At 35.3% G+C, this 72089-nt stretch overlaps 1 protein-coding gene and 1 pseudogene across 1 annotated transcript; both read left to right on the top strand.

Moving 5' to 3' along the window:
* The first annotated feature begins 4299 nt into the window (after positions 1 to 4299).
* On the top strand, positions 4300 to 8741 carry LOC149822303 (uncharacterized; annotated as a pseudogene).
* A 22926-nt stretch (positions 8742 to 31667) lies between these two features.
* LOC149822302 (protein SRC2-like) lies at positions 31668 to 32772 on the top strand. The gene has a single exon (XM_089981037.1). The coding sequence runs from the start codon at positions 31787 to 31789 to the stop codon at positions 32564 to 32566; it is 780 nt and encodes a 259-aa protein (XP_089837163.1). The 5' UTR covers positions 31668 to 31786; the 3' UTR covers positions 32567 to 32772.
* The last annotated feature ends 39317 nt before the right edge of the window (positions 32773 to 72089 follow it).

Raw genomic sequence — 72089 nt, 5'->3', positions numbered from 1 at the left:
GCACAAAGAGGGTTTCACCGCACTTTCCGACACTTCCCTACAAAACAAAAGAACAAAAGCCAAGAACAAAGTAGAACGATGACACTAAACACATCATACACTTAAAAACTAGTAAAAGCAGAAATCAAACACCTATACGAACATGCTATTATGCACTAAAGGATCAAATAATGTAATTGGTAACACACGTGAAACAAATTCAAGAACTAATGGATGGCACTATTGACAATTTAACTAATTTAACACAACTCAATCAAGAACTTAAGCATAACACGAGAAAACAAATTAATACCCAATCTAGACCACGGCTACTACTGAATCACCATTATTGAAGTAAATTACTAAGAACTATAGCTACTGAAATCAAACATGGTTAATGAGGTATCCAAGCGAAAAACGGCTAAAGAAGTTAGTGTCTATTGCTGAAGAAAGGGGTTAACTAAGATTGACTAAACCAAATAACTACTATTGCTGAAATCTAATAATGTCTATATATCATCCAACCACTTAAAAGCAACAAGTGAACTAAAATGTTAAGCACTATACCTACTAAATTAAATAACCAAAACAATCAATTAACTTGTTAAATACGTGAACATCTAATGCAATCTTAGCATGGCTGATTAACTGACTTTGAACTAAGACTAAATAATGAAAACAATTAACCAGAAACACTCTGACTAATAAAATCAATGACTACAGAAAGCACTAATGTACCCTCGCTGGTGCTTTAATAGGACTAAACACAAACGTTGATTGAAAACCGACGTATCAAGACCTCCAAACTAAAAAGAACAAAACACTGTATACTAAAAAATTTAAAATGCACAGATTGAATAAACTAATATACTGAACATAGACGATGAGAATACATATTAGAAAGCACTAACGATGATGGTGAAAGCACAGACCGACTAATAGCATAAAACAATCCTGTAATCACCAGGTTGTACTTATTGTAAAATAAATTATCTAGAACACACTGCAAGAAAACGACTGACACAAAAAAAATGTTATTGTAAGGAAACTAACACAGGGAAAAGAAAAAACGTTAATCATAATTGCCTATAAACGATGCTATGTAGTACTAACAAAAACGCTAATCTGAATGAATGACAAAAATGAAACAATATATATAACCAAATCAAAACCGACTGAATAGAATAATATGCAGAACTAAACCAAACGATGAGCGTAAATAAATACTAAAAGAAAACTCAAAAATAGAGATACTATGCTGAAATACGTAAAAAAAAAGGGAAGAAAAGGAAGAACACCCACTAGTGCTTTCGACAGACTGGTTGAGAGAAGAGTGGTCTCTCCTAGATTAGATCTTCATGCTGCACCCTTTGATGAAAAAAAAAGAACCCGCCGGCGAGAAGGAAGGGAAAAGGAAAAGAAGAAGAAGGAGAAGAAGGGAGGAAGAAGAACCAACTGGTAGAGAGAAGGGAGAGAGAGAGAGGAGAGAGAGAGGGAGGGAGGCATGAAATCCAAGGTGGGAGCCCCCTTTTCTTTCTCAAACTTTCCTTTTTATAATAGTTTAATTAGGTTTTGGAAAACTTTTTCAAAAAGAGTCTGTATACTTTTCAAATATTTCAAACAACTCCATTTTTTTGAAAGTATTTTCTAAAAACTTAATTAATTTCTCAAAAAGGCTCAGAAAGGGTTCACATTGCTCAATTTAATATTTGATAAAAACTTTGAAAACCTTTGCAAACAAGCATTTTTAAGCAATTATTGACATGATCATGCATGAAAAATATATGAATTTATGTGTAGAAATTATGCATGATGAGAGCCCAGGTTGGCCTTCTCTATCCAAGAGCTATTCTCTTCACCTTAATTCTCATTTTGCCCCTAAAAAAGCATGAATCCTAGTGATGTACCAATTTGCCTCCATAAAGTACTTTTACTTAAAATCCTGCTTAAATTGCCCTATCTCTCCATTTTAATGCCTCTATTGACCTTATTATTGGCAATGGTCTGAATTGTCCTTTATCCTAACCCTTATTACCCGTACACCCACATGGATCAACATACCTATTTATCTAACAGGGATATCCATATCCAAATCCAACTTTATTTGAGTCAAGATGTTCTCACTTGCCTTTCAGGCCTTGACCAATTCCAAATCCAAGGATCATGTGCCACCAATAGCAAATCCACCTATGGTTGAATCCAATGTCAGCTTCCACAATGGACAAAATTGACCGAGTCTAGGCACCATCCTGCCCCCCCAAGAGACTCATTGTTCTGAGAAAGGGGAGAAGAGTTGTTGTGAATAGACCGGAGATTGGTTGTTGCTAAAGAGACAAGAAGACTGAGCTTGATTAATGGAAGAACTCCTGTGCATGGCATGAGAAGCAGGAACATTCAACAAAGTGATGGTAGGGGAAGGAGAACACCATCTTTGGGCCTTTTTTTCTGACATGCCAATAGTGAGGCCTTCCCATCAATCAAATAAAAAAAGAACATTTAGTATAAGCACTACTTAAAAAAGAAAGAGAAGAGTGGTTTACCATGTTTTTTTTTTATGGGTCCAACTGCTTCCATTCAATTATAAAAAAATCATTCAATTCATCTATTCTTTGATGGATATTTGTAGCATCATTCAAGTAAATACTCATTAAGATCGTAGAAAATGAGATTGTGATATAGCTATACCTAATTCCGGACCAGCTAATGCAAGAACTATAAATAAAGGACCAAGATCTCCTATAAAATAGAATATATTATTCATAAATAGCATAGTCCAAGAAGACCCACTTAAAATCTTTATTAAACTATGATTGGCCATCATATTAGCAAATAAACATATTCCTGAGCTTAATGTGCAAAAACAATGAGGGATTAACTCAAGGAGTACTATGAAAGATGCTAAGGGTAGTGGGATTCTTGTGGGTAGTAAGAAGCTTAAAAAATGAAGCTCATTTCTTTGAAATCCCACTATAGTAGTGCCAATAAAAAGAGGAAATAAGGGATCCAAAGTAATGATAAAATGACTTATCACTGTGAAGCTATAAGGTATCATACCCTGAGGATTACAAAATAACAAAAAAGTAAAAGTGACCAAGATGTGAGAAAAAACTTTTGCTGAACATTTTTAGTTTTTTCACCTATTTGTTCGTTCACCGGGTTTAACACGTAACCACTGATCTTGTGCACAACATAACATACATGAGAGAACCTCTAACACTAGCAAATTGAATTTTCTTTATGGTTGGCCTTTTATCAATCATTCTTGAGTCTCATCTTTGCATCAATATTAATAGTTTTATTCACTTATGCATTGTTAGGATTATAATTTGGCATGTCGAATGTATCCAAAACATAATGAAACAATCTTATTAAATTGATCTCTAGTAATTTAGATCCCCAGGACATACCAAGTTTTACCTAGTTTTTTCAAAGAAAATAAAGATGAAAGACATTGTTTTGTCTCATTGATAACTTACAAAATACTACTTACAATAAGAATGCCATTTATATGAGGAGACATGTATAATACTCAGAAAGTGACCGTACTGTATGCCAAAAATGCCATGTTTTTCGAAATGCCTTATAATTTTTGAAATCTGCCCGATATCCAAATTCATAAATGTTTGACTTTAAAATAACTATTTTACCCTTAGCATGAGCTAACCTCTTAAAGTTCATGCAATATATTGGTATGCTCTCCAGGTATTGAGCACTCACTAAATGTAGATTCACGCAATTTTTTTTTTGCCGACCTCAAGAAGTTTGCATAACTATATCTACAAACTTTCTGTAACTGAAACCTGTCGAAACTTCACAAATGTTCTACTAAATTCGTATATATAATATGAAGTTTGCACAATTATATCTACTATATAATATGAAGTTTGCACAATTATATCTACAAACTTTCTATAATTGAAACCTCTTGTAACTTTGCATATATAGTACAAAGTTTGCTTAACCAAATCTGCAAACTTCTTACCAAATATTTCCAAGCATTTGGAAATGAGTTTCTTCCTCTATTTTTAGTAACTAAATAAACTAGAAGCAGGACCAAACTGATAGTCAGCATCATGGACAAAGATAGATTTGTGAATGAGAAAGAAAAGTTTCCTATATTAATAGGAATCAACGAGGGAATGACAAATTGCTCCAATGGGTTGTTCAACGTAATTGTAAGAAACACTTTTCTCATCTCTGTATTTTCTCCACATGAAAAAGGAAAGCTCCAGCTGGCTTGATCCAACCAAAAAAAGCATGGGAGTTCTATTAAAGGCTCGAGAATAGATAAAGAGCATAGAGTGATGACTTTTCATCTATATGATCTGTAAAGAGTATGAAACTCTCTTCTCTTAGGAAGCTTACTTTCTAAAACACTAGACAGGCATAGTGATTGACATTCAACCCATCATGCCTAATGACTATCACAAATGAAGAAGCTTAGGTCTAGAATATAGGCGAGTCTACTTTGCTTTGCCAGAGGCTTTACTTACTCAAAGAGTCTATAGTTGGCATTCTAGAAGATTCGCCAAGCTTCACTCCCCATCATGCCTCCTTAGTAGAAGTTAATGAAGCTTATCCTTTAGGTTTGTCTCCTGTCATGGTTTCAATAACTCACATGGTTTCACTTAGACTAGTGGTGTCACCTCTCCCAAGATTGAAATGATTGTCTCTGCTTGATGGGTCTACATTCATCCTCGAGTGTTATCGAGTATTGTTCACTTCTTCTCCATTCCTGTAATCATCACTTGTAATCTATGCAGGTGTGTTCGCACCCCCTGGAGTGGAAGAGAAAGAAAGGATTTGTCAGAACAACCCCCTTGTTCCATACCTAGGAGTGCACTTTTCCCTATGAGAGTTCAGTACATGTTTAAGTCTATAGAAGAGTTACAAGGTCACCACTATAGAGGATCTCCCCCCTAATCTTAGATAGGTCATTTTAGGGCTCACCATGGTTCATTGTTGTGCTTTCACACTAGGCTACCCTTCACCGAAAGCTCTACAGGACCACCTACCATAGGTCCTTTAGCCAAAGGGAAGCCCAACGAATGTCAAATGCAAAGCCCTGCACCTTACTAAGATCATATTGGCATACTCCCCCCAAAAAGAAAGAGCATACCTCATCAAAGATGAGAGTGAGGTACAAGGTCATTTCCATCCACCGTCCTTCTCACAAAGATGTACGTGGATGTTACCACTCATACAACACCCAACCAACAAGTTGTTAGCCTTCCACTATAAGGAATGGAAGTGTGGATGAATAGACAATAGAGAAATTCAGTTTTTCAGCAATAACATGAGAAGAACATCCCTTTAAAAAAACCTAAGGATCCTTCACCTATCTTGCCACTTCATCACCTTGTGACCTTCTCAAAGATCATCATGAGCCCTCTTAACGAATTGGGTAGAGACTCTGAAAAAAATGTCGTAGGTCGGATAATGATGAGTATGTCCAAGATTCCCTGATTTATTCTTGCCTTGGAGCTTCTGCTCTCCTCTGGGAAGGGGTTGCAGAGGGAGAGGTGAGTCAAATCAAGGGTATCCCCTAGTTGACTGATTCCTTGAAGTCAGAGGAAGATCTCTCATCTAATGACCTTGAACAAGAAGGAGCTACTCTTGATTTGAGACCAACTTTCTAAAAGAAAGAAGAGGAGGATAAGCTTTAAAAAAAAGAAAACTGAGCATTGAAGAAACAAGAAGAGAGGTCCATGATGATGATGATCTTATGTTCATTTTTGCCTTGCTTTGAGAGCTACATATCGAAAAAAGAAAGACTATCTCTAGACCTTTACTTTGAGAAGGGAATTGTTGGATTGACCCACAAATAGAGTGGGATCTAGGCAAGCTGCTATATGTTATCCCCTTGGCCTTGAATGATAGAAGAACTACTTTTATCTTAGATAGCGGTCAATTGGTTCACATCTGTGGTCAATCAATAGGTATGTGGTTTGATTCTTCTATATGAAAAGTCATCTCATAGCAACACCATGATACCTATTCTTGTACTTATTCCAAGCCTCTATATGTCATGACTTCGACTTAGATTATAGTACTTTGTCTCTTATTTGGAGGAAAAGGATGAATCCATAGGCCTCTAACCAGAAATAGTTTATCCATAAACTGTCGTTAATTGGTGCTGCATATACAAAAATCGTATCCTTTGCATGATTTCTAATAATGCCATCTCCACTGATTGTCCCGGGTTCCCTTGAGAGGCCCTTATATATACATATATATATGGTTAACTAACATTAAATAGTTATATTTAACATTAATTGCATTTAACTCATTGAAAAAACCAATGTGCCCTTAAAAGCAAAGACATTTTTGAAAATGCATGGCTACTTTTTTCAATTAAGTGTCTTTTTTTGTTTTGGAGAAAAAATCAAACACATTTTACAAAAAAGTAAAAAGACATACTACACAAATTTGAATTAAGAAAGTAAGAGATATTATATCTTCAAGAAAGCCATTACTTTAAATTATTTTGCCATTTCAATTGGTTGAATGTAGCTAATGTTAAACACAACTAGTTATATATATCTATATATATGTTAAATGTTTTTATTTCTGATTTTGATTTTGGTAGGATCACACATAACTTCTCTTATAGCGCCATAGGTGTGGCCTTATATTTTAGCAAACTCAATGTTCCTGAGCGAACATTGAGTTTGTAATAAAGAAATAACAACTTATAAGAAGAAAGAGGCTTGATAAAAATGTCAGCCACCTGATCATGGGTCGGACTTGCAATTGCTTCTTTGCATTTCTGTCTCAAACCAAGTGTACATCTATCTTGATGTGTTTGATGCGGGAATGAAAAATAGGATTGTCTGAGAGATAAGTGGTTCCAATATAATCACAATAGAGGACTTGTGGAGGAGATGAGAAGCCAAGTTCATAAAGAAGATACAGAAAATGATCATATTGTATGACTAATTTGATACATTTTTCTAAAACCCCTACAATTTCTACTATTCTCTCGATTTCCAAAATTGCAAATACCCAACTTTGTTAGGACCTTTTTACCCTTCACAATTGCAAATTGATGGGTTTTTATGATAAAATGGTATTGCTTGTCGACTAGTGCAAACTCTCACTTAAATCCAGAATCACACATTTTCTTATGAACTCGCATAAATTTATTTGTGAACATTTGGTCAAATTGAAACCACTAAAATCACAAATATTCTACTTATTTGCATATATAATACGAACCTCCCATAAATTTATTTGTGTACATCTAGTTAAAATGAAACTACTAAAATCATAAATATCCTACTTATTCACATATACTCTACGAATTTGCATAAATATATTTACAAAAATTTGGTTAAACTAAAACCCACAACATCGTAAATATCCTACTTATTTGCATATATAATACGAACCTCACATAAATTTACTTGCGTACATCCGGTTAGACTGAAACCACTATCACAAATATCATACTTATTTGCATATACTTCACGAATTCACATAAATATATTTATGAAAATTCAATTAAACTGAAACCCAAAACACTACAAATATCCTACTTATTTGCATATACTTCACAAATTTGCATAAACATATGTGCGAACCTCCACTTAAAATGAATGTCGCAACATCGCAAATATTCTTCTTAAATATTTGTGAATGTATGACATATATGCAATATTTTTTTATTTTTTGTGAAGTTCGCGAGTCATATATAAACTCAGTGTTCGCACCCTCAAAGTTTTTTTGCATAAACTAAGGTTCTTTGTGGTCCCCAACCTGCTTCCCTTTAGCAACTTGTTCTAGCAACTATTCATAGGCATCACTTCATCATGGTTGTACCATCAACAAAATTTTTTTTTCGATAAGCACATCTTTAACATCTTTAATGATTAAATCAAACAGTGGTCCTCAATCTGCTTACCTTTAGTTTTTTGTTTGTTTTATATGTTGTGTAGCTTGTATTATAAGTATGTCATTAGAACACTGTTTGATTAGGAGACTTACTCATCCTCACAAATAGTTTCTTTGTTTTTTGCAATGTTTTTTCAATATTTCCTATCTTGTTATTGTAGAAAATTTTAAATTTATTTAATACAATATGACCACTGAGAACACTGACTCGAAGGAGTTCACACCCACATCATCTTCTAGTGTTGGAGCACAACAACAAAAGCCAACGAAGTATTACAAACTGGGTCATCCCAATTATTTGCAAGCACGACTTACTGTTCAGAAGTAGATAGAGAGGGAGCCACATCCAAAGCCAAAATATGGATGTCCAATATTTTTCATAAAAAATGCACCCTCGATAAACACAGAAAGTTATGCTCAAACAACAAGTAGCATGTGTAGAAAAGGTTGGTCAGTTTGTCAGCTCATTCTTGTCTCCCATCTCGTAAGCATTTAAGGAAGGGGAGCGTGACCCATTGTCTTGTACTAAGGATATTGCTAACCTCAATGCCTGGATAGATGAAGCTGAAGATGTGGCCACCTATAGTAGCGAGATAAAAATGGAGAGGGCGAAGGAGGTACCTTACCAAGGAGAGTATGTAAACCCTAAGGTTGAGGTTAATGTGGACTCTCATCAGGAAGTAGATATGAGTGAAGGTCATGTAGCTGAATCGGATGTGAACCCAAAGGTTGAGGTTAATGTGGACCGTCTTCAGAAGTTTGAGGTTGATGTCGCAAAAGAGAAAGCGCAAGCTCTAAGGAAGAGGTCGCAACAGAAAAGAAGGTCTAATTCTCATAGACATGTACTTTGTTCATTTGTTATTTTGTAATCATTATCAAATTTATATTCAATCATTGATTAAATTGTCATATATATATATATATTCAATCATTGATTAATTTAATATTGCTACTATCCATGGATGCAATTGATTAGTTTGTCATGTATATGTGAAACACATAAAAATACATAGTTGTATGTGTGTGTAATTCAATAATTAATTTGACTGATTCTAGAAAAAATAATTTTGATTGCAAGATCCACAACCAATTGATTCAAAAGAGCCAACATCCCACATGCACCGGTTTTATTGGAACCAAGCACACCATTGGTTTGTAACACTAACAGAGAAAGTGAAAGAGTTGCTGGATCAGATGCACTTTTGTAAATTCTTGAAGATCACACCATGGAACATCAATCACCCCTCTTAAAGGTTGTTGTGCAGTTTTGAAATTTGACAACCAACACATTCCAGTTAGATTTTGAGATGACCATCATGTTGGAGGACATGACATGAATCACTAAACTAAAATGCCATGAAGAGCCAGTAAGTGGACAACAATAGAGAGATCTTAAGCACTTGTGTGATCTTTACTTGTAAGCAAAGGATGATGCATTTGAAGGTGAAAGAATTAAATTTTCACAGCTTAGGAGCCACTATGACCCCAATAGGGTGAGGAGGATTTAGGCGAAGCTATCGTGTGTTGGAGGGAAGGGTGGTAGTAGGTTGGACAAGGAGGTGAGAGCATTCTTGCTCTACTTCGTTGGCTCATACTTATTTATTAATATTGTGGAAAGTTGGTCCATGCATCATACATCGAATTGCAAGACCTGGATTACATCGATCAATACGCATATGGAGCAACTTCACTTGCACACCATTATGCAAGTTTGAGTAGTGTGAGGAGTGAAAGAAAAAATGTTGTCCAGATGTCGGTGTTGTTTGAGGTATTTATTCCTTAATTGTACCTAAACTTTTGATTTATACTCATATATTATTTAATATTATACTATACTTGTATACTGTGTATTAATCCTAAAGTTTTGATTTATAGATACATACTATGTATTAATTCTTGCACATTTGGATATGAGAGTACATATCCATTGCAATGCCCTAGATGTGTAACTTTGTCCATGAATTTTCATGTACCACAATATGGAGTCTGTCATGCAGCGAAGAGGGTTATGATCAAAGATTGGTGGGTCCTCACATGAGATGTGCCGAATGTGCCACATCACTGTGCAGGCTAACCAGGGCAGACATAAGTATTGCTGTTAATATTCTCTCTCTCTCTCTCTCTCTCTCTCTCTATATATATATATATATATATATATATATATATATATATATATATATATATATATATATATATATATATATATAGGCCTAACCATGCAAAAAATATAGGCAAACTAGTGCTCTTATGAAGGTGTGAAGGAGGAGAAGAATGCCGATATGATTATGGGAGCGAAGGACATCGCAAGAAAGGACATTTGGTTGCACATCATTAATGAAGTTGAGTGTCAAATGACCATCTGAGTCATCCGACAATCACTACAAGAAAATAGGGGATTAGCGACGGATATTAGTGACAAAATTTTTCTGTCGCTAATTATCGATGAATTAACGAGAGAAACAAATTCGTCGCTAAGAACCGTAATATTTACGAAAATATCGACAGAATAACTTCCATCGCAAAATACGTCGCAAATTAGCAACGGCTTAGCGACAGAATGTTTAGTCGTAATAACCACGTATTTTAGCGGCAGATTTGGCGAGGAAAAGTGTGTCGTTGCTATCTAGCGATGGATTTAGCGCCAGAATAGTTTTGTGGCTACATAGTTATATTAATGTATGACGGCTTTGCGACTGATTTAGGCCGTCGCGAAATCCGTCGCTAAATGTCGCGATAAATCCCTAATCAGAGCCCTCTTTCTCTTTCCTGTTCTGCTGTTCTTGCTGGCTGCCCTCTCCCTCCTGCCGCCCCATATCTCGCCCGTCGGCGTCACCCCGAACCCCATCGCCTGACGCTCTGCCCGTTGCCCCCGGTCCGCCGCCCCCCGACCAGCGTCTCCCAGTTTTTTTTGATAAAAGACACATTTTTTTTCTGATAAAAGGGACAGATGCCCCTTTTAGTTTTTCTGGCAGGGGTTCGCCCCCCCTGCATCGTTAGTATTTTCCGGCAGGAGGGCCGACCCCCTGCCGCGTGTTGTGTTTTCTGGCAGGGGGTCGGCCCCCTGCCTCGTTAGTATTTTCTGGCAGGGGGGATGACCCCTTGTCGCGTGTTAAGTTTTTCGGCAGGGGGGTCGACCCCCTCTCGCGTGTTGTGTTTTCCGGCAGGGGGCAACCCCCTGCCGCATTTTTTGTTTTCCGGCAGGTGGGGTGCCCCCTGCCACATTTTTTGTTAAAAAAAATAACCGAGGCAGGGGGCGACCCCCTGCCGCATTTTCTGTTTTTCGGTAGGAGGGCGACCCCCTTGCCTCGTTGTTTTATTCTAGCAGGGGGTCGGCCCCTGTCCCTTTTTTTTGCCATTTTTTTTTTCGACAAGGGGTCGCCTCCTGTCCCTTTTTTTTCCGGCATGTGGGGCGACTCTCTGCCTGTTTTTTTTTTTTCCCGGCAGGGGGTCGCCCCCTGCCCCTTTTTTCCGGTTGGGGGGCGACCTCCTGCATCTTTTTTTTTTGGGGCAGGGGGTCGCCCTTTGCCTCGTTTTTTTATTCGGGCAAGGGGTCGCCCCCGTGCCTTTCTTTTTTTCGACAGTGGGGCGACCCCTGCCTTGTTTGTTTTCTCTGCCAAGAGGTCGCCCCCTGCCTCATTTTTTTATTCGGGCAGGGGGTCGCCCTCGTGATCCTCTGGTAGAGGGGAGGGGGGCGACCCTGCCTCTGTTTTTTTGCGGCAGGTGGTCGCCCCTCCAACCTCTATTTTTTTTTCGGCAGGGGGCAACGGGTCGTGGTTCAAGAACCCGACGGTCGTCGGGTTCCTAAACCACGTCATCACCTTGTGCATGTCGCTTCGGGAGACGATCACTGCCTCTAGAGTGTCTTTATTTTAACACAGTGTGATTTCATTTTAATATAGTATCTCTTGTAGATTTCTCAATGTATCTCGCTTGTGCTCCGCCACTCGTGGTAAGTAATTGACAAAAACAATGCAAATCGAGTAAATACCCGTGGTGAGTAAGTGATGCAAGCGCTTTACATGTTATTTAATTTATTGGATGCAATACTTTACTGTTCACACACTCACTTAGTTCTTGATATCTAAGACTGCTTTGTTGGAGTTTAAAGATCATGCTGAGCATGATTTTAATGTACGAGAATAGAAATATTCTTATTTTTGGAGTACGGATTCCATGCTAGACATGGTAGTAGTTAGCGAGATATTGAAAAGTGTTTGCTACAGGTACATGTTTGACATTTTTTTTATATGAATGTTTTCCATGTATTGCAATATTTGATGTGATTATATCCATGCTTGCATGTAGTTAATTTCAATTTAATTATGACTTCCATGTGAAATTGTATAATGATAGTATGCTTCAAATTAATGCATCGTGTTATGAATAGTTTTGCACATGAAAATATTAAGTTATCAATGCATGCATCATAATTCTTGTGATTATATGACATCATATATTGCATGATAAATTTGATATTTTTTTTATCATAGCATTCTGATGGTTCTCTTTTAACTGATTAGGATACATTTCGTAACATCATACGACAAAATGACTGCGAACCGTGAATGAATGTACCGTAGGGTAGTTGACAATGAGTTATTGCATGAATATATGGATGGTGTTGAAAGTTTTATTGAATTTGCAACTGCAAGTGTCAGTAGAGTCGGATTAGGTGTCCCTGCAAGATTTGTAAGAATAATCGATTTGTAGAACCTCATGGCATTAGACAACACCTATAAATGAATGATAGGCAGTTTGCAAGGTGAAGTCCAAACTATACCCTGAGTATGATCAGTTACAAGAAGACAAGTTAACTGAAGAGAGTGATTACTATCAATCAGATGATATCTATGACTTCTTTTATGGTCACGATGTTGCGCATGATATGCATACCATATCGCCATTGGTCGATGAAACATTCATAGAAGAATATGATCCAAATGATATACCAAGTAGATGGGCAAACAATGAAGAAAAAGATAAAGAAGAAGATCATGAAGAAGAAGAAGAATATGAAAGTCAAACAAGTGATAGGGAAGAATTATCGAGCTAGTGAGCAAAATCTTGTAATGCAAACTTGTATTTGAATGTTTTGAATGTATTATTGCAATACTTAATGTGAATAATTTGAATGTATTGCAATACTTGATTTGAATTATTTGAATGTATTGAAATACTTGATGTGATTGATTTGAAACAATTTGAATGTATATTTTAACATTTTTTATTTGTTAGAATATGGTTCATGGAGGTTACAGTAGTTGATCACCCAGTGGTAGCCAGTCTCAACCTTCATCTTCACGGGCTCCTTTGATAGGTATATCATTTAACTAATTGGATACTTGATTAGTTGAAATGTGCATTCTGAGAATTTCTAACATATTTTTTTTATAGATGATATTGTGCCTGTACATGACCCACCTTGATCATACAAGTTAGGAGCCAACACAGGATGCAGGGTCTTCTGAGTCTGGCATAAGAAGACTCATTCGAATAGTGTATATCGATAATCGACCGTAAGTATTTCATTTTCACTTATTGCATATCTTATAAATATTGTATATTGATATTTACTGTGTACCAATTCATGTGCACCACGAGGTTTAAACCACAAGAAGTAGTACGCGATATTAGGAATTCACTACTTCAATATCTACCAGGACCGGTCGCTCAATGAAAAGAGTATCTAAAAGAGGTGATAGACAGATTGTGGTCCTCATTCACGGTATATAGTTGTTTGTCATAGTTAATGTGTTTCATATTTAATTTTTTGTTATAGTCATGTCTACTGACTTTCTGAAAATATATATAGGTTTTGAATCGCTTCGCGACTACGGTGGAGGAACATGATGCAAGGAAGGTGTGGCAGAAGGTGGCTGCCAATCGATTTGCAGATATGCTGCACAATATGAATACTGCAGTCAAAAAATCATCTGGCGGAATAGATGATCCATTACAGTAGAAGGGCCATAGCCCTATTACTATCAGGAGAGATTATTGGGAGGGAATGTGTGACAAGTGGGTGGGGGATGCATTTCAAAACCACTCAGCGAAGGCTGCACAAAATCGAGCGAAAATGCCCGAAGCCCATCTACACACAGGTGGATCTAGGACTTTTGGGAGCCACCAGAAGAAAATGGTAACTCATCAATATATATATTGTCAGTTTTATAAGTATTGTTGCAAACCTGTTAACTAAATCTTTTATCATTTCACTTTGCAGGAAGCAGAAAAAGGAGGCATTGTGCCATACAAGGATGCGTTTGTTGAAACACATAAACGTAAGACCACGGGAGAGTTCGTATCAGCGAAAGCGAGAGCGACAGCGGTATGTATTTATTTTATTAATAAACATTCTAATAGACTAGTTACTATGAATTACGTTATCACAAATATTGTAATTCTTAATTATTAATTCATATTCTAATCATTACATTGTAGGAGTCATACGAGCAGCAAATGGTACAACGATATGGCGATGACTCCACTCAGCATCCGCCTTTTAATCATGCAGCATGGGTGACTGCAACTGGTGAACCCAAAAAGGGTCGTGTGTTCGGGTTTGGGAGTCACATGAACACCACACCATTCGTTGCCTCCTGCAGCCCAGACCCACAGAGTTCTCCCGCCAGCATCAACTCTCAGCGTCCAAATGACCCCGCTATGTCTTCGGATGGTGTCTGTCAACGTCTTGAGGACAAAATGCAGTACTTTTTAGATGAAGCCATTCCCAACATTGTCCGTAATGAGATGTGCAACCTTTTTTAGGACAGAGGAACTTCGTCTGCATTCAACATGAGCTCTGGTGCTCGGCAGGTATACAGTTTTTTTACTGCCTTAGAACACATATGAGCATGATAGAATCACATATGAAGTTTTTTTACTGCTTTGTAACACATATGAGCATGATAGAATCATGTATAAAGTTATTTTACTCCCTTAGAACACATATTAGCATGATAGAATCACATATACAGTTTTTTTACTGCCTTAGAGCACATATGAGCATGATAGAATCACATATAAAGTTTTTTTACTACCTTATAACATATATGAGCATGATAGAATCACATATACAATTTTTTTACTACCTTAGAGCACATATGAGCATAGTAGAATCACATATATAGTTTTTTTACTGCCTTAGAGTACATATGAGCATGATAAAATCACATATACAGTTTTTTTCCTGCCTTAGAACACATATGAGCATGGTAGAATCACATATACAGTTTTTTTACTACCTTAGAGAACATATGAGCATAGTAGAATCACATATACAGTTTCTTTACTGCCTTAGAGTACATATGAGCATGATAAAATCACATATAAAGTTTTTTGTCTGCCTTAGAACACATATGAGCATGGTAGAATCAAATATACAGTTTTTTTACTGCCTTAAAGCACATATGAGCATAGTAGAATCATATATAAAGTTTTTTTACTGCCTTAGAGTACACATGAGCATGATAAAATCACATATATAGTTTTTTGCTTGCCTTAGAATACATATGAGCATGGTAGAATCACATATACAACTTTTTGACTGCCTTAGTGCATATATGAGCATGGTAGAATCACATATACAGTTTTTTTACTGCCTTAGAACACATATGAGCATAATAGAATCACATATGAAGTTTTTTTACTACTTTATAACACATATGAGCATGATAGAATCATGTATAAAGTTTTTTTACTGCCTTAGAACACATATGCGCATGATAGAATCACATATAGAGTAGGCTATATTTCAGTATATTTTGTTTATCAATACTGACATTTCTTTTCTCGTGTAGGTTGATGGCGATAATCAGCGTAGTGGAGCTGAATGGACAGATAGAGACACTGAACAAGAGGACACACAAAATCTTGGCGATGATTAAATTTATGTGTTGAATTTGTTCTACCTTCTTTTTGTTTCAAAAATGTAAATGTTGAATTGTAAATAATTAGAACTTGCGAATTTTAAAGTGGATCAATAAATTGTTTTAGTTTTCCTTTATATGTATTTTGATGTCTACTTTGTTTTTTATTCACAGAAAATATAAATTGTACAGGAGATATAAATTGTATCACGAGAAATTTTTTCTTGACATTTAATTTTCAAATATTTTTTTTAAAATTTTTTCCATTTTTTGTGATGGATTAGCGACGGATATATCCGTCGCTAATTAGTATGGGTGTTGAATTCAGCGATGGAGTAGCGACAGCGATAAATTCGTCGCCAAACCGAAGCCATCGTTTAGTGAAGATGAACTTGCAATAGATTTTATCATTCGTTATTACGTCAAAATTTAGCGACGGAACGGGCGATAGATACAGTCTACCGCTACTTAGAGATGAAATTGGCGACAGATATATGCCATCGCTTATTAGTGTCGAAAAATTCATGATGAAAGATATTCGTCACTAATCCGTCTCTAAACAGGTTAGCGATGGATTAGCGACGGATTTAGGTCGTCGCTAATCCGCTGGTTTGTTGTAGTGAATTTGAGTTTGTTCAACAACCACTCAATCGCCCTCGCGTAGTTAGCAATTTTTTGTCATTTTTTATAAAAGATCAGACGAAGGATCACCCCACGGTATTCCTATCTGAACTCAAAGACTGGTACGAGGGTGGTGAAGACATCAACTTGTCCATGGTATGTGACACTAACGATGATTTTGTAGCTACACAACAGGTTGCATGTTCTCTCTCCATAAAGAGGGCCTTTGAGAAGGAGGAGAAAGTTGGGGTGAAGCATAGAAGGGCCTTAAATGGATTGAAAGCAAAGCTGACTCTTTCACTTAAGAAAAACTGCATGTTGAAGAATATCATGCAGAGTTAAGCTGACCTTTTTAAAAACGCAAATAAGGTCATCGAGGTGCTACGATTACGCCATTGACAACATCCACAATAGTGACTTCATGTGATTGTTTTATAAATTTGCATAGAAGAAAAAACATTATAACTCATTGATATTGTATATAATGTCATTTGAATGAATTTATGTATGAGCAAGTTTTTATTGGAATGAGGATGTCTGTATAAAATAATTACAAAAAATGACAAATATTTAAAAGAATAAGAAAGCCTGCATAAAATATTTGTGAAAATTGGGTATTTTTGTGATGATTAAGTTCACATAAAAAAACTATGTAAATTGATAAATATTTATGATGAGCCAATATTTGACCACTTTCACAATTATTTTATGCAGACTTCATCCTCACAAATATTTGCCAATCATATGTGAATATTTACGGGAATGAGGAATTCTGCATAAAATATTTGCGAGAATTGAGACATTTTGCATAAAATAGTTGCAAAAGTCAACAAATTATGTTAGCTTTTATAATTATTTTATGTGGACTTCCTCATACTCTCAATAATTTTATGTGGAAAAATTATGTCAACCTGTAGATATAATTCTATATAAAATAACTACAAAAGTTGACATATATTTGCGAGGATGAAGAAGTTCACATAAAATATTTGCAACTATTGAGATTCAAAATAGTTGCGAAAGTCAAAAAATTATGTCAACTTTTGCAATTATTTTATGTAGACTTCTTCATCCTCACAATTATTTTATGCGAAGAGATTATGTCAACTTGCAAATATAATTGCATATAAAATAACTATGAAAATTGACATATATTTGTGAGGATGAAGAAGTCTGCATAAAATATTTGCGAAAATTGAGACATTCACATAAAATAGTTGTGAAAGTCATCAAATTATATGAACATCCTTATTCTAATAAATATTTGCATAAATAATACATGGGTGTGTGTGCATATGCAAACCATAAAAACAACAAACTTTCCTAAATCAAAGCAAAAACTGAATCTCAGTAACCTTTGCTCATACAAAATGCATGTGATTGCATGTTCGCAAGGAATTCTATTAACTTGCCACTCTTTAGAAGAGCACAAGTGCTTCTGAATAGCAACATTGTAATTGTAAGATCGATCACAGGATTTGTACCGATGTCGGAGGTAATGCACTACTTGCATACACATTTGTTGTGCCTTTTTCTTCAGTTTCTTTAGCTTTTCTTTTACTTTCAGCACCATAATGCCTGTCATATATTGTCTGGCATTCTTTCTTTTCTCAAAAAGTTTAATTAGTATGGAACAAAGTTTTTCAATAAGAAGAATTAAGGGCTTGTCACATATGGTGAAAATCTACGAATTGAAGCTCTCTGCTATATTAGACGTTAATCACCTATATCTTTTATCTGGAAAGTAATTGTTAGCCCAATGTTTCACTTGCACATCAGTAGAAACATAATTGTATGCATCTTTGTTTTGCTCCTAAATGTTTTTAAAGAAAATAAGTGCATTGTTCTCTCGTGGGTGATCGAGCTGCACTCCACCAAAGTGCACTAAATGCTGAATCAAATTTCTTTGAAAAGTTCTCTGTCAAATGCTTCATGCAATATCTAACATGACATATAGGCCATGTATGGGGCAACATACTTTAAACCTTGATGCCTATCTGAGATAACTATCAATACTACTCTCTCTAAGCTCGTTGAAGTGTATGAATTTGTACTTTATATAATGTAAAAATCATGTTTATGACTCATTAAACTCCTTATCAACAACTGCAAATACTACCAAAAATATCTCACAATAAGGATCAATACTATAGACCGACAATAATATACCAACATATCTTTCTTTTAGGAATGTGCGATCTACCATAAGAACTGGACAACATCCTTTCAAAAACTCATCAATGCTCAGACAAAAAAATAAGAACAAGTACTAAAATCGATCTGTCTGATCGGTCTGAATGCACTCTAGTGATCCTCGGTTAGCCTTCATCAGATGATCCAAATAGGCAAAAAGCATCCTAAAGAACTCTTTGAATGAACCATATAGTGCCTACTTAGTCTCTTCTCGTTCATGCCATGCATGTTTGTAAGTAACCTCCACACCTTTCTCGTGGCTGATGTCATTTATGATTTCTCTTAGAGTTAACTTCATGTTATCATGCATGCATTTGTGAATAACACCTAAAATCCACTTGGAAGAAACTTTCTCCACTACAAGGTTACCCAATGATCCACCACACGTATGCTTGCTTTGATACTTCTTTACTTGAAAGTACCTTGCTTTGCATACCTTTGTGCAATGGATCTTCTAGGGGCAATCAACCATCATCTGTGGGTTCTTCCTTGTGTATACAACAATGACTATTATTGTAGTTCTTTAGAACTTTTACTTTATAGTTATTCCTGATCACTTGATCTTTCAAAAACTCATGACAGTACTAGAAATCATTAAACCTTTTGCCGAAATCAATTTCTCGATCATTTGATTTGTTGTTAACCACTAGAATTGTTCATAATCATTGAGCTTTTCGTTACGCAATTGGTCATACAAATGAGATGTCTCCACTTTAATGGTTTTCAATTGCTCTTTATTCTATGTGAATCCATTGACACTACAAGAAAACAAGTCATTGCCAATGATATTTATCATCAACAATATATGATTTATGGTAGCCAATAACATTAACGATGATAAATATCATCGTCTGCACTGTCAGTTTTTTACGGACGTTTATATTACTATTTTCAATGATATTTATATATCATCGTGTATCTAAACATAAATTTGATGATATGATATAGTCGGTATAAAATAGTCAACTCTAGAATGTTGTTGATAATAGTAATTAATGATGATAATATTTATCATTGGTTATACTAATTAAAACCAACCATAAATATTGTCACCTATATATTAAAAGCCAACGATAACTATCATCATATATATATATATATATATATATATATATATATATATATATATATATATATATATATATATATATATATATATATATATATATATTGAAAAGTCATATATGTTCAAATAGCCGACGATAAATATCATCAATTATATTAAGAAAACTAATGATAAATATTGTCGGTATTAACTTTGATATAGCCGATGATAAATATCATCGACAAAAGTTTCTTTTAAAAAAAAGTTATATTTTTGCTAGCACAGTTTTTGCAAAGAATCATGCAAATTTGCATAGAACTTCCATATAGTTTGATGGAAATTCTCTCAATTAGAAGAAAAATCACATGAAATCATGTGAATTTGCATAGAACTTCCATATAGTTTGATAAAAATTTTCTCAATTACAAGGAAAGTCACATAAAATCGTGTGCATTTGCACATAACTTTTGCTTAGTTTGATGAAAATTTGCTCAATTAGAAGAAAAATCGCATGGAATTATGCAAATTTGTATAAAACTTTTGCATAGTTTGATGAAAATTTGCTCAATTAGAAGGAAATGTGCATGGAATCATGCAAATTTTCATAAAAATTTTGCATAGCCATATGCAAAGTCACTTAATTCTTAGGAAATTCGCATAGAATCATGCAATTTTTTCAGTTCTTACAGAAAATGCTCTTTGATTATTATAAAACACTACAATTATTACAGAAAAATATAACACTTACAACTTCAATTCAAATTTAATATATTTCTGTTATTATAGAAATTGCTCTTCAATTCAAATAACCAAGCATATACAATTGAAAATAGTCCATAACAACAATTATTACAATAATTTTAATAATGCACAATAAGAAGTTCCATCAATAATCAATAAAAAATAAGAATGTGCAATATATCCTCAGACACAAACATCTTATTGCTTAACAAAATAATTTATTTTTGTTCAACCTAAATAGGAGAAACACAAAATATACTTTAATTGTTACAAACCCCAAATCATCAATCAAACACTAAACTACATCATAATTTTTTTTCATTCACTTTCTTTTCATTGAAGAAAAAACAACAAAGCAAATGCATCCGAATCCAGGCAGAGGATCTCCATGCATGTGTCCACACCTACATAAAAAAATTAAACATGAGGATCTCAATACAATGCTGCAGTTTGTCTCTATTTTTTTGTGGTATAATAATGTGCATTAAAATCTAGGTTTCTCTATTCAATCTATATAGATTTGAAGTAGAGATTAACTCAAAAGATCTGATGAACATAGAACAATGGAAGAAAAATGTAGATATCACATTCCTTGGCCATAATGAGGATAAAAAATCTAAAAAAAGAAAAAGAAAAAATTAAACCATGAGAAATCATAGGAGGGGGTGAAACCCTTACTCTGATCGACATAGTTGATGGATTACTCGAACTTCGAGTTGTGGATATGGTGATTAAGAGTAGAGAAGAGGTCCTCTAGAGCAATGAAGGGCTAGAGCTGAGAGAGAGAGAGAGAGAGATTGGTGGTGGCCGAAGAGAGGTCGTTGGTGCCGACGATGGTGGTGGACAGAGGGAGCTTAGAAGAGAGAGTGAGGGCGAAGAGAAGAGGGATGCAAGGTTTTTGGGAGGGAAAGAAAAGAAAAAATTAGGGAGGCCTCCTGCATGCAAAAATATAAAATTTTAACATCAATGATGATACTTATCATCGATTGTTTATTAATACCGACGATAATTATCATCAATTTTAGATTTATATTAATGATGATAATTATCATCGGTTTTAGATTTATAATTATCGTGCATTTTCATATTTTCTTTTTAAAAATGTAACCTTACGAATGCGATCTAGATGCATGGTTTTATAGAAACAGACTCTTGGATCATCTGATTATGATGTATAAGAAGGATCTTTTAAGGCATGAAAATCAATGACTTAAAATTTTTGTAAATATGTAAGCATAAAAAATCACATTTCTTGATCCAATTACGATGATCTAGTAGTCATTTCCAAGCAAGTGTATCATGCCTAATGTATCTATAAGGTTGGATTTACAAAAAAAAACTATATAAATCTTGGTTCATACCAATTTACATATTCTAGTTTTCCTTGATCTAAGGTTACTAAAATATGTAAACTAGCATGCACTGAGATTTTTATAGTATTTTCTTAGTTTATTGTAAAATTTCTTTATACAGATGCAATCTAGATACATGGTTTTATAGAAATAGACTCTTGGATCATCCAATTATTATGTATAAGAAAGATTTTTTAAGGCTTGAAAATCAATGACTCATAATTTTTATAAATATGTAAGCATAAAAAATCACATTTCTTGATCCAATAGCTGATTCCAAGCAAGTGGACCACACCAAGGGCATCTGTAGGGTTAGATTTGTAAAAAAATATATGAAAATATAATACTTGCAATTTTCAACAATTATTAAATCATCATTGATATATTATATTGATGAAATTAAGAATTTATTTGATTTTCAATTTGAGATTAAAATTATAAGTTGAATTGTGTCACTAGTTGAAATGGAATTTAATATTTAATTTAATTAGGCATGAAATGATAATTTAATCATACATAGAAATTTAATATGGATTTGGACCTTAAATCAGGTAGTGGATTTAACTGATGGTATTTGGAACCAATGCAATTAAATTGGATATAATCCATGACATTTGGATCTATTTAGTGATGAATTGGGTTGGATATAACTCAGGATATTTGGATTCAATCTCATTGGATTGGACCCATAGGGTGGCATGTTTACAACAATGTGATTATAGTTTTGACAAAAAATTTAGCCGATCGGTGCCTTACCTATTAAATCGGAGTTGACCTTGATGTTTCTCATTTTGAGAGCATCGAAATCAACTATCTACACGTCCAAATTGGTGTTGATTTGAGTGTTTTATCATCGACCGAAGTTCATGCCTAATTATAGGTTGAAAATCAATATTTTTCAATGTTGACTAATTTTTCTTGCCAATCCGTGTGTGTACTATTAAATCTAAGACCACCATGATGATCTACATTTTGAGAGCTATCAAATCAACTATTTAAATGTCGAATTCTATTGAGTCTTTGGGTCTATAGACCTCTCGTAAGGTTACCATGCTACTACAGCCCAAGCCAGGTTAATAAGACCTCACATTTCTTTTTTAGCTTAGTTAATTTCAAAATTTAATAAGTTAGGACCCATAATTTATTTAATTATTTTATTAATAAAGAAAATTAATAGATATTAACCTCTAATATTAGCCTAAGCCCATCTATAAATAGAAGTCTTCATGAGGGTGATTAATAAGGTTAGTTCTCTCTCCCTCTCCCTATTAAAGTGCATCTTATCATTCTTCCTCACATTTTCTTCTTCATCCAAGCCATTAGGAAAGTCCAAACTTCTATTAGAGACCTGCAACCACCTTGGTGAAGGTCTAATTCAACCTAGAATGAGGTATGAGTGGAGGAAAAAGTGACGGTGTCATTGCGGGAAGCACATTTTCGGTAGAGAATCTCTACTTTCATGATGTTCAGTTTTGGAATACATTATTATACCCTTTTTTTTTATCTAGGGCTTGGATCTTAATGTAATCTATGCCTAAAACATCTATGGCTATTAGATCTACATGAAAAAGATTTTTGAAAACCTAAAATGGTATTTTGGAAGATTGATTTTGAGAAAATGATTTGGAAAAGACTAGTTTCGAAACCCTAAAAAGCAAAAATCATGTGAATAGATACACTACAAGAAAATTGTTAATTAGCGATGGAAATTTGCGACGGATTTTTTCCGTCGCAAATTAGCGACAAATTAGCTAGAGAAAACTTTTTTCATGAATCCGTCACTAATTAGCGACGGATTAGCGATGAAAGTTGTTTCATTGCTAATCCATCGCTAATTAGTGATAGATTAACGACAACAATTTTTCGTCGCTAATTCTCAATACAAGAAAACCATTTTAGCGAGGGAATTTTTCCGTCGCTAATCCATCGCTAATTAGCGACGAAAAAATTCCCTCGCTAAATCCCTCGCTAATTTTCGATTTAAACTGAGTGCGAAATTTTCCCTCTCTCCTCGTTCGAAATTTAAATCGACCGCGTGATTTAAACCGCTCTCTCCCCGTCAAAGAGCGCGCTGGAGAGCATGACGGCGATGAGGCAGATTGTTGGAGGACGGCGACGGAGGACGGCGACGACGGAGGACGGCGACGCCGGAGGACGACGACGATGGAGGACGACGACGACGAAGGACAGCGATGATGGAGGACGGCGATGACTTCGGAGGACGTCGTTTCACGGAGGACGGCAACACCAGAGGACGGTGACGACGTCGGAGGATGGCGACGGTGACGACGAAGGACGGCGACGAGTTCGGAGGACGCCGTTTCACGGTGGATGGCGACGAGGCTGAGCGATTGTTGGAGGAAGGCGACGCCGGTTCACGGAGGACGGCGATGCCGGAGAGCACCGGTTCACGGAGGACGATACAAGTCTGTGAAATGCCTGTCGGGTGCGGTATAAGTCCGGCTTATTGCTGTCGGAACACCGCCCGACAGGGATCAAATTTTTTTTTTTTTATTTTTTAAAATTTAGCGATAGATTAGCGACGGATAATGTCCGTCGCTAATCTGTCGCAAATTTGCGACGGAATTAACGGCAGATAAGTTTTTCGCCAATTAGCGAGCAAAAATTCGCGATGGCCTCTATCCATCGCTAATCCGTCGCTAAGCCGTCGCTAAACTGTTTAGCGATGGCTTAGCGACGGATTTAGGTCGTCGCTAATCCACAGGTTTCTTGTAGTGATAGATCTGTATTTTATTTGATTATTCAGCATGAATAATGAATGTAGAAGCATGTTTTTGAGTGTTTTTCTATGGAGCTTGATGCTATAAATATGTCTCTTGTATAGATCTTAGCTAAAAAATATGCGAAAATTGTTTTGAAGTAGATTTTGACAAAAATGTTTTAGAGTTTTGATGTTTTATGATAAAGAAAGTTAATTTGATCATATATGGTAGATTAAGACATGTATAACATGATTAAATATGCTAATGTTAGTTCAATCTAAACTTGTAAAAATAAGGAAAACAAATAAAATACGTAGAAATGGATTGAATTTCTCCACAAGCTACAGGTAGTCCTTCTATGATCAATGAGCATGGGAACATGAACGTCATAATCAGGCATGACTTCCAAGAGGTAGTGTGAGATACAAAGGATCTGGGTTGGTAGGCTAGGTCCAAGTAGATGCATCCTAGGCTAGTTGACTAGAAAAATGTAGGCTAGGTAGGTTGACTAGGCTAGGTTTAGTCTCTAGCAGCATTTAGGCAGAGTAACAATGCTAGGAATGTAGGGGGCGAATATCCTTCTTGAATAAGGGGAAAGCCTCCCTATTTATAGATCACTAGTGAATCTAGATATGTTTCTTACACGTCTAAGATCCAAGATAAGATAAACATATTCAAATGAGCGACTAAGATTAGATATGAGGGGTGTTTCATAATTTATTAATTTTGTAAAGCAGATTGAGGGGGAAAGATATTTTAAAACTATTTTCGAAAGCCCAACGACATGGGAAAGGGTTTAGGTGCACATTTTTTTTTAAACGGTCAGAGGTTGCTGACAAGGATGAATGTTATCAACAATTTTGACATTAATAACAAATATGTTTGTCGTTAAACCCGGTTGTTAACGAATTCATGGGTAGTCCAGACAATAACAACAATTGATGTGTCGTTAAAGATGCTCTAACAACACAACCAGAAAAGGAAGGACAAAATTGACATATTGTGTGAGGTTTAACGACAATTCCATGATCAATAACAGTAGTTCAGTTACATTAACGACAATTCAAGGTTTATTAATGATAAATGATTTTGTCGCTAAACTTTGAAACTTGCTTTGGTCATAAGTTTTGATTTCGATGTCAGGTCAACCTAATTTTTAGTGCGTTGGAAAGCTAAAAGTGTCATTTTCAACTTTTCTTTTGATAAAAAACCTTGAAAAGAAGATTTTAAAGATTCAAAAGTAGATTAAAATAAGCATTAATGGGAAAATAAAGGTTTCTGTTATGACAAATATCTTGATCCAAAATTGGGTGTCTACAAAATGCCCCTCTTTGTTGTCGAGTGTGTGAAGTTCAATCAATAACAAAGAAGTAGACACACTGGCTGAAAAGATTGAAAGGATTATCTCTAGCAAAGTTTGTTTGAAAAAAGAGATCTTGACAAAAACAAAGACAAAGATGGCTTGATGGCGTAATTCTGAGACAGCCTCGCCAATGGCCTTGCATTTAGCTTACGTACTTGATTGAGTGATTGTATGTTGTTTGGAAGAACTCTAAGCTGTAGATTAGGTACCAAAAAGGAAAGGTATCCACCGGTGGACTTCAAGTCATTTGGACAACCTGCCTAGTCAACACCAGAGAACCTGACAAGCCTGAGACTGTTGTACTACTTAATGTGTAAACCATAGTTGAGAGTTTCTTTGAGATATCTCAGTATATGTTTGACGTGAGTCCAATGATCCTGTGTGGGCTCGTGCATAAATTGAAAAGCCTTATTTACGACAAAGTCTATATCTCGATGGGTAAACAGGGCATACTATAAAACTCACATAATACTTTTGTACTAATTTCAATTTTCTAATAATTCTCTAAAAAATCTTGTAAGGGAAACATTAGCGGCTGCAGGAGTGATAACATCTTTGTAGTATATCATGCATGACTTAATTAAGAGATTTGTATTGTATTTTATTTGTATCAAGATAACCCGTAATGTGTCCTAAACAACTTCAATGCCCAAGAAATAGTGCAAGGATTCTATGTCTTTGATTGAAATTTCTTGCCCAAAGTCTTGAATAATGTTTTTGACCTCCTAGTGAGAGTGTTTTTATTACAATTATATCATCCACATATATTTAAATATGCATTTTACACTATGCTTGTGGTGAATAAATATGGACGAATCCACATGGGACTCTATAAAATTTAGTTTCTCTAAGTACACCTTTGACCTTTCAAACCATGCACGTGAAACCTGTTTTAAGTCGTATAAGGCTCGACTAAGTTTGCATATGTAGTCAGGGTGTTTCTTGTCTTCAAAACCTGAAGGTTAGATCATGTACACTTCTTCTTTTAAAAAATCATGCAAGAAGGCATTATTAGCATCTAGATGGTGAATCTGCCAACCACAATGTACTGCAATATAATGAACAGTGTTGATGGATGTAGGTTTGATGACAAGACTAAAAGTCTTAAAATAATCCATACTTTCTTGTTGATTATACTCCTTGACAACTAATCGAGCTTTATATTTGGCAATGGTCCCATCAACATAATGTTTTATTTTGTATATTCATTTATAACCAACTAGGTTGTAGACATCCACATTCAAAGAGATTTAAATGAGAGACTAGGATTAGATCTAAGGGATGTTTCCTAGGTTAGTTTATTAATTTTGTAAGAGGGATTAACGGGGAAGATATTTCAAAACCATTTTCAGAAATCCAGTGGCGTGATTAAGGGTTTAGCATACATTTTTTTGAAATGGTCGGGATATGCTAACAAGGATGAACATTATCGATAATTTTGACATTAACGACAAATGTGTTTGTCATTAAACCTGGTTGTTAATGATGATCTTTGGGTGGGCCAGATAATAACGACAATTGATGTGTCGTTAAAGATGCTTTGACAACACAACCAGAAAAGGAAGGACAAAGATGACACATCATAGGAGGTTTAACGATAATTCTATGATCAATGATTGGGGTTTGGATATATTAATGACAATTAAAGGTTCATTAATGATAAACGATTTTGTCATTAAACCTTGAAACTTGCTTAGGTCATAACTTTTGATCTCAATATCTGATAGACCTGATTTTTTGGTGCGTTGGAAAGCTAAAAGCATCCTCTCTAACTTTCATTTTGATAAAAAGCCTTAAAAATGAGGTTTTAATGATCCAAAATTAGATTAAAATAAGCATTTGTAGGAAAATGAAGATTTTTTATATGACAAATATATCGGTCCAATATTGGGTGTCTACACTCATATGAAGACTTGTCACCTAGGTTTGGACTTGAAAGTCAATTTATCAAAAGACACCGGTACAAAAAGCATCAACCCAAAATTTAATATTTAAAGATGCATGAACCAAACGACTCATCCTTGTCTCATGAATATTTCTGTGTTTATGCTCAATAATTTCATTTTGTTGAAGCGAGTGTAGGCAAGTGAATCATCTTTTTATCCCATGTTTGTTCAAAAATTCAGAGAAAACTCCACTAAAAAACTCGTCACCTCCATCACTATAAAAAAATTAATTTTTCTTATAAGTTGATTCTCAATTATGGCTTTGAAGTTTTCAAAACATGACAAGGCATCTGATTTTCTAATCAAAGAAAAAATCCATGAAAAACATGAATTGTTGTCATATAAAAGCAAGTAGTAAAAATATCTTTCTCGCGAAGGAGAAGTGGGTCCCATAGGTTGGCATGCACAACTTTAAGAGGCGAGCTAGCAAAAAAATGGGTCTTTTTAAAAGAAAGTTTGTGAATCTTGTTCACAATGCAACTAGAGCTCAAATAATTATCATCACCACATGATTTTTGTTTGTCACATGATATCAACTTATTTTATTCAAGCAAATTTAAACTTTTAAAATTAATGTCTCAAATGATAATATCAAATGACCTTTGAAAACTTGAGAGACACATGAGCAAAATTAGTTTCTCCAACGACAACTCCACGATTCTCCTTTCTACCTTGGGTTTGACTTGGCCAGGGGGTACAATCCATCTCTACTCGGTCCTCTTAGAAGAATAGTCTCATTCCTTCGATCCTTAGCATGAAATCCATTATCATTGAATTCAAAATCATAATTATTTTCTCGAGCGAACTTGACAATTGATAAAAGAACAAATTTAAGAAAATATTACGTATGTTTGTAATTGATAGATTTGCACCATTGACAAGTGTAACTTCATCCTGACCATGATATTCTAACATGTTTACAGTGCCCTGAACATTTGGAGCCATGTGATGTGTGGCTCACACATATGGGTACCACAAGTTGCCTTGCATGCTGTTTAGAGTCATAACCATGAAGGCTTTCGGGATATCATAATACGTGTGTGTCATGTTTTTGTGTCCACAGAACTAGCACACAACTTGATTGTCCCTATCATCACATTGGATGTTTCTTTACTGACCTTGATTCTCTCTAGCACTAGTGTTTTGATAGCTTTAGAAGAAGAGGTTAAACCGGCCAACTGCTCTCCCACGGCCACCATGACCTATTTGAGAAAAGAAGGCAGTCATAGAAGTTTCAGCTTGTTTAGGAGGCTTGGGATTCAATATTTGGAATCTCTTCTCTTGGTTTAGTAAGAGATCAAAAATCTCACTAAACTTTACAAGTTTATTCAAAGTAGAGTTGCTAACAGTATTAATGAAACTTTCGTACTCACGAGTTAAGCCATTTAGAATGTATTAACTAGATCTCTGTCGAAAACTAGTTCTTCAACAACACAAATGGCGTCTACAAGATACTTAACATGATTCAAATATTCTAACATGCTCTTGTCCTCTTTCTTAACATTTTGGAGGTCATGTTTTAACTGGATGATATTGAGACTGAGACGCTTAGGGTTGTTCCAATACAATTCATGCATCCCAAGCAAAGGGAATTTAAATAACTTTTCCCAATACCGCTTCAGCAATAGTGGTTTTGATCTAACTTAACGTGAGATGGTCTACCTATTTTTAAATAATAGATTCATGATTAATTTTGATGTTGAACATGATTCATCCATGAACTTGATGAGATCCTGATTATACATAACATATTTATTTGAGAGTGTCATAACAGGCCAGCAGTTATTTTGATTCAATTTGTTGAACACCAAAGAAGAAAACACATTCTATTGAATGTTTGAGTTGGGAACGAGGGAGGATGAGTTTATCATCACCAACAGAGAAGAGACGAAACTAACACATCAACTCATTGGAGCCAACAAGCTCTGATACCACGTAAATTCATAGAACTCAGTTAGTTTACACAAATTTTGGTTTGGTCTAGATGTGACCTACGTCTACTATGAGGTCGCTCTATCTCTCTCTATTTCATGGTCTCTTCTCTTTTTATTGATGAATCTAAGAGTTACATGTTTTGAGGTTTCTCCACACAAGGAGACCCGATTACAATTACACTCCTTGTGTTTACAAATTTTCTCTTTAAATGTCTTTTTCTTGGACGAGGAATCAAATTTTTTTTTCAATTGTCTTGTGTAGTACTTATTTAGTGTAGTCATTAGGATAGAAGTCCGGGTTAGGATTCATATTTTTAGCATGAAGATCCACATTAACATGTTAGCCAGGATCCATCTTAACCACATATTTTAGAACTAGATCTTCATATCCCATTCATCTTGAGATCAATGACATTTATAGGAGCTATGACTGTATTATGTTCGTGTTGATCCCATCTAAAAAATAAAAGTGCCTTCTCTCTCTCTCTCTCTCTCTCTCTCTATATATATATATATATATAGCTTTTCAAAACAGCCAGTGTATATATATAAAAGTAGTTAGCTTTCAAAACTGCCAGTGTGATGTGACAGGAGATAAGGAAATAGAGAAACATGCCTCTTCTTCTCTACTTTTCTTGGGAAGTGAAAATTCTCTCCCACCTCCCCCCATCTCTATCCTTTCCAACCAACGGTCCCATTCTTTTTTCTTTCCAACCAAACGTTCTATGCTGGTCTCTCTCTCTCTCTTATATATATATATATATATATATATATATATATATATATATATATATATATACGCACACGGGGTCAAGTCACCAACGCCAACTAAAAAGCCTGACCCAATTAGTTAGCTACTCCAACTAAACAGGCTATCAAGCCTCTATGGGTCCGTTATCGGGCTAGTCCGGCCTGGCCCAATGGCTCCTCGTAGCTCTCTGGCGGTTGTAGAGTACTAAAGCGTCGTCTCTTCCATAGTTTTGGTGCTCAAGTCATTCTATTTAAAATATAGTCAAGGAAGTTCAATACCATTTAAAAATCTTTTTTCTCCCGTTATTACACCTGTAATTAATACGAGAAACACATATTGAACCATTTTTAGTTTCTTTCACTTCTGGTAGTATCCAACTTTGGAGTCATTTTCATTCATAACAAACTATTTGATCATTGGAACCCGTTAAATTCCCGTTTTTCATTGTCGCTTTTAGGCAACCCATATTTGACCTTTTACTAAAAGAACAGGAGGATATGGTAATTGATGTGGAAAGCAGTACCCCGCGTGGCTTCCGTGTTGGAAAGACACGCGTTGATAGTTGATTTGTCCACACTCGAATATATCGTGAATCGGACGGTTCTCCTTTCCCAAAGGCGTCCTGTTCTTTTTACTTTCTCTAGAAGCAAGTCAACAACCGGTTGTCACCGGTCGCTACCACCACCAGAAAGAACGAGCTCCGCGTTAGGCCGCCGCCACGTGGCTGTTTCAGCTGACAGAGGCGGTCTTACTCACGCGTAGCTAACGGTTCTCGAATCTTCGTAAAAGCACATTTTTCCCAATAATAATTACCGCAAGGGCACTACCTCTTCAGCCGGAGCACTCTCCAATTAAGCGTGTCAACGGGTCAGACCCACATTAAAACGGGCAGGACCAAACCTGGTCCCGACTAAGTGATGTGGGTTTTGGATCTGACTAGATTTTTTTTTATATATGAAAAACATACCTGGATCTGATAAGAATTAAGTCCATACTCTGTAAAATAATATTTTTTAAAGTTTTTTACATTGAAAATTTGCGGATCTTATTGTAACTCGGGTCTAACCGGGATATAAAATTTCATAAATCATACTTGGCTTATTTAATAATCAGACCTCATGAGTCCAACCTGGACAGTTAATTGGGATCCCTTAGGTACGGGTCGGGTCACACCCGATCAGTTGACACCCCTAACTAATTAATAACTCCAATATTCCATTTGTTTGTTTACACAGAAAAAACTCTAATAAGCATGGGACGGAAAGAACAAGTGGCGGTGCCCAAACTAAGCATGGGACGGGGAAAATCGTCTATAAAAATGGAGACTTGTGCCGAATTCCTGGATACACACACTCATCCTTAATTACTAACCCATCCATGGCCTCCCGGATCCCTCTGCAACTGGAGCTTACCATCTCCTCTGCCAAGGACCTCAAGAATGTCAATTGGCGCTATGGGGAGCTGAAGCCATATGTGGTGGCTTGGGTCTACCCGGAGTCCAAGTACAGCACCAGGGTCGACGACGACGGCGACACGTGCCCCATCTGGAACGAGAAGCTGATTATCCCGATCAGCGGCTGCCAAATCGAGGACGCCGTCCTCTCGATCGACGTCGTGCATGCCAATGCGTCAGGCGAGACGAAGCCGCTCATCGGCTCGGCTCGGCTCCCACTCCAGGAAGTGGTGGATGAGGTCGGCTTGGGAGAGCGCTACGAGACGACACTCAAGCTGAAGCGCCCGTCGGGCCGGCCGCAGGGGAAGGTCGATCTCGTGGCTGCGGTCTGTGATGTCCGGTACCCGGCTCCGGACCCGTATGCCCAGCCATGCGGCCAAACCACAAGAGATTACCAACCGGCTCCAGTTTACGCATACGCACCGTACGGGACACAGCCCGGTCCATATGCTGTGCCGGTATATGGAACCGCCCCACCACCGGAGTATTACGGGAGCGCACCGGCGGCATCGGAGCCGGCTAAGGGCAGCAAGTTTGGTGTAGGGACTGGGTTGGCTGTAGGGGCTGTGGCTGGGGTGCTGGGTGGGCTGGCATTGGCTGAGGGGGCTGAATATGTTGAGGATAAGATTGCAGACGATGTTGCAGAAAAGGATGAAGATGACTTGGCTTACGGTGGTGATGGTGATTATGATGACGATTTTTAGTTGATTTAAAGGTACAATAATAAGCGAGGAAAGCTAAAGATCATGTTTTTTGTTGCCTTGGTTTCCTCCACTACTTCTTTCTTGTTAATCTATGTTTAAAACATGCATGAGGCTTGTGTGCACGTTTTTTCTTTGTGATGGTGTTCTATGTAACCAATATTTTATGATGATAACATAATCCAAAAAATATCGATATATGTTCCAAATATTTCGTTTATTTTGGGAACACAAATGATGGTAGCGGTGCATTTTGGTCCAAGTGTGGTGACATGAAATTATACGCGTTGGATCCATTGTGCTTCATGAAACCAATGGTGAGGTTTTAAACAAAAACTATATGCAATGACAGACAGTGATGTTATATAAATATATATTTCAAGTTCTCTTGAGATAGATCGGATCCAGGTCAGCGGGAACACCATTTTCGTCATGTATATATCTCTCTAGTGAGATGATCAGACATGCACGAATACGTTGATACAGACACCGACACTTACGGTCATTATTTTGTTATTTTTAATATGTTTTTAACACCTTTAATATTATTTCAATAAAAACATATTAAAGTACCAAAAATATTTTTTATTGATTAAAATTAAGCTGAAAATGTTCGTATCCTCGTCTCCCATTTTTTCAAAAAGGTTTCGAACTTGCGAGTCGAACCCTCGTGTCCACGTATCTTTCATGACATACATAGGAAAAATTATAGCCTGCAGTACAAACATGAAATCGGAGGGGGTTTGTTGCCCACATGGGAAAATTGTGGGATGCTTTGTGTACGTAGATGCCATTTGCTCCCATTGCTTCGGTTGATAACCCAGGTTCAACCTCACACGCTGCCAGTCTTTATCTTCTCATAAGAAAAGTATTGCATGGACAAGGAAAGATGACAATGGGTTGGAGCCGTTAAATACGTGTCCACGACTTCTCGGGTCCTAAACATAGTCACATGTATCATTGATGTGTTTATTGGGGAGGCTGTTGCGTGTTCTCCCCCAAAGACGCACTGTTTGCTACAGTGCATGTTCGGGGATCCAAATGAGTGTCATGTATATAAGCACGTGGGGCTCGTATTCCTGTGTATCGGCATCACTTAGCATCGGAGTCTGGTGCGGTTGCAAAGACTTAAGTACCCTTTCCTGCTATTCTCGCCATGAAACGACGATTCGAGAAAAGGACAAAAATGCCCTCCATTCAGAAAGTCGAGGATGATGTTAACTCTTCAAAGTCCAAACATTTCGTTTTCGCCCTAAGCAGTATACTTTTGCACTATCTGTTGTAACAGGAGCGCCCTTTGACGATGCACCCTTTACCATCGTCTGTTGTCGCTGGAGTAGCTGTTGCCGTCATCTTGAGTCCAGTTTCCCGCCTTGGTTTTTAGATTGTGGTACAACACATTGCCGCCTTCTCGTTCCTGCCTTGTGTTACAAAACATTCCCAAGTTCATTCCTACCTCGTGGGGATGACTATAAATTGATCGACTGGTTCGATCATTGGTGGGCGTCATAGGGGCATTTGTCGGCCATCTTTTTTTATAGTCTTCTCTTCTTTTTCGTTAGGCAGTATGAAAAAAAAGAATGACATACAAACATTCCAAAAAGTGCCATTAAGGCATCGTGAGTAACTTTCCATGTCATGCTATTGTTGAAGAATGTATGTCGTCATGAGTGCCATTAAGGCGTTGTTTTGTTATTGCAGGTGGATCATGTCCTTTCGACGGTTGAAAACTTAATGATATTTGTAAGACGCTGGGACCTGTTGACAAGAATGCTTGTTTACAGATGCGAGGGAGGGTCTTTACCCCATCCGGTATCGTTCATTCACTCAGTATATGCAATGTATCACAAATCGAGGTTTTGGTAACATACTACCGATTTGTGAGATATTTTTTTGTTTGTTAATATCGATTTGTAAGCTATTATGCTAAATTTTCGTATTGATTTGTAATATATTTTGTGATATGTATATCGATTTGTAAGATATTATATATTTTGTAGTGTCAATTTGTAAGCTATTATGCTGATTTTTTGTATCGATTTATAATATAATTTGCGATATGTATATCAATTTGTAAGATATTATGTGTTTTATAGTGTCAATTTGTAAGCTATTATGTTAAATTACCATATTGATTTGTAATATATTATGCAATATGTATATCGATTTGTAAGATATTATGTGTTTTCTAGTATCGATTTGTAAGATATTTGTAAAAAGACTTTTAAAATGCATGCATGCAGAAATACATTGTTACGGATTTGCAGTGGCGATTTTCGTATTCAAATCGCTGCTCATTTAACGATTTCTATTGAAATCGCTTCACAACATCGTAGATATAATTAAATTGTTGTCACGTGAATCACTATCATCAACACACATATATGACAAATTGTTTCTTTTATTGGCATGGTAAGTAACAACTCGATGCATAGTATAAGCAAATAACAAATCATTGTTGCTTTTATACTGTGATTTATTCAATCATTTCTTTGACTTGCTTAACCTTATTGGTATCCGTTGTTATATACATCTTGAATAAATCATAGTAAACGTATGAGCTGGCTAACGCAAAATGATATCTTGCTTATGACAGTGGTGAGCTTATCATCTGGTTGCAATGAAGATGATCTATCTCAATCATTGGAAAGTTATGGAGAAGTGAACATGTGTACTAATTATGCACATGATAAGAAGGGTGCAGGCATTGGATTCACTCTTGACTTGAATGTTTCAGCAGAAGAAATACAATCCGATAATGAGGTAGACAATCATGATAGTACACTTGATAAATGTGCATGCACTGGGAATGTACATGATAGTACACTTGACTTTGTTCACGTAGAAGGAATATAGTTTAATAATGAGGAAGCTGCATACAAATTTTACAATGATTATGCCTTAAAAGTTGGCTTCAGTGTTAGAAGGTATTCTTGGTCAAAAAATGCATAAGGTGTCGTGGAGAAAAAGACATATGTTTGTTCTAAGGAAGGTAGGAAGAAGTCAAGTGAAAATCCAACAAGGAGCAAGCCAGATTTAAGATGTGAATGTCCAACGAAAATGGTGTTAAGAAGACTTCCGAATGAGAAATATGTAGTTCATACTTTAATCAATGATCATAACCATGATTTAGCAGCTTCATTTATGACTCCTATGTTAAGGTCACATCGTAAAGTAACTGAAGCACATGTTGTAATTGCTGAAATAGCTGATAGCACCGGCATTGCACCATGAAAGACATAAAATTTGTGCGCGCAAATAGATGGTGGTCGCGAGAATGTGTCATTCACACCTATGGATCTAAGAAACTACTTGAGAAAGAAGATGACAGATAACATGAAGAATGGAGAAATATGTTCTTTGGTTGATTACTTATAGAAGAAATCAAGCATTGACCCTGGTTTCTTTAGTGCAATGCAACTGAATGAAGATGGATATGCTGTGAATATGTTTTAGGCAGATTCAAAGTCAATAGTAGTTATGAATGCTTCAATAATATACTTGTTTTTTGTACAACAGTGAAGATTAATACTGAACAGTAGTCATTTGCGCAGTTTGTTGAAGTGAATCATCACTCACAAAGTTGTATATTAGGCAACACTTTTTTTTATGACTAGACCAAGGAAAACTTTGAGTGGTTGTTCAGAGTATTTACACAGGCAATGAATGAGAAGCAACTTGAAGTTGTATTTACAGACGGTGATCACGCAATTGCATTTGTAGCGTCTCATGTACGATCAGATGCACATCATCGCCTATGTTTGTGACATATCTTTCAAAATACAACAAAAAACATAGGACAAATTTAATCAAACGATAGGGTTTGACAAAAAGTTAAAAGGTGTGTACTTGAGAGCGTAGATAAAGTCACCTTTATGTCTAATTGGGAGAAAATGATTCAGATGTATGACATTGAAGACTGTGTGTGGTTACAAAATTTATATGCAGAAAAAAAGAAGTGGGTATTGGCATATAGAAGACAATACTTTTGTGCAGGTATGATAAGCACATAAAGAGCTGAATCTATGCATGTCACACTGAAGAAAACCATATATTCATATTTAACAATGTTTCACTTCATAAAATAATATGAATTATTTGTAGATGGTCTTAGACAGAATGAGCCTAAACAAGATGTGAAATGCTTCAATACATGCCTTGTAACTTTGGGCATGAAAATATTGATGCGACCTGCAGATTGGTATACACTAAATGTATTTAAATGGATTAAGAAGGAGGTTATACAGGTCATGAATTGCAACATAGAAGGACGCATACAAACCAAGAATATGCATAAATACCATATTGTATGAGAGGGCAAAGAACATCAAAAAAGGCAAGAAGCACATGTCACGTACAATGTTGACAACAGAACAGTTGAATGTATGTGCAAAAAATATGAATTCAAAGGTATTTTATGTTGTCATGCATAAAAGACAATCAATCAAGAGAAGATACAAGAAATACCTGAGTTATATTTAATGCGAAAATGGATAAGACAAGAAAAGATTGAACTATTGGATATAGATAATGTCAGTCAATCCAGTGTTGATGAGAAGTGCCACATAGCCTCTCGTTACCAACAACTATGTAGGTCACTTATGCATGTTGCAGATTTAGCATCGAAAAATGAAGAAGCCTATGTATGCATAAGAAAATTGTAAAGAGAGTTACTTGAAAATGTGCAATTAATTCACCATCAGTCCGTTGTAGCTCATGAAGGCCAGTCCAACAACATGAAAGTGAACAACGAAGGTGAAAATCATGCTTACCTTGACACTCATCAGAAGTTGCACCGAAGCGTAAACATCATCTTCAACAAGTCAAAAGTCAACATTGTAGATTATGAAGAAAAAATTCACCTAGCAAAGGGTATCAAAAGGAAACCTGCCTCTGACCACAGTTGTCGGAGGACAAAGGGTGTACTAGAATTGGTTGACAAGAAAAAGTCTAAGAAATAACCAACCTCTAAACAAAAGCAATCAAGCTCGTAGCATGAACAAGTATGTAATACATTATATTGCTTTCCATGTAAATTGCATTACATGCAACTTATCAATATCTAACTTGTGTAATTTCCAACATGCAACAATACCCTACAAACGTGCACTACAACGTTGAAACCTTCAATCCTTCCGACCAGTTTTTTCAGAATGATAGTTTTAGTTTTACAAGTCTTTTGGTATGTAATCAATGTTGAGAGGATGTTTGCATTTCTTGTGAAACTTAATGTAGTGTCTTATATTGTTCTGTTTCATGACAGGCTCAGATCAATTCAAAAGTGAGCTATGGAACATAAGAATCACATGTGAATTCTGTTTAAGTCTTACCATAAAGTTAGTTATTATGCCTCTTTGCATGACCCAATTTTCACATTGTCAGATTAGTTTTGAGTTTAAAAAAATATAAGATGAATATGCTTATACACTAGATGGTCTTATTAAGAAAGAGTTTTTGGATGAAGCCATTTTCATGAATCGTTAATAGAATTGTTAATATTTTTGTGGATCACCGTTCATGAAAAACATGAATCACGTGTGAATTCTGTTTAATAATGTATCTTTCACATATATAAATCGTTGTAATATGTATCATTTACATGTATAAATCGTTCTCTCATCTAGCCATATGTATATTGATTTGTAAGATATTATGTGTTTTATAGCATCTATTTGTAAGCTATTATGCTGAATTCTTGTATCAATTTGTAATATATTATGAGATATGTATATCAATTTGTAAGATATTATGTGTTTTCTAGTATCGATTTGTAAGATGTTGTATCATGTACTGTCCTATCACGATCTACATAATGACATTTATGTCGGCCACAACTGGATGAAAATCGCAATGTGCATGAGTACAAATCGCAATAAAAGTGCATGAACAAATCATTGTCTCTTCTAGCCTTCAAATATACATATCATTGTACAACCCAATCCATTCAATGCTCCACCTAAATGCATAATACAAATCGACATGAAATTCAACAAAAAAAAATCGAGGTAAATTCGAAGTGATTTACAACATGAAATTGATTTACATCTTATATAAAATAATATTTTAGTAACAGTTGCAAATCGATGAGTAAATCATGATATTATATATCAATATCATTAACAAAGACAAACAAAGATATATTGTTGTCGCTGTAACTTCTTAAATACAAATCAACATTATTTACAACCACATTCATTTACCAAAAATATTAGTATCTATTTTCAATACATCATGACCAATGGTTTGGCCATGAAACGATTTACATAATGAGTGATTAATAAATGGCTAAAAAGAAAAATAATAAACAAAGCCACACGATGTATAGTCTTAGTAACGTACAAATTGAGAATAATTCAATGATACAAATCGAGGTAACTTTATAAATACAAATTGATATTGATTTGTATATACTTGCGTAAAACCCTGCAAAATGTAAAACCCTAATATAGATCTATATAAATCCCTACCTGACCCATCATATATAAGATATATAAGATCCATCATATATAAGACCCAATGCTGAGCAGTTTGCCAGAGTGTAGGAATCAATATTTGCAAATTGATAAAATATCTTACAAATCGATAGTACAAATGGTGTTAGAACTGTTATGCCTAAACCTTGGATAAGAGGTTTCTTCACTTACCCTTTCACTTGACCAAAAGTCTTTGCAGTGATCATCGTTACCCTAGTATGGTAGTCCATCTTAAAATCCAATGGAGTATGGCAATCGGCGGACGAAACTCTTTTGAATAAAACAATGATAATAGTAAGGTTAAAACACGAAGCAACAAGAGTAAATAAAAAAATAATAAACATATAAGAGAACAGATATACCATGAAATAAAGGGTGACGATGCGTCTAGTATTGGTTGTTGCGTTGCTTTGAATATACGTGATGAAATCAGATATAGTCTATTTGCAACAAATATGCACGTATTAACATGCATACCCATGGCATATGCAATATATAACTGATAGTGGTTTCATACGTACAAAATTATTGATAGTGTTTCCTTCTGCAAATTTGTTTTGCAGCCGTTTGATGTTATCTTAGAGCTCTTTGCTAAGTTTTAGGGCACCACTTTTTGTGGATGTTCCACTGACAATAGCAGAATATTTAAAAAACGATATTGAAATTTATTTCTACTATACACAACACAAATCGAATATACGCCATAAAAGAGATAATTTTGAAGAAACTCATCACGAGGTTTAGACAATATATGCCTGATTCGCCATCGTTGGTCGTGTAGGTGTCGTCGTCTCCTTGCTCGACATTGATACCCCCTTTGTGATGAAGCAGGTTATATGTTCGATTCACGAACACGTCATTTATAAAAGAAATGTCGGTTCGTCTGTTCCTTAATTACGAAGCGACATTGTCCTGAACTTGTGCGATGTGTCATTCATATATAAAGGAAATGTCATTTCACATACCGCCAATTTTCAAAAAGCATAAACAAATAAATTGCATTGCGCATCGTTTCATCTTCCTTTTACAAAACTAATCAATGCGATAGGACGTATCAAGCAAATCACGATAGCACATATCGTTACAGTGAAATCGATTTACAACTAAGTCTCGATTTATAGTTTACTAAGTCTAAATATCATATTGATTTATTTATTATTTTTCTTGACATATCGTTCATATTGACAAAGATCATAACAACAAATCATGATAGGATAAGTCGTTCATATTACCAATAAACATCACATCAATTTATTTTTTCTTACTCTTTCTCATCTTTTAGCAGTCATTGTGTAAATCACGATAGGAAAATCATTAACATAGACAAATCTCATCAAAGCAAATCACGATAGTATAAATCATTGCAGTGAAATTGATTTGCATCTCTTACTTAAATCAGTATCAAGTTGTAAATCGATTTATATTTATCTATTCTAAATATCATCTCAATTTTTTTATTGTTTTAGTTTTCTGCCTAAACATAAAATCCAAAAACCTAAACCCAAAACCCCAATCCCTAAACCCCTAAAACCCTAAACCCTAAACCCTACACCCTAAACCCTAAACCCTAAACCCTAACCCTTAAAACTAGATCCTAAACCCTAAACCCTAAAACTAAATCCTAAACCCTAAATCCTAAACGTTAAACCCTAAACCCTAAATCCTAAACCCCAATCCCTAAACCCCTAAACCGTAAACCCTAAACCCCAATCCCTAAACCCTAAACCCTAAAACTAAACCCTAAACCCTAAACCCTACACCCAAAACCCTAAACCCTAAACCCTAAACCCTAAACCCTAAACCCTAAACCCTAAACCCTAAACCCTAAACCCTAAACCCTAAAACCCTAAACCCTAAACCCAAACCCTAAACCCTAAATCCTAAACGATAAACCCTAATCCCTAATCCCTAAACCCTAAACCCTAATCCCTAAACCCTAAACCCCAATCCCTAAACCCTAAACCTCTAAAACCCTAAACCTAAATCCTAATCATCGATTTGTATTTATGAAGTTACCTCGATTTATAGTTTACTAAGTCTAAACATCATGTTGATTTGTTTATGAATCAGTCATTGTGTAAATCATGATACAACATATCGTTCATGTAGAAAATGCTCGTAAAAACAAATCACGATAGGACAACAAACCCTAATCCTGATTCTTACTAATATAGCATTATTGTGTAAATCATGATTTTTATTTATGAGTGCTAAACGTGAGATGACGATTTATAATAACGAGTTCTTACTAATATAGAATTGTGTAAAGCGTGATAGAAAATCGTTCACATAGACAAAGCTTGTAAACTCAAATCGCAATAGGACAAATCATTTCCGCTTTATGTTCGTTGTTGTACAGATCATGATAGAACACTTTCTATAAAACAGTGATAGCGATTTACAACTTTTACTTAAATATTTATATCAAGTTGTAAATCAATTTGTACTTTACTAAGTCTAAGCGTCATATCGATTTGTATACACGTGGGTAAAACCTTATTCTATATAAAACCCTAATATAGATCTGTGTAAAACCCCATTCTATGTAAAACCCTACCCGGCCCATTGTTCACGTCTAAAACCCTAATATATTTAACCTCTCTTCCTCTTTTCTGCGACAACGCAACTTCTTCTTCTTATTTTTTCCCTCCATCTTCGTCTTCTTATTCTTCCTTGAAATTTTCTTTTTTCTTTGTTCTTCTATGTTCCTTCTACCTGTGCTTGATAGATGGGGTTTGATGCTGATGATGCAGTTGTTTCATGTTGTGAGGAAAGATATGTATAATCTTTGATGATGATTATGGTTGTTATCTTCTGTGTATACATTGATATATTCATGACACATATGACTGTTACGTATTTGTCATGAAGTATATCGAAGCTTACGCAGAATATAAGGACCATAATCATCTTCAATTGTTGCCGCCATACCGGAGCAATCACAAATATTTTGTATGATAGACCTGAATCAATTGTTACCGCCATACTGGAGCAATCACAGATAAATAGCTTTCCATGATGTATTATAACTAAATACTCATTTTTTTTTATTGTTCTATGTGGGGTTCTATCTGGGATGAGAATTTTAGAACTTTTGGAATCATTTGATTGAGTGTTAAATTCCCCCCTGGCTAGTGATAAATGCATGACTTGAAAGACCATTTGCTTTTGTAGTACATTCCTCCAGCCTTTGCAAGGCGTATCAAGTTAGATAAATATGCTAATGTCACCTTAAACAACTAAATATGGTGCCATGTTTCTCAAGAATGGTTGGCTAGCATTTGTCGCATGTCATTCCTTGCAATTTGGAGAATTTTTGGTGTTCAAGTAGATAGATTTGGACCTCCATTGGTAGATAGATTTGCCTTTTATCATTCCCAGTGACTAGCGAAGGACACTCATTAAGCTAAAGGACCTAGTCGTGTGGGTTGTATCTTCTCTACCTGTTGCAATCCATACCTTCGATATACTTCAGTTCTGCCTGAAAGCAAGCTGGATTTCATGCGCACCTGGATTGCACTCAAAGCACATAAATATTTGGACGTGGTGATGATGTTGATGATGCTATCTGTTTTCTTTGATGATGATGATCATGTATTATAACTAAATACTCATATATTTTGTAAATGAATGCGGTTGTAATATATCATTGAAGTTAACTCGATTTATAGTTTACTAAGTCTAAACATCGTGTCGATTTGTTTATTATTTTTTCTTTCCGCCTTTTATGAATCATTCATTGTTCACATATACAAAGTTCATAAAATTAATTCGCGAGAGGACAATCGGTATCAAGCAAATTGCTATAGCAAGTATCGTTACAGTGAAATCGATTTGCTATTATTTCAGAATTTGTAGTTTACTAAGTCTAAACATCATGTCAATTTATTTATTGTTTTTCTTTTCTGCCTTTTATAAATCAGTCATTGCATAAATCGTGATGGACATATCGTTCACATAGACATAGCTCATAAAAGCAAATCGCTAGGGGAAAAATATTATTATATTATGATACTTAAAGAATTGTGGTTCTAAGTAGATTTATATTTATTCACCTTTTATCAGCTAGTGTAAATCACGATAAGACAAATCGTTGTACATATAATATATCTGAAACATTATACCAGATATTGTCCTAGAGCGATTTACACAATGATGTTTGTATCTTTAAAGTTAACTCGATTTGTTCATTACTAAGTCTAAGCCTCGTGTCAATTTGTTTAGTTTTCTTTTCCGCCATATATGAACGTCATTGTGTAAATCCCAATGGAACGTATTGTTCGCTTAGACAAAGCTCATAAAGGCAAATCGCAATAGGATATTCAAACAAATTTGGTTTGATTATTTAATGGGTTTTGGTGGCATCGTTGTACAGATCGTGACGTATCGTTCATGATAGTATGTTGTTTTTATACATACAAATCATTTTTGTTACGACAATGAAGCCATACATGATACTTCAAGTACAAGGTTTTGATGATGAGCAAGTGGAATCAACTGCATTTCAGCTAAGGCTATGAAGAAATTGAAGAATTCGATGAAGAATCTTTGAAGACTAGTGTGCAAATGTTTAATTCATTAAAAGTCTTAGATTCTTGTAAGAGCCTTACTTAGAGTGCATATTTAGGTTGCATTTCACCTTAAAAGTCTTTAGAAAAACTTTTCTAAAAAGAACCCTCTTGAAAAAATTTTTAGAAAACTCTTTTCTTAAATTTTCATGTTTATTAGTCGATAAATAGACTTACTGGTCGACTAATCCTTTCGCGCCATATTTTCTAAAAAATCATTTTGTCAAATTAGTCGACCAAAGGTTTTATCAGTCGACTGGACAGAATGTCTGTGTTCTGGAAAATTAATAGCAGTCGACTAATGCTTTTATCAGTCGACCGGACAGAATGTTTGTTTTTCAGAAGATTTTAGCAGCAGTCGACTGAAAGGTTTTTCAATCTACTGATGATATTATCAGTCGACTAATTTTTCTCTAGTCGACTAAGTTTCAAAAGTTCAGATTTTTAAACGGCTCGATTAACAGATCAGTCGACCGACGATAACTGTCAGTCTACTAATAACTAACTATTAGTCGACTAACTGATGTTTCAGTCGACTAATTTTGCCGTTTTCCTGAAACTTCAAAAAGGCATGTCTTTTCATTTTTCAAACGTTTTGATCATTCAAAATGGACTGTTTTGACACCCTTTCATACTCTCAACGTATGGAATCTTTCAACTATAAATATGAGTGCATTTTACACTAAAAAAAAACAAGAATTCAATTGATTTGAATCATTTACTTCTTGCTTTTCACTCCTATTTATTCAAGTATTTGTTTTCTCACTCACTTGATATTTTCACTTCAGTTTTTCACTCAAATCACTTTGGGAGATAGTGAATTCGTGAGTAGAGTATTTCAACAACCTCAAAAGCCAATTGCATCTTATTCGCATTCAAAAGAAAGGCTCATAGGTTGTATTGTAAGTTGTTACTTATTTTCTGTAAAAAGAAGGACTCCTTGGTGTAAATGAGTTGTTTGCTTTTAGTAGGGTTGTTACTGAAAGTGGGATCGGTTTTGTTCTGCGTGATCTTGTAGTTAACAAGGTTGATAGTGGAAATCTCAAGCTGGTTTTGTTTGGGGACTGGATGTAGGTTGGGATAGACCGAACCAAAATAAAATCTTGTGTTCTTTGTGTGTTTGCTTTTCAAATTGCAAAATCCTTCAATATTCCGCAGACAATTTTTAAAAGCACTATTCACCCCCCCCTCTAGTGCTTGTTGCCTCGATCCTAGTGCACTTTCATTTGGTATCAGAGCAGGTTTGCTATTATTTTGATTTGATCATCATCTAGCATGACAACTACAACATCTCAGCACAAAGAAGGATGCTCCTATGTTCGTCCTCCTCTCTTTGACGGAACAAACTATGGTTACTGGAAAGTAAGAATGACAATATTCTTGCAATTCATGGATCTAGATATTTGGAGAGTTGTTTCAGAAAAGTACCAAACTCCATCAACTGATTTCAGCCAATGGACCGATGAAGAAAAGAAGACTGCTTCACTTAATTCCAAGGCAATGAATGCATTATATTGTGGCATTGACAAGGTAGAGTTCAATCGCATCTCTCAATGCTCTACAGCAAATGAAATCTGGCATACTCTTCTCGTGACACACGAAGGTACGTCAAAAGTAAATGAATCTAAAATTGCTTCTTTAGTTCATAAATTTGAATTGTTCAAAATGAAGCAAAATGAATCTATATCGGACATGGTAACTAGAATGATCGATATAACTAACACTTTGAAATCCCTTGGAAAAGAATATTCACAAGTGAATTTAGTCAGAAAGATCCTAAGGTGTTTAACTCCTGAATGAAAGAGAAAAACCACTGCTATTGAAGAAACAAATGATCTTAATACTCTCACTATTGAAGATTTGGTTGGTAACCTTATGGCATATGAAGTCCAACTTCAAGACAGACAAGAAGAAGAGCCCAAGAAGAAATCTCTTGCTTTTAAGGCTACTTCTGACTCAGAAAATTCAGAAGAAGATGAAGATATTGCCCTCATCACAAGGCAATTCAGAAGATTCATCAAAAAGAAAAGATTTCAAAGAAAGGTAAAGAAAGCAGATTCTTACAATCCCAATGAAGTCAAGTGCTTTAACTGCAAAAAGGCAGGACATATCAAGAAAGATTGTCCTCTTCTCAAAATCAAGCCCAAGGACCAATTCAAGAAGAAAAAGGCATTTCAAGCATGTTGGGATGATAGTGACTCATCTTCCGATGAAGAATCAAATGAAGAAGTCGCCAACATGTGTTTTGTAGCACAAGAAGATTTGATAAGTCAATTTGACTATGATGAATTATTTGAAGCATTTAATGATTTATATGCTAAATTTAAGAGTCTAAGTTCTAAAAATAAAGAGTTAAAAACTGAAATTTTAACTCTTGGCTCTCAAAATAAAGTGTTACTTCAAGAGATAGAAGATCTCAAGAAGGAAAACTCTTGCCAAGCATTTGAGATAAAAGAAGTTGGAGTTAGAACCAATCTCTTACAAAAAGAAATATCTAGTCTAAAAGAAAAATCAAATGATCTTCTTTTCATAGTGACCAAATTCACAAATGGTCAAGAGAATCTAGAAAAACTTCTTGGTTCTCAAATATGCTCGGTTAATAAAACCAGATTGGGATATAGCTTCTTTGATACTCAAAATAGACCAAACTATGTGGTGAAAAATCAATGACATTATTCTCAACCTTTTGTTCATAGAACTAAACTTTCTAGTTCTAATAGAAATGCATCTAATCATGAAAACTATAATGCTTATATGCCTAGACATGATTATTCTAGACATGATAAATCCTTTTATAGAAAGAATATTTATTATCAAAGGAAACCAAAATCCAAATGGATATGGGTTCCTAAGACTAACTCTCATGGACCCGAAAATAGAAAGGGGTCAAATGCTCTGTTTTCTAATTTTGTTGTAGGTACATAACATAAGGAGCAAATGGATATTGGACAACGGTTGTTCCAAACATATGACTGGAAGGCCGGAGTTATTTTTCACCCTCCAAAATAAGGATGGAGGAACCATCACCTTTGGTGATAATAACAAGGGAAAAGTAATAGGTATTGGTAATATTGGTAATCCAAAATTTCCCTTGATAGAAAATGTTCTTTTAGTAGATGGTTTAATGCATAATTTAATATCTATTAGTCAATTATGTGATAAAGGTTTTCATGTTTCTTTTGAAAATGATTCATGCTTAATTTTTGATTTTCAATCTAAAAAGATCATTTTTAAAGGTAAAAGAAGGAACAATGTGTATGAACTATATCTAGATGAATTACCCACTTTTAATGAAAAATGTCTTATTGTTTCAAATGAAATTCAATGGTTATGGCACAAGAGACTTGGACATGTTAACTTTAAAATTATTTCAAAGTTATCCAAGAATGATCTTGTAAGAGGCCTACCTAGAATACCATATAAGAAAGATCACTTATGTGATGCTTGCCAAAGGGGTAAACAAATCAAGAGTTCTTTTAAAGCAAAATACATTGTTTCAACAAAACGTCCTTATGAACTTTTACATTTAGATCTATTTGGACCATCTAGAATTCAAAGTTTGAATGGTAGCAAGTATGCTTTTGTTATAGTAGATGATTATTCTCGATTTACATGGGTAATTTTTCTAAAAAGCAAAAATGATGCTTTTTCGGAATTTTCTAAACTTTGTAGAAGAATTACAACTGAAAAATCTACATCTATAATTAAAATTCGTAGTGATCATGGTGGTGAATTTGAAAATGAATCTTTTCTAAAGTTTTGTGATTTACATGGTATATCTCACAACTTTGCTTTTCCTAGAGCGGCTCCACAAAATGGAGTTGTTGAAAGAAAGAATAGAACTTTGCAAGAATGTGCTAGAACCATGCTTCAAGATAAAAATTTACCAAAATACTTTTGTGCTAAAGCAATAAATACAGCATGTTATGTTTTGAACCGTGTTCTTATTCGACCAATTTTACATAAAACATGTTTTGAATTGTATTATGATCGTATACCAAAGATCTTATATTTCAAAATTTTTGGTAGTAAATGTTCCTTGTTAAATACCAAAGATAATCTTGATAAGTTTGATTCAAAATCAGATGAATCAATATTTCTTGGATATTCTTGTAGAAGTAAAGCTTATCGTATTTTCAATAAAAGAACATCTTGTATTGAAGATTCTTTACATGTTGCATTTGATGAGAATTGTGAGCAGATTATACCTCTAAGCGAAGGAGAAGAAGTAATACTTCAAGAAAAACCCTTGATAGAGAGTACTTCTCAAGAAAATATTCCTCTTCAACCGGTTTGGAAAGAAGTTCCTAATCATCCACATGAACAAGTTATTGGTGAAATAAAGAGTGGTGTCCAAACTAGAAGGCAATTAGAAAAATATATTGCAATTGTTGCTTTCATATCTAAATTAGAACCAAAGAATATCAATGAGGCACGTGATGATGAATTTTGGCTTTTGGCCATGTCTGAAGAACTTAACCAATTTACTAGGAATGATGTTTGGGATCTAGTTGATAGACCAAAGGATCATCCAATAATTGGAATAAGATGGGTCTTCCGAAATAAGCTGGACAAAAATGGTGAAGTCATTCGTAACAAAGCAAGGCTAGTAGCACAAGGCTATAATAAAGAAGAAGGCATAGACTTTGATGAAACCTATGCACCAGTAGCTCGATTAGAGTCAATTCGAATGATGCTTGCTTTTGCTAGTTACATGAACTTCAAGTTATATCAAATTGATGTTAAAAGTGCATTCTTAAATGAACACATCAATGAAGAAGTTTATGTAGAGCAACCTCCAGGCTTTGAAAATGAGAAATATCCAGAAAAAGTCTACAAATTGAATAGAGCTTTGTATGGACTCAAACAAGCACTAAGAGCGTGGTATGAAAGACTTCGAAATTTTTTAGAACAATCTGGTTTTTCCATTGGCCGGGTAGACTCCACTTTATTTATTAAAAATCTTAATTCAGATATTCTTATTGTGCAAATTTATGTTGATGACATAATATTTGGTTCTACTAATGATTCTCTTTGTCAAGAATTTGCTAAAGCTATGCAGAAAGAGTTTGAAATGAGCTTGATGGGTGAATAAAACTACTTCCTTGGACTTCAAATAAAGCAAACTGAAGAAGGAATCTTCATCAATCAGGCTAAGTGTACAAAAGAACTTCTCAAGAGATTTGGGATGGACTCGTCGAAATCAAGAAGGAATCCTATGAGTACAACTACTTCTCTTGATAAAGATGAAAATGGTAAAAGTGTAGATACTAAGCTCTACAGAGGTATGATCGGATCTCTATTATACTTAACTGCTAGTCGACCTGATATTATGTTTAGTGTTTGTATGTGTGCAAGATTTCAAGCTAATCCAAAGGAATCTCATTTAACTACAGTAAAACAAATTCTTCGTTATTTGAAAGATACTTCAGATTTCGGTTTGTTTTACCCAAAATCATCTTCCTTTGATTTAGTTTCATATAGTGATGCAGATTTTGCAGGAAGTAAAACTGATCGCAAGAGTACTAGTGGAACTTGTCATTTCTTAGGAAATTCTTTAGTCTCTTGGTTTAGTAAAAAGCAAAATTCAGTGTCACTCTCAACAACTGAAGCAGAATTTATAACGGCTAGTTTAGCATGTTCACAAGTACTATGGATGAAACAAACCTTAAAAGATTTTGGTTTGAATTACTCCACAACAACTATTTATTGTGATAACACTAGTGCTATAAATCTTTCGAAAAATCCTGTTCAGCACTCAAGAACTAAGCATATTGAAGTTAGACATCATTTTTTAAGAGATCATGTTTTAAAAGGAGATATTTTGTTAAATTTTATTTCCACTAAAGAACAACATGTCGATATCTTCACTAAACCTCTTAAAAATGAAGATTTTATGAGAATTAGGAGAGAACTAGGTATTTGCTCATTTTTGGATTTGTAAAAATGTTGATTTTTGAACAAAATCTCAAAATCGCACTATATTAGTCGACCGACAAAATTCTAGTCGACTGATGTTTTAAAATTTTAGAATAAATCGCACCATATTAGTCGATCGATATATTTCTAGTCGACTGATGTTTTTAGAATGAGTCGTACATTCTTAGTCGACCGATAAAGTTTTAGTCGACTAAATTTTTTTTTTAAATTTTAAATGAAGGGACCCGATACCCCTTGGATTTTTTTTTAAAAAAACCATCTTTTTTAAATAGGCATCGTTTCACTTCAATTTCGTACCTTTTCGTTTTTCTTAAAAATGAAACCCTTAAAACGAAAACCCCTTTTTGGTCTCTTTCCTCCCTCTCTTCCGAAAAACCCTCAGAGTGTCGTTCGATCCCATCTTCGCCGAGATTTTCTTGGTGTGACAGGGAGACGCCGGAATCTTCTGGCCGTGATCTTGAAACGCCGGAATCCTCTTGCAGTAACTGGCGCATCTTCAAAACACGCTGGAACCCTCTTGCCGTGACAGTGTATTTTCCACCTTTGCTGGAATCCCCTTGTGGCCGACTTCACACTCGTCGTCAGCCACCGTATCTTCCTTCGTTTCTGAACGTCGGACAACATTTCCCTTTTGCCGGACGTCATTTGGAAGCCGACATTTTTTTGGTAACTCTATTTTTAACCATGCCTCGTACGAAGTCTGCATCTGCAAAAGGTTTAGGTTCTCCTCCTCCTATACCTTCTTCAAGACATGGTTTTTCACTCAGATTACTCAGAAATCCTCTTTTGTATGATACTTTTGGATCAATTTCTGCACTACCTATTTTACCAGGCCGAAATGTTCTATTTCACCTATTTTCTCTTTACAACATAAGAGAATTATTTCCTGGAATTTCACATCTTTTTGATGTTTGTGCAGATACCCTTCACTATCCTTTTCTGATTCACTTGTTTTACACGAATTTACAAATTAATCATGAAACTGGAGTTTTGTCCTCTCTTGTTCGTGATGTTGAAATCGAGTTTGATTCGAAACTACTTGGAGAAATTCTTGAAATTTCACCTTCAGACACTCTTTTCAACACTATTGAATTAAATGATGAAAGAGTTTTTGAACAAATTCTTCTTCCAGGTGCACCTCATTGTCCTCCTTTCAAAAATACTAATCTTCAAACTCGTGCACGCATTGCTGGACGAATCCTTGCCCACAATGTTCTTCCTAAAACTGGTTCTTTTGATTATTATTCCACAGATCTATCTACGGCTCTTTATGTTTTATTTGAAAATATTTCTGTAAATTGGGCCAATGTGTATTTTACAAATTTGTGGAAACAAAAACCATTTTTTCCTTATGGATGTCTTCTAACTCATATTTTTAGACATTTCAAAGTTCCCTTAACAAATGAAATATATATTGAGCAAAAAGAGTTCTTTGATCAAACAATTTTTAAAAAAATTAAAAATAAATATCTGCCTCCTTTAAATGTTGATCAAACTGAACCATCTGATCCTACTGAATCATCAATTTCTAAACCTTCACCTTCTGCGACACCTTCATCTCATGCAAAAAGAAAGAAATTTTCTACAAGTCAAGACAATGATGAAGTTATGCAGAGACTGGAAGCTTTGGAGCTGCATCAACACACTTTTCGTGAAGATGTGACTCAACAACTATCTTCGATTCAGAAAGAGATTACTTCAATCAAGGATTTGCTCAACTCACTTTTCTGATCTTTGTTGTCTAAACTTTCATACTTTATGGGTTGTAATATTTTAAACTTATATCTCTATTTTGCTTATGTTATTTCTGCCCTTATTCTTTTTTATTATGACAAAGGGGGAGAAAAATATAAAAGATAGCATTACATTGAAATTGCAGAAGATCTTGCAAGAGAAATGCGAAATTAAGAAAAAAGTAAGCTTTGAATGAATGCATTTGTAAATGCATGAAGTAATGATGAATGAAAATGCAAATCAATCAATATGTGATATATGTGCTTTAAATGTGCTAACTTTTAATGTTTTGCAGCATATTGATAGGGGGAGTAAAATCTCCATCTATGCATCTAAATGCTTCATCTTTGATTAAGTTTGTCATCGTAAAAAAGGGGGAGATTGTTACGACAATGAAGCCATACATGATACTTCAAGTACAAGGTTTTGATGATGAGCAAGTGGAATCAACTGCATTTCAGCTAAGGCTATGAAGAAATTGAAGAATTTGATGAAGAATCTTTGAAGACTAGTGTGCAAATGTTTAATTCATTAAAAGTCTTAGATTCTTGTAAGAGCCTTACTTAGAGTGCATATTTAGGTTTCATTTCACCTTAAAAGTCTTTAGAAAAACTTTTCTAAAAAGAACCCTCTTGAAAATCTTTTTAGAAAACTCTTTTCTTAAAATTTCATGTTTATTAGTCGACAAATAGACTTACCAGTCGACTAATTCTTTTGCGCCATATTTTCTAAAAAATCATTTTTGTCAAATTAGTCGACCAAAGGTTTTATCAGTCGACTGGACAGAATGTCTATGTTCTGGAAAATTAGCAGCAGTCGACTAATGGTTTTATCAGTCGACTGGACAGAACATGTGTTTTCTGAAAATTTAGCAGCAGTCGACTAATGCTTTTATCAGTCGACCGGACATAATGTTTGTTTTTCAGAAGATTTTAACAACAGTCGACTGAAAGGTTTTTTAGTCTACTGATGATATTATCAGTCGACTAATTTTTCTCTAGTCGACTAAGTTTCAAAAGTTCAGATTTTCAAACGGCTCGATTAACAGATCAGTCGACCGACGATAACTGTCAGTCTACTAATAACTAACTATTAGTCGACTAACTGATGTTTCAGTCGACTAATTTTGCCGTTTTCCTGAAACTTCAAAAAGGCGTGTCTTTTCATTTTTCAAACATTTTGATCATTCAAAATGGACTGTTTTGACACCCTTTCATACTCTCAACGTATGGAATCTTTCAACTATAAATATGAGTGCATTTTACACTAAAAAAAAAACAAAAATTCAATTGATTTGAATCATTTACTTCTTGCTTTTCACTCCTATTCATTCAAGTATTTGTTTTCTCACTCACTTGATATTTTCACTTCAGTTTTTCACTCAAATCACTTTGGGAAATAATGAATTCGTGAGTAGAGTATTTCAACAACCTCAAAAGCCAATTGCATCTTATTCGCATTCAAAAGAAATGCTCATAGGTTGTATTGTAAGTTGTTACTTATTTTCTGTAAAAAAGGACTCCTTGGTGTAAAGGATTTGTTTGCTTTCAGTAGGGTTGTTACTGAAAGTGAGACCGGTTTTGGTCTGTGTGATCTTGTAGTTAACAAGGTTGATAGTGGAAATCTCAAGTTGGTTTTGCTTGGGGACTGAATGTAGGTCGGGATAGACCGAATCAGGATAAAATCTTGTGTTTTTTGTGTGTTTGCTTTTCAAATTGCAAAATCTTTCAATATTCTGCAGACAATTTTTAAAAGCACTATTCACCCCCCCCCTCTAATGCTCGTTGCCTCGATCCTAGTGCACTTTCAATTTTATCCTTTTATCAATATTTGTATAAATCGTGATATAAAGATAACTTGTAAAAGCAATTCATATTTTGCACAGTACACAACACTAAATGCTTCTTTAAATTTTTTATGAAGGCCGAACATTACAACGATTTGTTCAGTGGCACTTGTGTGTTACGCTTATTAAAAAAAGAATTATATATTTATAGAATGTCACTTTACAAAAAAAAACTTATAGAATTACAATAAATAAATATCGGGATAAAAAAATCATATAATATTTATTCAGTGGCACTTGACGACTCAGATGGACTTTGACATACAAATCGTCTCTTTCTTTCTCTTGGTGGACTCTCTTTCCTTGGTGGCCTCTTGGTTCCCGCAATCTTATTAAAACCACTGGTAATAAGCTCTACTAGTGATCGCATTTGTCTCCCTAAATTGCTCACCTGCTTTCGCAACTCCTTATTCTCCCTCTCCAGCATCTCAAACCTTGTGGCAGAGTCTACCTCCTTTTTTGTGAGTTGTGTTCGGTCCTCATCATGTACTGCAACTGGGAAAATCATTATTGTTGTCGGAGAGACACGATGGACGTGTTTTTTTATGCTGGGAGACAATATGATGGGGGACAGGAGGGACGCACATGTTTCCAACATTTCTACGTTCTTTATTCTCAATCTCCAGATTTTGACGCATGGGTTTCCAATATTTTTTAAAATAGTTGGGGTCATATTGTCATTCTTTATAATCATACGCTGTGGCATGAACACCTCCTTTATTCCAGCTATCCAATTGTTCTCTAAAGCGATCATGCCAATTCACGCTCTTGGCCCCACCACTTTTCATCTTCCTTCTCACTTCCACAGGCTGCTTTGGGGTAGACTATCCCAAGTCAGCTTGTAGGAGAACTCGACTACCATGCTACAACTTGGCTTCATAATTGCTAAACAGTCAAATATCGCAGGCAGACAGTCTCGTAGCCTGAACAACAATCTCTTGGTCCTCGTCCTTCTCATCTCCATACGGTCTCCACACAACCTATACATTGGAGATTATGGCTTAGGTATAGACATAATTATTCATGTTAATGAATGCTAAATATTAAAGTGACTTATAATAACGAGTGCTAAATATATTACGACTGTTACTAAGGAGAGCTTTGTATTAAAATGATTTACACTAATGAATGTTACATATTACAATGATTTACAATAACGAATGCTAAATGCTAAAAAAATAATGCTTTACACTAACGAAAAAATAATTCTGCAATGATCATTACTTAAGAAAGCTAACTATTATAATGATTTACGCATGATAATGATTTGTACTAAGGAATACAAAATCCTGCAATGATCATTACTTAAAAATACTAACGATTACAATGATTTATACTAAAGTTAAATGCTAAAGCGATAACAATTTGTACTAAGAAATACAAAATCCTGCAATGATCATTACTTAAGAATGTTAAACATTAGGATGATTTGTACTAACGAAGTGAAAATCCTACAACGATGATTACTTAAAAATGGTAAACATTTCAACGATTTATACTAATAAATGGTAAATGCTAAAACGATTATAAACAATTTTAAACCATTTACCTCATTTGATTGTAGATCATCTAAAATGAACTTAACATTATCTTGCTTTACATTTATTCTAGTCGACCGACCGATCTTTGGAAAACCATAAATCGCATGGCTACACTGAGGATGTAAGGCGACAATATGCTCCCACAACCAGGCCTACAAAATCATATATATTAGTAAGACTATAACCTTTAACTATCTTAGTCTACAACTATAAAATATATAATAAATAATTATTTGGACAAATGGTCAAAACCCTGCAACGGTTTTTGTACAATTACTCACACGCTAAAGTTGACGGTACAAGTGTACAAGCATAGCAGCACCCCATGCATAGTTATCGACTTTATCTAAGTCTTCTAAGAATTACAGCCACAGGTAACTTATTCTCGAACCAAACAAATCAGAAAATAAAGTAAATCCAAAAAAATAAAGAAGGAAGCTACATAACTCTTGGTCAGCTCTTTTAGATGCACATGTAACAAACCGATCTTCCCATTCATTACGAAAAGAATAAACTTTCATTGATGTGGAATTGCTTCTATCAGAAATACATCACCTTAATTCCTCCATCGACATTCCTAGAAGGGCCATGCACTTGTCCCTTGCGGTATAGTTTGAATCCCGTAATAGGACAACACTTCCATGACACTTAAGGCCTGTAATTCATGCCACATCTTCTAAGGTTATGGTGATCTCAAAAGAATCAAACTGGAATGTATTTGTCTTATTATTCCACTTATTTACAAGGTGGGTCATGGTGTTCCAGCACGTTTCAAAAGAATGCTGGTATAGAAGGCCGTCAAAGTGCATATTTCGTAATCGATCCTTCTGATATTCACTCAGCTCTCTATACCACGATAGAACTACAGGCCACTAACACCGTCCTCTGAGCTTTTCACCTGGTTCTCTATTTCTCTTGTGACCTCCCTGTAACACAAAATAACATATTATTCGTATCAAATCAAAATTAATCTCATTTGTACTTCTATATGTCACTGTACACAGTAATCACTATAAATAATAATCATTGCACACTCGCTATACATAGTAATCACTATACATAATCATACCTATAATTGTAAATCATTTACAGTAATCACTATCATAGAAAATCATTCATAGTAATCGCTATACATAGTAATAACTATCACAGTAAATCGTTCGCAGTAATCGCTATACATAGTAATCATTATCACATTAATCGCTATACATAGTAATAACTATCACAGTAAATCATGACAGACATGATTAATTTATGTACCTTGGTCACACTTTTCTCCTCTTCATCTCCTTCGTCCATCATCTGCCTTTCTTCTTCCTTCATTTGCTCCTTCGGCTCCCTACTCTGCTTTTCAATTTCTTCCTTTTCATTTCCTTCTCTTCTTCCTCTTGCTTTTTCTTTTCCCTTTCATTCTCTTCCTCTTCCTACTTTTTTCTTTTCCTTTCATTCTCTTCCTCCTGCTTTTCCCTTTCCCTTTCCTTCTCTTCCTCCTCCTGCTTCTTCCTTTCCCTTTCCTTATCTTCCTTGTCCTCCTTCTTTCTTTGCCTTTCCTTCTCTTCTTCGTCATCATTTCCCTTTCTTTGCCTTTCCTTCTCTTCCTCGTCCTCCTCCTGCTCCTTCCGTCACCTTTTCTTCTCTTCCTCATCCTTATGCTTCTTCCTTTGTCTTTCCTCTTTCATCTTCATCATTTGCCTTTCCTTCTCTTCCTCCTTCTTCTTATTCTTTCTTTGCCTTTGTCTTTCCCTCTCCTCCTCCTCCTCCTTCTTTCTTTGCTTTTGCTTTTCATTCTACTCCTCCTTCTTCCTTTGCCTTTTTCTCTCCTCCTCCTCCTTCATTTGTCTTTGCTTTTCATTTTCCTCCTCCTTTTTCCTTTGCCTTTCCCTCTCCTCCTCTTTCCTTTGCCTTTCCCACTCCTCCTCCTCCTCCTTCATTTGTCTTTTCTTCCTTTGCTTTTCATTCTTCTCCTCCTTCTTCCTTTGTTTTTCCTTCTCTTTATCATCCTTCTTCTTCTTCTTCATCTTTAGTTCTTCCTCATGCTTTCTTTGCTCTTCAGCCTCAATATCTGATGAATAATCCTCTGCATAATACAATTTCAACGTTGTGTCCTTTTTTTTATCATTCTCAATCTTCATTATATTTTGGTACCCTTCATAACACTCATATAGATGAGAATGGCAGATCATTTTATTAAGTCTCATAAAATAGAATTACAGGGGATTTCTTGTCTGACGAGCTTTAGACATTGCTAACCTGCACAACACATAAATTTAACCGCATCATTATATGTTACAATTGTCTCCTCAAGTATATAATATTATAAATTATCCCATTCGTTAAACAATTACCAACATTACAAATCATCACAATATTTGGCTTCATAAGTAAACATCGTTGTAAGATTTAACAAACTTAAGTACAAATCAAGGTAACTTCATAAATACACATCGCTAATGCTTTAAATGTATACATCATTATTGATTCAAACTTACAAATCACTGTACAAATCACAACCTTCATAAGTAAGTACATATCATTGTAACGTTTGGGCTTCATGCATAAACATTGATGTATGATTTATCAAACTTAAGTATAAATCGTGGTAATTTCATTAAATCGTTACTGCTTCAAACGTATAAATCGTTGTTGCTTCATAAGAACAAATCATGCTAACTATTTTTTGACTCTTAGAAGGTAGATAGGTACAAATCTATTTATTTTAGTATGAAAATAGGTGTTATCTAACATAAATAGTAAAACCAGTTGTAAGATTTAACATTCAAATTTACAAATCAATTTGTTTGCATAATAAAACCTTATGAAACTCACCGAAATGATAAGAGTTTTGGTAATCCGATAGTGGAGGAGAAACACCCAGAAGGTAGACGTAGCCGATGGTGGCAACGATGCTACCATTGCAAAATCATTGTTTCAAGAATGCTCCGGCGGCAGCAGACGATGACAAAGAGTGCTCCGACGGCAGCAAACAAAGGAAAATGTTGCTTCGAAGGTAGCAGACGATGGCAAAGGGTGCTTCGGCGACAGCAGACGACAACAAATGGTGCTCCGGTGGAAGTAGATGACGACAAAGGGTGCATCGTCAAAGAGAACTCCTGTTACAACAAATGGTGCAAAAGTTTACTGCTTAGGGCAAAAACGGAATGTTTGAACTTTGAAGAGTTAACATCATTCTCGAACCGACTTTTCACTTTTCTAGATGAACGATCTCGAACCGTCGTTTCACTTTTTTAGATGGAGGACATTTTTGTCTTTTTTTCAAACCATTGTTTCTTCTCGAGAATGGAAGGAAAGGGTACTTTAAGTCTTTGCAATTGCACCAGACTCCGATGCTAAGTGCTGCCGACACACACGGGGATACAAGCCCCACAAACTTATATACGTGACGCTCATTCGAACCCTTGAACATGCACTGTAGCAAACTGTGCATCTTCGGAGGGGAGAAGATATAACCTGCTTCATGTTTATCGTGATATTAAGGCCGTTTGAAAGCTCTTTAGCCTTTTGGTGCATCGCCCGCATCCCCATGCAAACACACAAGACATAATGGGGGATTGTTTCTTCCGTTTTTTCACCACCCAGGGTCATTGTCCCGGTCGTCATCAGTCTCTACCGGTTTCAAAGGGATCATTTTGATTTTTTATGGTCTTTTATAATTATCTAATTTAGATCATAGTTTAGGGTTATTTTTTTGGATCTTACTTGACATCGGATCTATCTCAAATCCATAATAAGATTAGGGTTTCCAAGGTTTCTCTGATTGCATCTTTTCATAGTTTCTTACCTTCCTAGTTGTGCTAGGGTTTCAAATCTGCGGGGTTCAGGAACGATCCTCCTGATCACTACATCAGTACTATTATCCACAGCAGGCGAGGATTAATAGAAGGGATGTCAATGAATCTGATATTATCCAATATATGAGTGGCTTCGATTCTGTTTAGTTGCATTTAGTAAGCCAAACCTAAGTTCGATTATAATTAGATGTAGATATGATTTTGAATTTGTTTTGATAAATATTTTAAAGATTTTTTTTTGCAAATTGGTCCCTGCGTAATTAGATTTTGCAAATTAGTTCCTGCCTTTCTCTTTGTTTTTTACAAAATGGCCCTTCTGTCAACATCGGTTAATTTAACCATGGTTAACAATCACCGGATGCCTCTCATCTCCCCATCTTTCTCCGGTGACTCTGTCCCTCGCACCCTCCCCGGAAACCCAGCAAACAGTAGTAGAGAGCAAAACACAAAAAGAAAAGCAAGACTTGCTGTCTACTACTGTTGTGCTCCACCGCTAACCTTGGAAGAACTGAACTTCAGGAAACCACCGTTGTACTCATGCTCTGACGAAGATGTGGTGGTGGTGAGCATCATCTCATCCAAAGGCCACTGTGGTGGTGGGAATCCCATCATAATTTCATCAGAAAAATGGGTGGTGGTCTTCTGATCGGACTAACAGAGGCGTTGATAACCCTGAGTGGCTCAGCAGAGGAGTATGCTGGCTCCGGCGACGCCACTGAGTTGTTGGGCTGCTGTAGTCTGACCTTCCCACCGCTGAGATTCTTCGGATGGACGGTGTGGATGTTTGGCGTTGGATGTCAGCAGTTTTTTTTTTTTACTCATCTTTTGCAAATCAGTCCATGTCTTACCGGTTTTTTTGCAAAATAGACCTTGTGGGGGCAGAAACGTCAATTTATATGCCTTTATGGTTTCCGTCAATGTTATCAGTATCGGTGCGTGTCGTTTTGTATCGGACGATACACATCGTATCGGCAGAAAATCGATACCCTTCACCTTGAATTGGCTATTTTTTTAATAAATGAAAAAATGCTAAAAATTAAAAATTTTAGTATTATTTTAATGGTTTTACACGTTATGATTTGACACATAATAATTTTTTATTATTTTTTGACGATACAAAACAATTCACTTGAGTATCGGTACCAGCGATACAGCTGAATCTGTGGCCCAATGATTCAGGTCCGATACAGATACTGACAACATTGGTTTCCGTAAGCAAAGCCGAGGGTTGATAAGGGGAAACAAAAAAAAAATAAAAAATTGACGGACATTTGAATCCATTTACATTTAAAAAAGTGGATCAAGTGTGATCTTTTCACCATCCAAATCTGAATATGGATTTGAATCTATTTAGCCAATATCAGATTACTTGAATATGGTATTTGATCGCTTCGATCCAAATCCGAACCGTTTACATTCTTAATAAATATGTTTATTTGAATCCAGATTCAAATTTTAAACAAGTATTAATCTCAATCTATCATTTTTTTTCTTATAAAAGAACTCGCTTTGCTAGAGGCTTTGCTCGTACCCTAAAACACTCACTTTGGCCCCCGAGGACTTTGTTATTCCGCAAGCAGAATTGGATTTTGTTGCTGTTGAACATTGACAAAGAAGGTTTGCTCATTCACATTGAATGATCGGTGTGATCTGTCCCCACCTAGGAAAAATAGTAGAGTGGGAAAAACTTCTCCTTTCATAACATCATTCTTATATCGGTGGAAACCAACCCTCTTTTATTCGTTTCTTCATCACATATTTTTCTTAGGAAAGAGAGCATACAGGTATGAGCACGACCTGAGCCCTTTGTCGCGGAATAAAAAAAAATGCTCCACTTGACTGCGAAACAACACCTCCACTTGGTTAACATGTAAGTAAGCTTTAGAAAAAAATCGTGTTTAATATCCAACTTAGGCCAAACATGATGTAGATTAATTTGAATATGGGTCCTAATACCAGATCTAGTAATTAAAAATAGGCTGAAAACATGCATTTATTAGTGTGTGGAACTTATGTATTTTCTTGACCCACAAGTTGGGCCAGCCATCGCCTGGTTTAATGCACCTAGAGCCACTCAAAGAACATATTCATGCTGGATCAAAAAACAGAATCCCAAACCCGAACCCATGTAACTTGAGGGGTATATAGAATATACTTTTTACACAAAAATATATAAGAAACACCCATCAGATTGGTTGGGTCAGATATCCAACGAGAATCATAGCCTAAACCAAGGAAGGACCTCAAGGATTTATCAACCGGATAGGCCAGCACATGTGAAACCCCTCAGAAGCTCTCTCTCACCTCTTGCTTGTGCCTATTAGGGGTGGCAAAATCTGACCCGACCCGCCAACCTGCTTCTCAGCCGGGTTAGGGTTTGGCTTAAACGGGTTAATGTCGTAAACGGGTCGACCCGCCTAACCCGTTTATTAAACGGGTCGTGTTCGTGTTAGAGGTATGCCAACCCGTTTGACCCGTTTAATAAACGGGTTAGGCGGGCGGGTCAACCTGTTTATATATATTAACTTATCTAACCCGCAACGGGTTAGGCGGGCAGCTCTGCTCAAAATGACGTTCAGAAATCGATAAGGATCTCTGCATTTGACAGTTATGATTTGCCATTCCATCTTATTTAGTTGTAAGATATGATTTCCCTTTTAGTTGTAGATAAAATTTCCTTTATTCATCTCCAAAATCGTGGGATCATTTATATATAAACCGTGTAACAGTTATGCAGTATACATGGATGTCGAGGCTTGTTCCAGTGTCTACATAGAACACCGACTTCTAATATGTTTGTTGGTAACTGGCATCCATATAGTTGAGATGAGCAAATTTTTGTTTTTTCTCTTTACATTTTTGCGTTGGATCATTATTGAGTTCAGTTCATCCTTGAATGCTTAAGGTTTGTTGGTTGAGAATAGAGAATGGAGTGGCCAAACAGCTAAACCTACAATCCAAGATAACTTGTCCTGGACAAAAGAGTCATACCCTTAGAGTGCACAACCCCTTTGTCCCAAAAAAAAGGATGATGGCATCCGTTTTGGTGGGACACCTGCGCGCCCTGTTTGGTTCCACACATGAGTGGACAAAGAAAAGGATGAAACAGTCCAACGAACTGTTATGTCCCGCCTATCAATTAACACCACCTAAAAGTCAAACCTTCAGTTCTATGCAGCCATTAATTTGTCCTTTTATGTGAAGAACTTTAGGTTTGGCTGGTGGGTTGTCAATTTGGGGATAGCTTCAAAAAGCAGTTCTCACCCGTGGCACAAGGTCTAATGTTTAGGTCCATTCACTAGTGCTTCATGGACCAGCTTTACATCTCACAAAGTAGAAAGATTAATATCATAACCAAGTTGCAATTAGCGCACACAGAATTATATAAATTTGTTTTTTTTAGTTTTTGTTGTTTTATGATCTCAAAGTATATGTATGCAATTTAAATTTGGTTTTCATAAGAGTAGTCTGAAAGAAGATGTCGCAATTAAAAATTGCTGAATCTATTCAACAATCACATAAAGTATACAACTTAATTCTTTTGAATAAGACAAATACTAGTATATAATTTCGATAATGCTTCTATTTATTTTAGATCATTATATGAATCAATATGAATGTTGTGTTTATCATAATGTTAGTGGGAGTAGTATCATCTATTTTTTTATGTAAATGTATCGATAAGACAAAAAACTAGTTTTCTAATCATTGTTTACTTTTAGAGCTCGTTATTTCTTTGTATTAAAATTATTGAATTTCTTTTTATTGCAAAAAAAACTACTTAAGTTAGATTGAATGGATATGACATGGTAAGTTTTAAAGCCTATTATGCACTAACAATAAAAGTCTTAGTTCTAGTGTTGAGATAAGATCGATAATCAGGATGAAAGATAATTATGAACATAATTTTCATATGTTAATGTTATATGTTAACTTATACATGTCATTTTTGAATAATAATATGTTTTTGTATATAAGGCCTAAAATATGTTTTTGTATAGTTATATGAATGACATTGGTAAATTTATTGAGATAAATCTTTTAATTATTATATATATGATAAAAGTACATTATCTTAGAATCTAATATTGTTTTATCCACCATAAGAATGAAAAATCATACATTCTTTATGAAAGAATTTACTTGCATGGATTAAGAATCACATGATTGGTATGAATATATATGAAAATATATTTATATGTATCATTGTTTTGTGATGTTTTATGTAAGCTTTGCTCATGGTAGAGATAACATGTGAATAACATCAAGTTGATAGGATGTCACAAGTTTGAAACTTACATATGATGGTCCTTGTTGCGAGACTAAAGTTAGTCATGTTCATTGATAGATAATAGGTACTTGTAAATTTTCTACTGATAAATTCATGAATAAGGTTGTATTTATGAAAATTTGTGATTGCATATCAAAATATTGAGACCCAATTGGCCAAGACACTTGCTAATATCTCAATATTAGAGATAATAAGGGTTTCTCATAAGCACTGAGAGATGGTAGAAGGAATTCTAAGAAAGGTCAAAGTCACTTCCAACACTCAGCCTAATGGATTTACAACCTTGATTTCTTAAGTCATAGCTCAGATGTCAGTTACCTTCTCAGATGATGATGTATCAAAGCATGTGACACCTCACACTAAGGCCATATACATTAGTGAGAAAATCAAGGGCTTGTCAGACACTAATTGTCTAGTGGACGGTGGTAGTAGAATGGACATATGTCCAATCATTAATGTTGAAAGACTGGATATTTTAAAATCAAAGTTGGGAAAACATGTGATCCATATTAGCAGAAATGATGAAAATACTACAACCATAATTGGGACCATGATATTGGATGTAGCAATATGTCTCATTGTCTAAATAACATTGTTTCATGTGGTGGATGTAGCACCCTCGTACAATCTACTGTTAGAGAGGCCATGGATCCATGGCCTTAAGGTTGTCCCTTCCACGTTCTATCAATGCATCAAAATACCATGACAAAATCATATTGTGGTGGTGTATGTTGATGATCCTACCATCAGGATGGTACAACCCATATTGTCTAAACCTAATGAGCAAACTGACATGCCAACTGTTTGGTCAAAGGAAGAAATGACCCCCTGATCAAGCTCAGTCATGAGTGTAGCATCCTCTGATTCAGGTCAAGTATCGATTATAAACCTCTCTAGAAGGCCCAAGGTCTTTGGGCTTAGAGGAATAATAGATTATTCACATCTCAAACATCATCCCAATATCGACTGGTATTAAAGTATATTAATGGGTTGAGAATTGTCTTATACATGATGTACCAACCTTTTAAGGGATTGGGGAAAACCAACAGAGTATAAAAGTACTCCTCATGACAACAATCAAGGTGGGAAGCCAGGTTCTTGGTTATAAGAGACTTAGAGGGAAGGAAGACTAAGAAGAACTCACATGGGTCCTGAAGAAAGATTTCAAAAAGAGTGACACCATTATCAGCTCGGTAGGGAGTCTGATTACACCATATGACACTGGTTGCATGAACTCAACCTTCAATCTTAGAAGTTGAGCTGCCATCTAAACTTTATTGTCTCTCCTCCTGCAGATAATCGTCATGCTCAGAACGAGGTAGCAACAAGCTAGAGCAGAATTGTAACAGTATGGAAGATAAAAGACCTCATGTGTGGGTCATCATCCCATGGCTCCAAGTAAGCCTTTAAAACTTGGATTCTATAAAATAATTTTTTTGAAAAGCCAAAAAAATAAAAATTTAAAAAAAAACCTCAAAATTCTAAAACAATAAAAAAAAGCAAAAAGATTTTTCTCGCTTGGGATTCAAGTTATCCTCTTTATTGTAGGCGCATATTATTCTTGTTGACAAGACTAAGAAAGTTTTTGTCAAACCCCTTGTTTTTGTTTTCTCCAATCTATCTAATGATGCATTTTTCAAAATTATGTGGGGGATGAGTCAAAGAAATCTTAACCTAAGCATAGAACCAAGGGAGAGGATACCACATAGTTACATGAGTTCAAGTCCCTCTTTGAAAAGTAGAAAAAACCTTCCTCATTTGATAAGAGGAGGCCTTTTTGTAGTTGAACATACAAACAATAATGAGAGAGGGATAGAGCATTATTATGCTAAGCGTATGATTGAGCAATCATTTTAGGTCAGGGACATTTTTCTCAAACGGATCTACCACATTGGTAGCTATCCTTTAGGGAAATGACACCTGAACTGGATGGATCCGTATGTAGTTAAGAAGTTTCTTTTTATGAACTCATATTAGCTCCTCAATGTTGATGGGGTCAAGCTCTCGGATCGGGTCAATGCATCATATCTAAAAAAAATATTATGCATGGTATGGTTCTTTTTAAAATGGTTCTTTTCTCAAGTGTGTCCCTGCACACCTTAGTCTATCAATTAGGACATCAAATTCTTAAGAGAAAAATAATATAGTGATATGGTGAAACCAAGAAACTTGAGTTCAATAATTCTAACTTATGAGTCTATAAGGATAAATTATGAGGGCACATAATTATTCTCAATGCATAAGTATAGATCCTTTGAAAACCCATGTAGGCAACCAACTCTTCAGGAGAAGAGTTAGGTGTTGAATACCTTCGATGTTAATATGCTTAATAGGTTGATTTCATGAGAGGCTTTTTCTTTTATCTTAATAAAAAAATGCAAAAAAAATGAAAAATGAAAAATAAAAATGCACAAAACAGGCAATGCATTTAGGCTAACACCTACTTTGAGTCTATAAACTTATGGCAGACTCTGGTAATAAGGGTTAGAGGTTGAAATAGGAAAGTGTGTGTCATGAGAAAACCAATATTCGCATCTAGATCAATAGCAAGGTAGCATGCTTTGATTATGTGACTGCCTTAGAGACAAATGTTGAAATAGAAAAGTGTGTACTAAGAGAAAGTCAATACTTACCTTTGGGCATACAACAAGATGGCAAACTCTAATCATATAGCTTTTAGAAGGAAAAATGTTAGATAGATAATAGCATCCCTCTTGGACAGAGTAGCCATTATACCATGGTTTTAGGGTCTCAGGTCAACGGATTCAAAAAGTGATGAATAAGTCCCTTTCGAGCTAAAAATAAAGATTTTAGGGAGCTTACCTAGAGACAGAAAATGTATCAAATAGCATTCTTATCAAACTTTAGTATTTTAAAGTTCAAACTTTAGGGGAGACCATTAGAATTACCAAGTTTGCTTTGAGACTTAATCTGATGTTTCTATAATTAGTTAATTAAAGCCAATGCAGAATCAGAGGAGGAAAATCCTAGTGAAGTCGAGTGTCACTATCTTATACAAATCCGAGATGAGAAAAGTCTAAAGTGTACAAATCTCAAGTACATGAATTAGCTTGTTAGAAAGGTTTTAAATTTTTGAGAATTGAGAAAAGAAAAAAAATCTTTGACCTTAAATTATCAATCATTCATTGTTGTTACAAGTCAATCACCATAGGCTAACCATTTTTACACAAAAAGTATCAGTTTCATTACATATCATAAAGGCATACATCATGCATCATAGGTATACGAAAGTCTAGTCATAAGGATCCTAGGACTAAGGTGTGTGTGAAGAAATCTGTCATTTTTTATCATGAACCACTTGGTTCGAGCGCCTTTGGCTTCCCTCACTAGGATGGGATGCCTCGCATCTGAGCGATCCTCTTGATTAAGAGCGCTTGAGGCTTGTATCACCCTAGAGGTTTAGCACTCCTTGTATTTTTCTCTATGTGTTTTTTTAAAAAAGTTTTGAAAAAAAAAACTATAAATTCATCAAAAATTAAAATGGGTTTAAAAGCCAAAAAGGAGAGCTATATACCTCGTGTTTCCTTTGCCTTTGCTTGAAGCCCAACATTTTTCCTTTGCTATACAAATAAATAAAATGGTCAATTGAGGTCAAGAGCAGTCAAAAGAGGAATAGAATTGCCAAGTCGATATCAGGTTAGCTATGCGAGTAGAAGATGTATCCCTCAGAGTCGCCAACTCCTCCTAAAGAAGTCAAGATCAATCTTAAGAGGATAAGAAGAGAAGAAAAAGAAAGAGGGCAAAAGGACTGTAGAAACTTACCAGAGGTGTAATTCAGTGTAATTCTCTTGAAGGCTCTCCGGTTGTGTCTGCAACATAGTTACCTCTTTATTCTGTCATAAGCAGCAAGGGATAGGGGATATACCTACTTAGAGCTAGGTAAAGCCAGGAGGAAGGAACTGTTTAGAAGCTCAAGTACATATGAATGTGTAATCTTCTGCAGTGATGTGAAGCGCATTTGGATCAAATCTAAGTTCTCCTTGAATAGGCGAAGGTGAACAACGTGTCGATCCTGGATGATGAGAAATAGGTGGAGAACAATCAACTCCCACATCTGATTGCTGGAAAATAGGTTGTCCCATCCCGAGAACATGAGGAGAAGACAGCCCAAATAGACCCTCGATAACTAATTTATATAGGCCTGGGTGGCGCTCATACCATGATGTCCCTTGATTGGAGTTCGCTCTAACAAGAGAGGGTGTTGTGTGTTCTCCCCGGAACACAAATTCACGTGTTCCGGTGTGTACGAAGGAATATCTTGGGACCCACGATAATTCATATGCCAATGTTTTCCACGATGACTTTATAATAAAATAACATATAAAAAAGGTAGATATGCATTGGATGAAAATGTCCTCCCGCTCCTCGTATATAGATTTGCATGTTCCGCCTTTGTTTTTAGCTTGTGTTACAACACATGGCTGCCTTCTCATTCCTGCCTTGTGTTAGATAGAAAACTTTTCAGTGTTTGTTCCTACCTCATGGAGATAACTATAAATCGAACGATTGGTTCGATAATTGGTGGGCATCATAGGGGAATTTGTCGGCCATCTCTTTTTACAGTCTTCTCTTCTTCTTCATTTTCGTTAGGTAGTATGAAAAAAAGCAATGATGCACAAGCATTCCAACAAGTGCCATTAAAGCATGGTGAGTACCTTCTCATGTCATCATGCTATTGTTGAAGAACGTATGTCATCGTGAGTGTCATTAAGGCATTGTTTTGTTATTTCAGGTAGATTTTATCATTTTGACGGTTGGAAACTTGAAGATATTTGTAAGGCAGTGGGATCTGTTGACAAGAATGCTTGGTTACAGATGTGAGCAAGGGCCTCTACTCCATCCGGTATCGTCCATTCACTCAGTATATGCAATGTAACACAAATCACGGTTATAGTAACAAGTATATCGATTTGTGAGATATTGTTTTGTTTGTTAATATCGATTTGTAATATATTATGTTGAATTATTATATATCGATTTGTAAGATATTATGTGTTTTCTAGTGTTGATTTGTGAGATATTATTTTGTTTGTTAATATTGATTTGTAATATATTATGCTGAATTGTCGTATATCGATTTGTAAGATATTATGTATTTTCTAGTGTCAATTTGTGATATATTATTTTGTTTGTTAATATCAATTTGTAATATATTATGCTGAATTATCGTATATCGATTTGTAAGATATTATGTATTTTCTAGTGTCGATTTATGAGATATTTTTTGTTTGTTAATATCGATTTATAATATATTATGTTGAATTGTTGTATATCGATTTGCAAGATATTATGTGTTTTCTAGTGTCGATTTATGAGATATTATTTTGGTTGTTAATATCGATTTGTAATATATTATGTTGAATTGTTGTATATCGTTTTGTAAGATATTATATTGAATTACCGTATACCGATTTGTAATATATTATGTTGAATTATCGTATATTGATTTGTAAGATATTATGTTTTTTCTAGTGTCAATTTGTGAGATATGGTTTTGTTTGTTATTATCGATTTATAAGCTATTATGTTGTTGCTTTGATATTGTGATTCATTCAATTGTTTCTTTGACTTGCTTAACTAATCGGTAGCCATTGTTATATGCATCTTGAATAAATCATAGTAAATATATGCGCTGGTTAACATAAATTGATATTTTGCTCATGACAGTGTTGAGCATATCAACTAGTTGTGGTGAAGATGATGTATCTTAATCATTGGAAAGTCATGGAGCAACGGACATCCGTACTATCGACGCACCTGAAGAAGTGAATATGTGCACTAATGATACACATGATAAGAAGGGTGCATGCATTAGATTTACTCTTGACTTGAATATTCTAACAGACGAAATGTAATTCGATAATGAGGTAGACGATCATGACAGTGCACTTGACAAAGGTGCAGGCACCTCAAGTCTATATGATAGTACACTTGACTATGTTCCCGTAGAGGGAATGCAGTTTAATAATGAGGAAGCTGCATACAAATTTTATAATGATTATGCCTTAAAACTTGGCTTCAGTGTTAGAAGGTATTCTTGGGCAAAAAATGCACAGGGTGTCATGGTGAGAAAGGCATATGTTTGTTCTAAGCAAGGTTGAAAGAAGTTAAGTGGAAATCCAACAAGGAGCAAGCCAGATTCAAGATGTGGTTGTCCAGCGAGAATGATGTTAAGAAGACTTTCAAATGAGAAATATATAGTTTGTACTTTAATCAATGATCATAACCATGAATTAGCCACTTCATTTATGACTCCTATGTTAAGGTCACATCGTAAAGTAACTGAAGCGTATGTTGCAATTGCTAAAATGGCTGATAGCATCGGCATTGCACCAATGAAGACATACAATTTGTGCACGCACATAGATGGTGGTCGCGAGAATGTACCATTCACACCTATGAATCTAGGAAACCACTTGAAAAGGAAGAGGTCAGACAACATGAAAAATGCATGAATATGTTCTTTGGTTGAGTACCTACAAAAGCATTCAAGCAATGACCCTGGTTTCTTTAGTGCAATGCAACTGGATGAAGATGGGTATGCTGTGAATATGTTTTGGGCAGATTCAAAGTCAAGAGTAGATTATGAATGCTTCAATGATGTGTTTATTTTTTATACGACAGTGAAGATTAATACGAAACAATGGTCATTTGCACAGTTTGTCGGAGTGAACCATCACTCACGAAGTTGCATATTAGGCGGCACTTTTTTGTATGACCAGACCAAGAAAACCTTTGAGTGGTTGTTCAGAGTATTTACACAGGCAATGAATGGAAAACACCCTGGAGTTGTACTTACAGATGATGATCATGCAATTGTGGTTGCAGTGTCTCATGTATGGCTATATGCACATCATCACCTATGTTTGTGGCATATCTTTTAAAATGCAGCAAAGAACATAGGACACATCTTTAATCATAAGACACGGTTTGATAAAAAGTTTAGAAAGTGTGTACTTGAGAGCATAAACGAGGTCACCTTTATGTCTGATTAGGAGCAAATGATTTAGATGTACGACCTTGAAGACTGGGTGTGGTTACAACATTTATATGTAGACAAAGAGAAGTGGGCATTGGCATATGGAAGACATTACTTTTGTGCAGGTATGATAAGCACACAAAGAGCTGAATATATGCATGCCACATTGAAAAAAGCTTGTATTCATGTTTAATAATGTTTTGCTTCATGGAACAATATGAATTATTTGTAGACGGTCTTAGACAGAATGAGCTTGAACAAGATGTGAAATGCTTCAACACCCACCCTGTAACTTTGGGCATAAAAATATTGACGCGACCTGCAGATCTGTATACATTAATTGTATTTGAATAGACTAAGAAGAAGGTTATACAGGTCATGAATTGCAACATAGAAGGACATGCAATATGGGAATATGCACAAATACCATGTTGTATGGGAGGGTGAAGAGCATCCAAAAAAGAATGAAGCACATATTACGTGCAATGTTGACAACAAAACACTTGAATGTACGTGCAAAATGTTTGAATTCAAATGTATTTTATGTTGTCATGCAATAAAGGTACTTAATCAAGAGAAGATACAAGAAATACTTGAGTCATATATAATGCGAAGATGGATGAGACAAACAAAGATTGAACTACTGGATACAAATAATGCCAGTCCATCTAGTGTTGATGAGAAGTGCCACATAGCCTCCCGTTACCGACAACTATGTAGGTCACTTATGCATGTTGCAGATTTGGCATCAAAAAACGAAGAGGCCTATGTATGTATGAGAAAAGTGTCAAGGGAAATACTTGAAAAAAATGCAGTTAATTTACCATGAGTCTGTTGCAGCTCATGAAGAGCAATCTAAGAAAACAGGATCGAACAACGTACGTGAAAATCACGCTTCCCCTGACCCTTATGAGAAGTTATGCCGAAGCATAAACATCATCTTCGATAAGTCAGGAGTAAATATTATAGATTATGATGAAAATATTCACCTAGCAAAGGGTATCAAAAGAAAACATGCCTCTGATCGCAGTCGTCAGAGGACAAAGAGTGCACTATAATTGGTTGGCAAGAAAATATCTAAGAAACAACCAACCCCTAAGCAACCAAGCCCTTCGTCGCTTCCCATATAAATTGTATTACGTGCAACTTATCAATATCTAACTTGTGTAATTTTCAACATGCAGCAATACCCTACAGACGTGCACTACAACGTTGGAACCTGCAATCCTCCTTACCTGTTTGAGTGGAACAATGGCATGAGTTTGACAAGTCTTTTGGTATGTAATAATTTTGAGAGGATATTTGCATTTCTTGTTGAACTTAATGTAGTGTCTGATATTGTTTTGTTTCATGACAGGATCAGTTCTATTCAAAAGTGAGCAATGCAACACATGAATCGCGTGTGAATTCTTCAACTATAAAATAGTGGTAGCATTTATCATTAGTGTAAATCATTGTAATGTTTAGCATTCTATAATTCTTTATTGTAATTCTATAATTTTTTGTTGTAAATCGATAATTTTTTGTTGTAATGTTATAATTCTTTGTTGTAATTCTACAATAGAAATCATACTACAAATATTATAAAAATCGATACTAGAAAATACATAATATCTTACAAATCGATATACAACAATTGAGCATAATATATTATAAATTGATACGGCAATTCAATATAATAGCTTACAAATCAATATTAATAAACAAAACCATATCTCATAAATCGACACTAGAAAACACATAATATCTTACAAATTGATATACGAAAATTCAATATAATATATTAAAAATCGATATTAACAAACAAACAATAGCTCACAAATCGACACTAGAAAACACATAATATCTTACAAATCGATATATGACAATTCAACATAATATATTACAAATCGATATTAACAAACAAAACAATATCTCACAAATCGACACTAGAAAACACATAATACCTTACAAATCAATATACATCAATTCAGCATAATATATTACAAATAGATATTAACAAACAAAACAATATCTCATAAATCAATATACATGTTACTATAACCACGATTTGTGTTACATTGCATATACTGAGTGAATCAAGAGAAAAAATCCTATTAATAGCTTAGAAATCGATATTAAGAATTAATTTATAATATATTATGCAATATTATATCGATTTATAAGATATATCAATTTGAAAGATATTTGTATTATGATTTTGAAATGTGTGCCTACGGAATTTACATTATTGCGATTTGCGCGCTTGAGGTGGCGATTTGTGTATTCAAAACACGTGTGCCAAGTGCATAATTTTGGTTTATGGATCAATGTGAATTTTGTAA

The sequence above is a fragment of the Nuphar pumila genome, chromosome 11, assembly GCF_984573655.1.
Source record: "Nuphar pumila chromosome 11, dmNupPumi1.hap1.1, whole genome shotgun sequence".
Classification (NCBI taxonomy): Eukaryota; Viridiplantae; Streptophyta; class Magnoliopsida; order Nymphaeales; family Nymphaeaceae; genus Nuphar; species Nuphar pumila.
The sequence above is the reverse complement of the archived record's forward strand: the minus strand, read 5'-3'. Positions and strand labels throughout refer to the sequence as shown.

Coding starts and splice junctions, on each gene's coding strand:
- LOC149822302 (XM_089981037.1), top strand. CDS start 31,787: ATGGCCTCCCGGATCCCTCTGCAACTGGAGCTTACCATCTCCTCTGCC.